Source organism: Hyperoodon ampullatus (assembly GCF_949752795.1).
Source record: "Hyperoodon ampullatus genome assembly, chromosome: X".
Lineage (NCBI taxonomy): Eukaryota > Metazoa > Chordata > Mammalia > Artiodactyla > Ziphiidae > Hyperoodon > Hyperoodon ampullatus.
Window position 1 is genome coordinate 119,912,664 of NC_136913.1, and position 70,046 is coordinate 119,982,709.

At 40.7% G+C, this 70,046-nt stretch overlaps 1 protein-coding gene across 2 annotated transcripts; it reads left to right on the forward strand.

Annotated features, from left to right (window-relative positions):
- Positions 1-32,171: 32,171 nt before the first annotated feature.
- Positions 32,172-60,504, forward strand: F9 (coagulation factor IX; the record flags this gene model as incomplete). 2 transcript variants are annotated; one of them, XM_079727560.1, is made up of 8 exons in its annotated part: positions 32,172-32,351; positions 37,552-37,715; positions 37,916-37,940; positions 42,577-42,690; positions 49,258-49,386; positions 51,615-51,820; positions 59,177-59,291; positions 59,957-60,504. In XM_079727560.1, the coding sequence occupies 8 exons, from the start codon at positions 32,264-32,266 to the stop codon at positions 60,502-60,504; spliced, it is 1,389 nt and encodes a 462-aa protein (XP_079583686.1). The 2 variants fall into 2 exon arrangements, with proteins under 2 accessions (XP_079583686.1, XP_079583687.1); XM_079727561.1 differs by lacking the exon at positions 42,577-42,690 and having other exon boundaries at positions 32,264-32,351.
- Positions 60,505-70,046: the final 9,542 nt, after the last annotated feature.

Consider the following 70,046-nt stretch of genomic DNA (forward strand, 5'->3'; position numbering starts at 1 on the left):
GTGTATAGACAGAGACAGAGACAGAGAACCTACACCAGTTACCAATGAAGCAATAGACACAGGAATTCGGGTGGGGTGGCTGAGCAGAGGTGCTCTCAGCCTCTAGGGCACGGCCAAGGCCAATTTTGTAGGCCTAATGCTTTATAAAAATAACTTCCAAAGCTTATGATGAAGTACTACTGACAATTCAATTAGCCACACAAAAAAGGCATATTCATCTAACCCCTGGCAGAAAACTTTTCATTTTGCTACATAAAATGGCCATACTCGGTTATAGATGTAAACAGAATTACTGAGTCTGATTATTTTTTTATCTGATAGTTCATCATCAATAGAAAAACAGACTAGACTCAATAGAAGGGAAATGACAGATGCTACAGGAGGAAAATGCGGTTTACTAATGAATTAATAATCATGTTTGTCCTCTCTACTATAAAGTCTTCCCTGTCTCACCACTCATTTCTGTCATTTGAACGGGAAAGCTATCTTTGCAAGAATTTTTTTTTCAAGGCAGGCACTTCATCTCAACCTGCATTTTTTTTTTTTTTACCTTTTGATATTTTTCTTCCCAGATATATTTTACTGTGACAGGATTTCTCAGATGAAAGCAGAGTTCAAGGTAGGTTACTATATACAAGTCTAATTAAATATTTGAGAAAATAGGTCTTTTGATCCAGCAAGAATTCAAAAATTTATTCATTTCCCTTCTAGTATACTAAAAACTGAAATATGGGGGGTTTAAGATGGCTGAACAAATAATAACTAATCTAGTCCCAACATAAACTTAGCTTCTGGGATGGCGGAGTGAAATAAAGGCAAGAACAGTGGCCAGGAACAGAGTCTTGGTTTCCTACCTATAAGACAGATATTAACTCTTTTCCCTGCCTAGTTCAAAGGATTACTGTGAGACCCAAATACGAAAATGAATGGGAGTGGGCTCTGTCAATTTTAAAATGCTGTCCCTGTGGAAGTCAAATGATTGGGAGAACTAGAAGGAACCTGCTTCTACCTTATGCCCAAGATGGGAGAGCAAATGGAATTGTTAAAATGCAGAAACTTTTGGCTCCTAAAGAAAATGAAATGCTTTAAAAAGCAAAAGAACACTGTTGTGTTGAACCACTCAAAAATTCCTTTTATGTTTCATCTGCTATGATGTATTATCTTTGGAGGCAATATGATGCTCCTCTTCTAAAAATGTCAAAGCTTTGAGGATAATAATTTAAGAATTTCAGACAAGCCAATGAATTTCTCTTAGAACATCCTTTTTGAAAAATGACCAAGTATAAATCCTCTAATTCACAATTTGTGTCATGACAATCGATAACCAGAGTGGCTGTCTGACGTATAATTGGCTATATCCTACCAATATGGCTCTTGATTCCAGAATGCAGGGGAGCAGCAACTACTTTTACAAGAACCTGAGATACATACTGAAAGCCAGATCCTTATATAACACTATTTTCTTTTTTTGTTCTCCCTACCCACCCTCCCACCACCCCCCACCCCCCAACCCCCACCCCGACCAGGACCCGTGCCATGCAGGATCTTAATTCCCCGACCAGGGACCAAACCCGTGCTGCCCCCTGCAGTGGAAGTGCAAAGCCTTAACCACTGGATCGCCAGGAAAGTCCCTAACACTATTTTCTTATATGTCAAAAACCTTGTTAATCTAACTTGGGTAGAATGGTGTCCTCCCTGCTGCCTTGCATCCATGTGGTCACATTATGTTGTATGATTGCACCTCATTTTCCCTGGGCTCCTTTGCTCATTTCCAGATTCTTACACAAAGAGGATGCTAAGTAATTATCATGGCATTCTCCAGTTGAATTCATAAATAGATTAAGTACAGCTTAACACACTTCTGCCACTGAAATATGACAGTGGTTACTTTACAAATCATTCACTGGTGTAACCCAAATCTCAAAACTATAGAATGAAAAAAGTCAAATCTTCATGCTGTCAACTACAAGCCTGAGCTCTAGTAAACCTGTATAAGTAGGTCAGCCAGTTGTGCCTCAACATCTCAGCTCTGTAGCCTTCCCTGATGCTTTCTCCTACTCCCTCTATTAAAAGGCAGGCAAAAATGTCTGATAATAGGTACAGATTTTAGCCTCCACCCTAGTATGATATAGAGTTGACAGGAATCAAAGAGTCAAGAGATAAAAGTACCATTACTTTTATCAAGGACCTACAATGTGACCAGCTATTTAGAGATATTATCTCCCTTAATCATTCATTCATTTATTCACAAATAACCTATAAATGTCAGACAACCCAAAATCAGCAAAGCAGATAATGTTCCTACTTTCACGTAGCTTACAACTGAGTTCAAGAAAGAGACATTTAAAAATAATCACACAGGGGCTTCCCTGGTGCCACAGTGGTTAAGAATCTGCCTGCCAATGAAGGGAACATGGGTTCAAGCTCTGGTCCGGGAAGATCCCACATGCCACGGAGCAACTAAGCCCGTGTGCCACAACTACGGAGCCTGCACTCTAGAGCCCATGAGCCACAACTACTGAAGCCCGCGAGCCTAGAGCCCGTGCTTTGCAACAAGAGAAGCCACCACAGTGAGAAGCCCGCGCACTTGGAATGAAGAGCAGCCCCCACTCGACACAACTAGAGAAAGCCTTAGCACAGCAACGAAGACCCAACGCAGCCAAAAATAAATAAATAAATAAAATAAATTTAAAACAATAATAATAATAATCACACAACTTCTACTTCCAGGTAAAATGTAATAGATTGCAGCAAATAAATACTCCTGCTGTAATAACTAATTAAATACAGATACATTATTAAAAATCATATTTTAAATGTCTGAGAGAGCTTCAGTAACAATTAGGACTAGATGACCTAATATTCTAGAGAGTATACAAACATTCCAAGACTGCCCTACAACAAGAATAAGGGGAGTCCTTGCGACAGAAGAAAAGGATCCCAGACAGAAGCATGCAAATGCAGGAAGGAATGAAGAACCCAAGAATGAACTAATATGTGGGTAAATGTAAATAAATATTGACTTCACAAAGTAATAATAACACTGCCTTGTAGAATTCACATTAAATGACAACAATCCCAAATTAATAATAACAGAGAGGTGAATGAAGTTTATAGGTTCTAAGGGTCTACTGGTTATGAGGCCACGGCAAAACAATAATTTGTATTATAATAAAATAATTCATGAATGCGTGTTATAATCTCTACAGTAACAACTAAAAGATCAAAAAGTGTATGTAACTAACAAATTATCAGAAGAAAAAACCCAGCACAATATATTTTTATATTAATCCAAAACAAAGTATCAATAAAAAAAGGTGATAAAAGGAATATAAAACGGATGCACCAGGAAAGAAATAAATAACATGATATATCAGTAATTACAATAAATGTAAAGGAACTAACTACTCCAAGTAAAAGACCAAGATTATAAAGCGAGACAAAAACAAAACATGACTATATACATTATAAAACCAGACAAAGACTTCACAAGAAAATAAACCAACAGACCAATATATCTAATGAATGAATATAGGTGCCAAAATTCTCAATGATATACTAGTAAAGTAAATTCAGCAACATATAAAAAGGACTATACACCATAAGAGATTTGTCTCAGGAGTTCTGGCTGATTTAACATATGAAAGCCAATGTAATGTACCATATTAATATAATAAAGGAAAAAAAATTACATGATCATCTCAACAGATGTAAAAACAAAAAGCATCTGACAAAGTTCAATACTTTTTTCTGATTAAAAACACTCAATATACTAGGAATAGAAAAGAGCTTTATCAACCTGAAAAAGGACATCTATGAATAACCTACTCATCACGCTACTGAAAAAATTAATGTTTTCTCCCTAACATCAGGAACAAGACAAGGATGTATATATACACTCTCATTGCTTCTATTCAGCATTTTACTATCAATTCTAGCTATAGCAATTAGGCAAGAAAATGAAATGAAAGTCGTCAAGTTGAAAAGAAAGAAATAAAACTGCATCTATTCACCGATGACACAATCATATATAGGAAATCCTATGGGATCCCCACCAAAAAACTATTAGAACTAATAAGAGGGTTCAGCAAAGTTGCAGGTTAAATGTCAATTTACAAAAATCAATTATAATTCTATACTAATGCACATCCTAAAATTATGAGCACAATTCCATTTATAATAGTATGAGAAAGAATGCTTATGAAAGAATTTTTCAAAAGGAGTGCAAATGATACATTAAACAAGAGGGACTTAATAGATATTTATAGGACATTCCATCCAAAAACAAAAGAATACACTTTCTTCTCAAGTGCTCATGGAATGTTCTCTAGGATAGATAATATCTTGGGTCACAAATCAAGCCTTGGTAAATTTAACAAACTTGAAATCGCATCAAGTATCTTTTCCGACCACAACGCTATGAGACTAGATATCAATTACAGGAAAATATCTGTAAAAAATACTAATACATGGAGGCTAAACAATACACTACAAATTAACCAAGAGATCCCTGAGGAAGTCAAAAAATACTTAGAAACAAATGACAATGAAAACACAACGACCCAAAACCTATGGGATGCAGCAAAAGCAGTTCTAAGAGGGAAGTTTATAGCAATACAATCCTACTTCAAGAAACAAGAAACACCTCAAATAAACAACATAACCTTACACCTGAAGCAATTAGAGAAAGAACAAAAAAAAACCCAAAGTTAGCAGAAGGAAAGAAATCATAAAGATCAGATCAGAAATACATGAAAAAGAAATGAAGGAAATAATAGCAAAGATCAATAAAACTATAAGCTGCTGCTTTGAGAAGATAAATAAAATTGATAAACCATTAGCCAGACTCATCAAGAAAAAAAGGGAGAAGACTCAAATCAATAGAATTAGAAATGAAAAAGGAGAAGTAACAACTGACACTGCAGAAATACAAAAGATCATGAGAAATTACCACAAACAACTTGATGCCAATAAAATGGACAACCTGGAAGAAATGGATAAATTCTTGGAAAAGCACAACCTTCTGAGAATGAACCAGGAAGAAATTGAAAATATAAACAGACGAATCACATGCACTGAAATTGAGACTGTGATTAAAAATCTTCCAACAAACAAAAGCCCAGGACCAGATGGCTTCACAGGTGAGCTCTACCAAACATTTAGAGAAGAGAGCTAACATCTATCCTTCTCAAACTCTTCCAAAATATAGCAGAGGGAGGAACATTCCCAAACTCATTCTACGAGGACACCATCACCCTGATACCAAAACCAGACAAAGATGCCACAAAGAAAGAAAACTACAGGCCAATATCACTGCTGAACATAGCTGCAAAAATCCTCAACAAAATACTAGCAAACAGAATCCAACAGCACATTAAAAGGTTCATACACCAGGATCAAGTGGCATTTACCCCAGGAATGCAAGGATTCTTCAATATACGCAAATCAATCAATGTGATACACACCATATTAACAAACTGAAGAACAAAAAACATATGATCATTTCAACAGATGTAGAAAAAGCTTTCGACAAAATTCAACACCCATTTATGATAAAAACCCTCCAGAAAGTAGGCAAAGAGGGAACTTACCTCAACATAATAAAGGCCTTATATGACAAACCCACAGCCAACATTGTTCTCAATGGTGAAAAACTAAAACCATTTCCTCTAAGATCAAAACAAGACAAGGTTATCCACTCTCACCACTATGATTCAACGTAGTTTTGGAAGTTTTAGCCACAGCAATCAGAGAAGAAACAGAAATAAAAGGAATCCAAATCAGAAAAGAAGAAGCAAAACTGTCACTGTTTGCAGATGACATGATACTATACACAGAGAATCCCAAAGATGCTACCAGAAAACTTCTAGAGCTAACCAATGAATCTGGTAAAGTAGCAGGGTACAAAATTAATGCACAGAAATCTCTTGCATTCCTATACACTAATGATGAAAATTCTGAAAGAGAACTTTAGGAAACACTCCCATTTACCACCGCAACAAAAAGAATAAAATACCTAGGAATACACCTACCTAAGGAGACAAAAGACCTGTATGCAGAAAACTATAAGACACTGATGAAAGAAATTAAAGATGATACAAACAGATGGACAGACATACCATGTTCTTGGATTGGAAGAATCAACATTGTGAAAATGACTCTACTACCCAAAGCAATCTACAGATTCAGTGCAATCCCTATCAAACTACCAATGGCATTTTTCACAGAACTAGAACAAAAATTTTCACAATCTGTATGGAAACACAAAAGACCCCAAATCGCCAAAGCAATCTTGAGAATGAAAAACGGAGCTGGAGGAATCAGGTTCCCTGACTTCAGACTACTACAAAGCTACAGTAATCAAGACAGTATGGTACTGGCACAAAAACAGAAATATAGATCAATGGAACAGGGTAGAAAGCCCAGAGGTAAACCCACACACATATGGTCACCTTATTTTTGATAAAGGAGGCCAGAATATACAGTGGAGAAAAGATAGCCTCTTCAATAAGTGGTGCTGGGTAAACTGGACAGCTACATGTAAAACAATGAAATTAGAATACTCCCTAACACCATACACAAAAATAAGCTCAAAATGCATTAAAGACCTAAATGTAAGGCCAGACACTATCAAACTCTTAGAGGAAAACATAGGCAGAACACTCTATGACATAAATCACAGCAAGATCCTTTTTGACCCACCTCCTAGAGAAATGGAAATAAAAACAAAAATAAACAAATGGGACCCAATGAAACTTAAAAGCTTTTGCACAGCAAAAGAAACCATAAACAAGACGAAAAGACAACCCTTAGAATGGGAGAAAGTATTTGCAAACAAATCAACGGACAAAGGATCAATCTCCAAAATATATAAACAGCTCATGCAGCTCAATATTAAAAAAAAAAAAAAACCTAATCCAAAAATGGGCAGAAGACCTAAATAGACATTTGTCCAAAGAAGATATACAGATGGTCAACAAACACATGAAAGAATGCTCAACATCACTAATCATTAGAGAAATTCAAATCAAAACTACAATGAGGTATCACCTCACACCGGTCAGAATGGCCAGCATCAAAAAATCAACAAACAATAAATGCTGGAGAGGGTGTGGAGAAAAGGGAACACTCTTGCACTGCTGGTGGGAATGTGAATTGGTACAGCCACTATGGAGAACAGTATGGAGGTTCCTTAAAAAACTAAAAGTAGAACTACCATATGAGCCAGCAATCCCGCTACTGGTCATACACCCTGAGAAAACCATAATTCAAAAAGAGTCATGTATCACAATGTTCACTGCAGTTCTATTTACAATAGCCAGGACATGGAAGCAACCTAAGCGTCCATCGACAGATGAATGGATAAAGAATATGGGGCACATATATACAATGGAATATTATTCACTCATAAAAAGAAACAAAATTGAGTTATTTGTAGTGAGGTAGATGGACCTAGAGACTGTCATACAGAGTGAAGTAATTTAGAAGGAGAAAAACAAATACCGTATGCTAACACATATATATATGGAATCTAAAAAAAAAAAAGCAAAAATAGTTCTAAAGAACCTAGGGGCAGGACTAGAAGAAAGACGCAGACGTAGAGAATGGACTTGAGGACAGGAGGAGGGGGAAGGGTAAGCTGGGACGAAGTGAGAGAGTGGCATGGACATATATACACTACCAAATGTAAAGTCGGCAGCTAGTGCAAAGCAGCTGCATAGCACAGCGAGATAAGCTCGGTGTGTTGTGACACCTAGAGGGGTGGGATAGGGAGGATGAGAGGGAGACGCAAAAGGGAGGAGATAAGGGGATATATGCATATGTGTAGCTGATTCACTTTGTTATAAAGCAGAAACTAACACACTATTGTAAAGCAATTATACTCCAATAATGATGTTAAAAAAAAGAGTGCAAAAGCTGTATACTGAAAACTACAAGACATTTTGAAAGAAATTTTAAAAGACCTACATAAATGGGAAGACACCCCATGTTCTTGGATTGGACAATTAATATTGTTGAAATGGCAATATTCCCCAAATTTACCTATAGATTCAATGCAATTCCTGTCAATCACAGCAAGTTTTTGTGCAAAAATTGACAAGTTCATCCCTAAATTCATATGGAAATGCAAGGGACCTAGAATAACCACAACACTCACAAAAAAGAACAAAGATGGATGACTCATTCTTCTTGATTTCAAATTTTACTACAAAGCTACAAGAATTAAGACACTGTCATACTGACATATGGATAGACATATAGATCAATGGAACAGAATTGCAAGCTCAACAGTTTTGACGGTTTCTGAACGTATTAAACATAATTACCATATAACCCACCAATCCCACTCCTAAGTGTATACCAAAAGAACTGAATACATATGTCCATATAAAGCCCTTACATGAACGTTCACAGTAGCATCATTCACGATAACCAAAAAGTGGAAACAACCCAAATGTCCATCACCTAATAAATGGGTAAACAAAATAAGGTATATACATACATTGGGATATTTTTCAGCCATAAAAAGGAATAAAGGATTCATAAATGCTACAACATGGATGACCTTATAAACATTATGCTAAGTGAAAGAGGCCAAACATGAAAGACCATACTTTATATGATTATGTTTATATAAAATGTTCCCATTAGGCAAACCCATAGATACAGAAAGAGGACTATATTTTCTAGGGTCTTGGGGTGAAAAAGTATTGGAAGAGACTAATGGATGCAAAGTTTCTTTTGGGGGTGATGAAAATATTTTAAAATTAGTGGTAATGGTTTCACAACTCTGTGGATATGCTAAAATCCACTGAGTTGTACACTTATAAGCAAGAATATTACAGTATGTAAATTATATCTTTGTAAAGCTGTTATAATTTTTTAAAGATAACTATAATACACTTATAGAAACACTTTTAAAAAATATAAGGACACAGAAAGGCCTAAATTAAAAGGATAGATAAAATACATCATTCAAACATTAACCAAAAGAAGGCTGGCATAACTACAGTAATATCAGGCAAAGTAAATTTTAAGGTAGTAAGCATTATTAGAGATAAAGAGCAACATTTTGTAGTGATAAAGAGGTCAATAACCAGGACTGGAACTGCTGGGTCACATGGTAGCTCTATTTTTAGTTTTTTTGATAAACTTCCATACTGTCTTCCACAGTGGCTGCACCAATTCACATTCCCACCAACAGTGCACAAGGGTTCCCTTTTCTCTACACCCTCACCAACACTTGTTATTTGTGGTCTTTTTGATGACAGCCATTCTGACAGGTGTGAGGTGATATTGCACTGTGGTTTTGATTTGCATTTCCCTGATGATTAGATGTTCGGCATCTTTTCATGTCTGTTGGCCATCTGCATTTCATCTTTGGAAAGATGTCTATTCAGGTGTTCTGCCCATTTTTTAATCAAGTCATTTTTTTTCTGATGTTGAGTAGTATGAACTGTTTATATACGTTGGATATTAATCCCTTATTGGTCATATCATTTACAAATATTTTCTCCCATTCAATAGGTTGTCTTTTTGTTTTGTCAATGGTTTCTTTTGCTGTGCAAAAGCTTTTAAGTTTAATTAGGTCCTATTTGTTTACCCAGCAATTCCACTCCTGGGTATATATCCGAAAAAAACTAAAACACAAATTTGAAAAGATACATACACTCCAATGTTCACAGCAGCATTATTTACCATTGCCAAAATTTGGGAGCAACCTAAATGTCCATCAACAGATGAATGGATAAAGAAGATGTGGTGTGTGTATGTGTGTGTGTGTGTGTGTGCGCGTGTGTATACACACACACACACACAATGGAATATTACCCAGCCATAAAAAAGAACAAAATAATGCTATTTGCAGCAACATGGGTAGACTTGGAGGGCATTATGTTAAGTGAAATAAGTCAGACAGAGAAAGACAAATACTGTATGATATCACTTATATGTGGAATCTAAAAAATACAACAAACTAGTGAATATAACAAAAAAGAAGCAGACTCACAGATACAGAGAACAAGCTAGTGGTTACCAGTGGGGAGAGGGGGGCGGGACAATGTAGGAGTGGGGGAGTGGAAACCACAAACTACTGGGTGTAAGACAGGCTCAAGAATGTATTATACAACATGGGGAATATAGCCAATATTTTGTAATAACTGTAAATGGAAAGTAACTTTTAAAATTGTATAAAAATTTTAAAAATTAAAAAATAAAATTAAAAAAAAATTTTAAAGAGGTCAATACCTCTTCAATATCTTTATAATGATAAAGAGCTCAATACCATCAGTAAAAAGATATCACTATCCTAAAACTGTACACACATAATAATATAGCTTCTAAGTATATTATATATAGCAAAAATCCTGATAAAACTAAAGAGAAATAGACAACTCCACAATCATAAAGGAATACTTAGCCATCAATATTTTTTAATTGAGGTATAGTTGATTTACATGTTAATTTCTGCTGTACAGCAAAGTGACTCAGTTATACATATATATACATTCTTTTTTATATTCTTTTCCCTTATGGTTTATCCCAGGATATTAAATATAGTTCCCTGTGCTATACAGTAGGACCTCATTGTCCATCTCCATCAATCTTCATAGCTACTAAAACAGGCAGACAAAACTATCAGTATACACATAAAAGTTCTGAAGAGCACAATTAACAAACTCGATGTAATATTCATTTATAGAGCTCTGCATCCAAAAAAGCCAGAATTCACATTTTTTTCAAGGGCACATGGAGCAGTTATTAAAATCCACTATATGCTGAGCCATGAAAAAATACTCAACACATTATAAAATATTAAAACCATTCAGAATATGTTTTCTAACCAAAATAGAAATTAATAATGAAAATATAAACAGAAATTAATAACAGAAATAAAATAATAATAGAAATTTAAAACAGAAAAAAAAACCCAACTGAGCAGAAATTATATAATACAAAAAAAATAAACATGGCCCATGCATGACTGTGGTTTAACCATCAGTTCAAGTCTTTAAGCCTTTGCTCTGCTCCTTTGAGTCTGCTCTGTAACTATATGGTTCAAGGGTCAGCTTGAGACTTTCCTGGTGTTCATACACAGAATTAGGAGATCCCTTTCTCCAGCTCTCCCCTCTGGGAATTATACCTCACTCTCTAGTCATGGTTGCCTGGATTTCTTTCCCTGGTTCTCCTAGCCAGAAAGCACCATTTCTATCAGAATTGAAGCTGCCTTTGCTGCCCTGTCTCACAGAACAACTGATGCCTGCCCTTGGGGCAAAGCCACAAAGACAAAAACAAATAGCACAAAGCTGATGCCCATGCACATTGCTTCTGCGAATTTCAACTCTCCTCCGCAGTTTGTCTGCCTATATTTTTAAATCAGAATCCTCAGGTGGCTGTTTTTTGTATTCTGTTAAGTAAATAGTTACCTCTATAACCCCTCTATTGAGGGGTCATACCACTACTTCAGAAGTTACAGGTCCCACACTGGGATTTTAATTTGCATTTATCTGATGACCGTGAAGCAGGACGACCATAGATTTCTCATCAGAAAATATGAAGACTATAAGACAGTGGAATAGCATACTGAAAGTGATAAAAGAAAAAAAGACAGGTCACCCACAATTCTATATCCAGTGAGAATATCCCTTAGGAATGAAGGTAAAATAAACAAATTTTTAGAAAAAGGAGAACTAAGAAGGCACATTGCAGTGTTCTTTAGACTGAAGGGAAATAGTACTGGAGGGAAGCTTGGATCTTCAAGAACAAATGAGAAGCATTAGAAATGGTTTACTTCTTGGGGCTTCCCTGGTGGCGCAGTGGTTAAGAATCCGCCTGCCAATGCAGGGAACACGGGTTTGAGCCCTGGTCTGGGAAGATCCCACATGCCGCGGAGCAACTAAGCCCACACACCACAACTACTGAGCCTGCACTCTAGAGCCCACGAGCCACAACTACTGAAGGCCACTGCAATGAGACGCCCGCACGCCTCAACGAAGAGTAGCCCCTGCTCACCGCAACTAGAGAAAGCCCGCGCCCAGCAACGAAGACCCAATGCAGCCAAAAATAAATAAATAAATTTATTTTTTTAAATGGTTTACTTCTTAAATTCTTTAAAACATAGATGATTGTTTAAAGAAAAAGTATAACAACATTTTCTTGTCTGATTTTCAAGGTAGGTAGATGTAATACACAGGTAATTATAGAGGATGAGAATGGGGATTACGGGGACCTATATGGTTAAAAAGTTTCTACATTTTACATGAAATGGTATGATATTAATTCTAAATAGATTGGTAAAGTTTAGGAATATATATTTTAATTGCTAGTACAACCACTAAAAACTAACACATTACTATAGCTAAAAAGCCAATAGATAGAATACTAAAATACGTTCAAATAATCAAAATGAAAGCAGAAAACAGGATAGGAACAACCACAAAAAAGAAATAAGAGACAAACAGGAAACAAAAAATAAAATGGTAAACCTAAATCCGACCATATCAATAGTTACATTAAACCATAATGGTATAAGCATTTCAATTAAAGAAACAGATTCTCAGAATGGAGAAAAAAGCAAAACTGAACCATATGCTGGCAACAAGTGACAAACTAAGAATAAAAACACTGACAGGTCAAAAGTAAATGACTGGGAAAAAATATACCATGTAAACAGTAAGCATAAGATTGCTGGAGGGACAGAGGTATAGTGACCATATATATCCTGTTTGCTTGGAATAGTCCTAGCTTAGGCCTGTTATCCCAGATTAATAATTAATATCACCTCCTTTCGCTCTAAGAAGAGTCCTGGTTGGGAGAAGAAATCATATGGTCACCACAGGCAGAATGACACAAATTCTAAGATTCAAAAGGTCCAGCGAATTCCAAGCAGGGTAAAGGAAAAGAAATCCATGCCTAGATACATCATAATAAAACTGTACTGAGACAGATTTGGGGTGTGTGTGGTTGGCAGGGTAGGGTGGGGGTGGAATGAATCTTAAAAGTAGAAAAAAAAGACAAATTAACTTCAGACGAATAACCAATAGATAGCTGACCTCCCCAAACCAGCAACAGAAGCCAAAAGACAACAGACTATTTCAATATGTTGAACAAAATAACTTTTATACTTTATTTTTTTGGCCACACCGCACAGCTTGCAGGATCTTAGTTCCCAGACCAGTGATGGAACCCCGCTCTGACAGTGAAGGCGCCAGGTCCTAACCACTGGACCGCCAGGGAATTCCCCCAAGTAACTATTAACCTAGAATTCTATAGCCTACAGAAATATTTTTTCTGAATCAATGCAAAACAGAGACAACTACAGGCAATTATAATAATAATATTAATAATAATTGCCATTATTAGCCTATACTTTTACTAAAATGTATTTACTAATAAAGACTTATTTAAAGCCGAAAATATATATACCAGATGGAATATCTGAGGTATAAAAAAGAATGAAGAATAAAGTAATAAAAATGTGGGCAAATATAAATGAACACTGACTAAAAAGCAATAATAATAATGTCTAGTGGTATTAAAAAGAGAAATGAAACATGACAGATTTTAATACCAGGCAATAAAATATATAAGCTTTAGGTGGGGAGGAGAGGACAAAATACAAGTTCCAAAATTCCTGCAGTATCTGGGAGTAGGATAAAGGTTTTGACTCACTTTAGACTTTCATAAGTTATTTATCCATGTTAGAATTTACAGGCTAACAGCTAAATAAATAGAGTATATAACTTTCTAAGTGGTAAAGAGAAAATAATAGAATGATTAAAAATAATTAACTGAGGGCTTCCCTGGTGGCGCAGTGGTTGAGAGTCCGCCTGCCGATGCAGGGGACACGGGTTCGTGCCCCGGTCTGGGAAGATCCCACATGCCGCGTGGCGGCTGGGCCCCTGAGCCATGGCCGCTGAGCTGGCGCGTCCGGAGCCTGTGCTCCGCAATGGGAGAGGCCACAACAGTGAGAGGCCTGCATACTGCAAAAAAAAAAAAAAAAAATTAACTGAAAGAAAGGCAAGGAAGAAAACAAAGAACACAATAAAAATAAATTTAATCCCCAATATATCTGTAAATACATTAAATATAAGTGGGCCAAATGTTCCAATAATAGACAAAGAGAGTCAGATTGGGGTTTTAAAAAATCAGTAGTTTGGGGGTGGTGTTATTGTGATGAAGCTGACATTCAAAAAGGTTAATTTGCCCAAGTTCACCTAGCCATTAAGTGGCTAAACTGAGACCTGAACCCAGGTTGTCTAACTAAAGCCCATGCTCTTTTCACTACTACACGCTGCCTCCTCATGCATGGATTTGGCTGTAATCACATGTGTAATGTTTGATTTTCTATGCACTAAGTCACGGAGCCACAGCTTAACCTAGCATATGAAACTCCACTATTTGTCTTAAAAGCATCGATCAGTTGGTGGTCAGACTTTTTGGCCACCAGATGTCCTGATGCCCTGATGCATTTCTTCACATGTGAGAAATAGAACATAAAATTCTATTCATAAAATTTCATAACTCACAAGGTTCTCCCCTACAGGATAAAGAGCATTTCACAAAACATTCTCACATCCATTCTTTCATTTAATCTTCTCACCACTATCATGAGGTATATAGTCATTATCACCCCCATTTTTATAGATGAGGAAACTAGGATCCAGCAAGGTGAGGCATCTTACCCAAGGTCCCACACAATTAATAACAGATCTGCAACTTGAACCCATGTCTTCTGTCCCAACAGTCTGCCCTGAGTTCACTACTACACCAAAAGTTATGAGACCTGTCACTACATGGCATGTAAAAGAGAAGCTGTTCCAACTCACACAAAAGGTGTGAAGAAAAAGACAGTTGCTAGCTGTAATTAGACAAATCCACTTCTTCCTGTTCTCTCCATGATACCACAACACCTCCATCACATCACAGAGATGGCTGAATACCTGTCTATGCAACATGACCTATAAGCAGTGCAAGTTCAGACAGGAGCCATACAGGACCTCTACAGTGAGCTAGTCGAGGGGAGAAAAAAGCTGTGAACAGGCAAAAGTCTGGTCTCTGAACAGAGTGGTGGACAGTCCACCACACATAGCCCAAAGGCTCATGATTCTCAAGTACAGCCAGCCTCCATAGGCCAATGCAGCTGCAGCACACATCAGCACCTCAGAAGTGGAAACTGTGAGCACCTGAGATTGTAAGGGCCAGGGCCAGCCTCCGGGGAAAGAGTGGGTAAAGGACTACAGACTGGTAGAAGATGGTTTAGAGGAGCGTGGAGAACTGGTTGGCCAGGTGGAGGGAAATGAGGCAACAGCCCAGTCACATGGCCTGGTTGGATGGGTTCACCTCAGGCATAGTGGATATAAGCCTGGTAACAAAAGTAGGTCCAGACCTCACCTGATGGTAGGGATGGGACGACTTAATATCCTTTCTGCCTCATGGCGGACTGGGGCTGAGTCCATGGGCTGGAGGCTGGAGAAGGCAGAGGCTGACAATCAGAGCTGTCTTTGGGCAGAAAGAATGCTCAGCAGTTTACTGAATAGAAGGAAATAATATGGTTTCCCTGCAGAGTTTGATATATGGGGTTGGAACAATTCTGTGACCTACTGTTTTTCCCCTGTAACATAAACACATCTCTAAAAACCAGTGCAATGACTTCTAAGACATTCCTCCATCGTTTCTTATGGCTGCTTCTCTTGGAGAAACACAGGAGGGTATTCTAGGGGACACCAACAGAGAGAGAATGCTGGAGGCTTTGTCTCCCTGAGTGAGGCAAGACCCAGAGAGAAGTAAAAAGGATGAGATTAAATTCTGCCAGCGAAGCCTCTGGAGAGCATCCTTGGCATGAGATTCCCTTGCCCAGCTGCGCAGGTCCACTCTTTGGGCTTTCACCTCCCAAGTACACTGGTTTGTCTTGCTAACCAGGAGGCCATTTGACAGCAATAATTATTTCCCAGGTATATTGCAGCATGTGGCTTATTCTGTGGATGGCTAAGCGAATTTGGGAGGATAAACCCAGCACCATTTTTTCTTCCTAGTAACTCAGTTGTTCCAATACCATTTTCAGTAATTGTTTTTTCAACCTCCAAATACAGGGTACTTTCATTTATTTTAGTATTCTTTGTATATTTAACCATCATTCCCGTTCCATACACCTTGGTGAAGAAAAGTAACTATAGTTACCAACTGTTTCTATTCAAAAACTCTTCTTTATGAGTTGATTATAACTGCTTCCCTTTTACAGGCCTCACTGTTCGGGACTCTGAGTTATCTATATCATGAAAGTGTAATGTGGGAATTTCTCAGGATCACACTTCGATGTATCCCCCTTTGAACCCTGAGCATGTTCTTGAGAGCTGTGTCTACATTAAATTCGGAAGCAACTTCTGATCCCATTTTGCAGCCAGAGATCAGAACTGGTGGTTGACAAAGACTAAGAGCATTTAATAACCCCAGATTTCCGCCCACTGATTATTCCACTGTATGGAAAAACTGAACAAATCAGTTTCAATAAAAGTTACTACAGACCTTGGAGATTTGTGGTCGCAGCCAAAACTCTTTAGCAGGAACTCTGGATGGATCCATTTAAATTATGGCCTAGTGCATGGAGAGTATTATTTCTACAGTACAACATGTGGGTGAGGTACAGAAATAACTGCAGGAATTTGGTCTTACAGGGAGGCAAAAAGGTGGAGTGCAAAAAGCTTAGGTTTTGGAAATCATCCAAACCTAGATGCAAGTTTCTACTTCTGCTATATCCTACCTGTGACTTTAAGCAACTTAGCTCATCTCTCTGAGGCTCAGTCTCATCTGTAAATTGGGGAGAGCAAAAATACCAACTTTATACAGCCACCATGGAGAACAGTATGGAGGTTCCTTAAAAAAAACTAAAAATAGAGCTACCATATGATCCTACAATCCCACTCCTGGGCATATATCCAGGGAAAACCATAATTTGAAAAAATACATGCACCCCAATGTTCATAGCAGCACTATTTATAATAGCCAAGACATGGAAGCAACCTAAGTGTCCATCGACAGATGAATGGATAAAGAAGATGTGGTACATATACACAATGGAATATTACTCAGCCATAAAAAGAATGAAATAATGCCATCTGCAGCAACATGGATGGACCTAGTGATTATCATACTAAGTGAAGTAAGTCAGACAAAGACAAATATCATGTGATATCACTTATGCGTGGAATCTAAACAAACGATACAAATGAACTTATTTACAAAACAGAAATAGACTCATAGACATAGAAAACAAACTTGCGGTTACCAAAGGGGAAACAGGGGGAGGGATAAATTAGGAGTCTGGGATTAACAGATACAAACTACTGTATATAAAATAGATTCTACTGTATAGCACAGGGAGCTATATTCAATATATTGCAATAGCATAATGGAAGAGAATGTAAAAAAAAAATATTTATATATACATATAATTAAATCACTGCTGTATATCTGAAACTAACACAATATTGTAAATCAACTATATTTCAATAAAAAATTTTAAAAATACCAACTTTGCAATGTTCTCAGATAAAAAGAGAATAAATTAGAACACTTGAGAAAAGACTCTGACATATGGTTCACATTCAATAAATGAGCATCACTAATACAGTTAAAACTATCTTACTTATTCATAGGTCCTGCAGGGAGTTGTTCACACATCCTGTATTCCAGTCAACCTCAACTACTTGGATAGCAGAATAGTAGTGGTGGTGGTGATGCTGGTTATAGCAGTTGCCCTTTATTGAGCTATTTATGTTTATCACTCTGCTAAGTACCTTACATGTATCATCTTATTTAATCTTGACAACAACTCTAAGAGGTAGGTATCAACATAGAGATTAACCCAAAGGGTTTTGAAATCAGAAAGTGCTGGATTTGAATTGTGGGACCCCCACTTAATACCTGTGTGGTCTTGGACAAGCTATAGTGCCTGTCTAACTATGGAGTGTCAATTTCCGCATCTGTAAAACATATCATTCCTACTTCATGGGTTGCCAAGGTTTAAGGAGATAGCATATATAAACTTCTTGGCACATAACAGGTGTTTAATGTTACACTTCCTCCTTCCTTTAAATTTTTTTTGTGTGTGTGTGGTATGCGGGCCTCTCACCGCTGTGGCCTCTCCCGTTGCGGAGCACAGACTCTGGATGCGCAGGCTCAGCGGCCATGGCTTGCAGGCCCAGCCGCTCCGTGGCATGTGGGATGCTCCCAGACCGGGGCATGAACCCATGTCCTCTGCATCGGCAGGCGGACCCTCAACCACTGCACCACCAGGGAAGCCCTTCCTTTAAATTTAATAAGAAAAGGACAAATGAGTGAGTTTGTATATTATCTCATCACTCCTTAAATCTGAAAATTAAACCAAGATTTGTAGGAAGCAATATAGTAGAGAAAAAAAAGAATAAAAAACCAAGCTATCTTGGAAGAAGTGTTGGAGAGGGGGATGGAAAGAAAGCTGAAAGGAGATTTTTATTTTAGCTTTTTCCAGTACTAGTCCTGAAAATAGTGCTATTTGTATTTGAATTATGTGTTATTTCTCAATTTTACTCACTTGACAACTGCTTCAATAGTTCTTCATTGGGGTAATGGTTACTAGAAGAAAGCATATTGTGACATTTGAATAAGCCATTTTTAGCGGCTTCATTTTGGCCAAATGGAGATAATGCAGATGTCAGGCAGAGTCAGAAATCAATCCAGTGGCTAACTCCATCTTAATGGTAACAAGCCACGACTGCCAATTCCCAGAAAGTCTCTACCTGGCCTTTTCCCAGGAAGATGCAGGGTGCAGCCCTGTATAGAACTGCAACAAGCTGCCCCTTCCACAATCTGCCACATGTCCAGTGTGCACAAACTCATTTCCTCAACACTCCATCCTCCCTCACTCCATACCTTGTTCCTCACTCTGACTTCTTTCATCCACTGGCCCCTGACCATTCCAATTTCAAATCACCCCCTCAGCTGGACAGATAATCTAGTCCATCCAAACTTTCAGCCTTGGCTTCCCTCCTGGCCAAATGTTTCTATCATCTCTCCCTCTGGCACATGCTGATAACTCGTAGGGTAGTGCCCTTTTGGGACCAATCTGGTTCCACAGAAAAATTCTACCCACACACTGACCTTGCACACAGCTTTGCAAACCTCTTCCGCCACAGCTTGTGCACCGCCCTGGCTTGACAGGGATGATTAAGAGAGGGAACCCAAGGGACTTCCCTGGTGGTCCAGGGGGTAAGACTCTGTGCTCCCAATTCAGGGGGCCCAGGTTCGATCCCTTGTCAGGGAACTAGATCCCACATGCATGCTGCAACTAAGAAGTCTGCATGTCACAACAAAAGATCCCATGTGCTGCAACGAAGATCCCATGTGCCGCAATGAAGACCTGGCACAGCATAAACAAACAAACAAATAAATAAAACTTAAAATAAAAAAGAGACAGGAAACCCAAGAATGATTCTCAGCAACCCAAGAATCATCCCTGCAAAAAGGCTGAACTTGAGGACAAACAGGATTCTTCTGAAATAACCCTTCCTCCCAGGGCCCCTCCATCTCTGTTTTCCCTCCTCCTCCTGCGTTGTACCAGTTCTAGTTCCTTTTAAGAGCAATCCCCACCACCACCCAAACTTCATGGCTCCTCTCTCTTACTGTCAGCGCTTAGCCATGTGGCTTGCTATTCCCATGAGCCAAGGCAAGTGACAGCCACAGAAGAACTACCTTTGAGTCACTGCTGAACACACCATCTCTTCAGTAGGTTCAAATGGTTCAGCACAACACCTACCTTTCCATCCAAGAAAAATGCTTCAACTTCTACAGGCACAGCTACAAGGCTCACTTTGAGACTCACGTAGCATTCAAATAAGTTATTTATACTCCTCCTTGCTACCAACAGGATTTAAGGTAGCTTATTATATGATACGATATATTTTTATTTATTTTATTTCATGATAAAATTAAAAGTGTAAATAAGAAGGTAAAAGGTCAGGAAATCAAGGCAAGGTGAAAAAAATGGTAGAGGGCTTCCCTGGTGGCACAGTGGTTAAGAATCACCTACCAATGCAGGGGACACGGGTTTGAGCCCTGGTCCGGGAAGATCCCACATGTGGCAGAGCAACTAAGCCCATGCGCCACAACTACTGAGCCTGCACTCTAGAGCCCGCGAGCCACAACTACTGAGCCCGTGCACCACAACTACTGAAGCCCACATGCCTAGAGACCGTGCTCCGCAACAAAAGAAGCCACAGCAATGAGAAGCCAGAGCACCACAACGAAGAGTAGCCCCCGCTCGCCGCAACTAGAGAAAGCCCACGTGCAGCAACGAAGACCCAACGCAGCCAAAAATAAATAAATTAAATAAATAAATTTATATTAAAAAAATGGTATAAAGGTAAAAACAGGGTTAGGAGTAAAGTTAATACACAAAACATCTACTGAAAGTATGGAACACATGCTAACAGCAAGCCAGCCATAAAATCAGCCCGTGTGAAGGAAGAAAAGCAGCGACGTGGTGCCTCCAGGAAATAAGCCAAACAAGAGAAGCACAGGTATTCCTGATACTGAGACCAGACATTACATTACATGATCCACAAGCAACACGCTTCATAGCACTGTTTCCTATAGGATCACTCGCTGTACACTGATGACTTCAGGTCAAAGCACTTCTACAAGGAGCCAGAGAGATGGGACCCGGGTAACAAGCTCTACCAAGGTCTGGCTTACAGAGAGGTTTTAGCATTTCTTTAGGAATGGATAGATGACATAACTTATAGGCCATTCTCCATAAATATGTTACCAACAACTGAGTTTTGATTTTTGGCATCAGCAATTCCTAGGAAATGTTCCCTGACAAGTCACTGAAATGGAGCTCTTTTAGACAACCAGCTAAGCATGTGCTTTAGCAGTGAGTTCAGCTACAGTAAGTCAAATACTCATGTTAGTTATTTTAAAAACATAAAATAATCATGAAATGTCTAATCTAAGACAGTATACATTTCTGGTATATAATTTAAAATAAATCACAAGTGTGGCTGATAAATAAATCATAAAGTTCCCCATGATGCCCTCCTCCGAGTAGCCACCTTCTTATATAATCCCTTCACCCTGAGTGTGGGTGGGACCTGTGACTTGTTTCTGAATAACAGAAGGGGCCAAAGTGATGGGAGGTTGTGCCTGTGATTAGGTTTCACTGTAGAAGACTTCATTCTGTCAGCAGTTGGGCTTTAGAGACTCCTTACTAGTTTGAAGAAGTAAGTAGCGGGGCTTCCCTGGTGGCGTAGTGGTTGAGAGTCCACCTGTCGATGCAGGGGACACGGGTTCGTGCCCCGGTCCGGGAGGATCCCACATGCCGTGGAGCGGCTGGGCCCGTGAGCCATGGCCGCTGAGCCTGCATGTCCGGAGCCTGTGCTCCGCAACAGGAGAGGCCACAACAGTGAGAGGCCCGCGTACCGCAAAAAAATAAGAAATATAAATAAATTAAAAAAAAGAAGTAAGTAGCCATTTTGGGGAAACTCACAAAGCAAGAAACTATGAGCAGCCCCTAGGAGCTGACGGCGGCCGACATAAAGCCAGGGGACCCTCTGTCCTCACATCCCAAAGGGAATGAACTTTGACAACCACCTGCATGAGCTGCTTGGAAGCAGATTCTTCCCCAGTTAAGTCTCCACATGCCTACAGGGTCTGGCTGGGACCTGTTCCTGACTGTAACCTGGTAAGACCCTAAGCAGAGGATTCAGCTTAGGTATGCCTAGACTTCTGACCCACAAAAACGGTGAGATAGTAAATGTGTGTTGTTTTAAGCCATTAAGTTTGTGGTAATTTGTGGTGCAGAAAAAGGCACTCAATATAAAAAGATAGACTTGTTTTAAAATATGTGGCAAAACAGCAGTTCATTTCTTAATTATAAAACAGTTAAATGGTGGGGGCCACCTGCCAAAGATAAAACCTTTGGTTTTAGAATAAAATACAGAATATCTTTCTGGCTACCTATAGATAGCAGGGCTATCTGATGATTCAAGTCTCTCCTGGATTCTGCCAATTCAACCATTTCATCCACAGTGGCTGTGTCCTTGCTGTGTGCAAAGCACTGTTACTGGGCTCTGGGAGAGCAAGAACAGGAAGAAAAGCCAAGATCCCATGCCCGGGGTTGGGGGGCGGTGCTTACAAGGGGCTCCAGGACAACAAACATATACAAATGAAACAACTTGTGAACAAATGTAAAACAACAGGTCACTTGTACTAATGCAAATTAACAAGGATGTAGGGAATTCAATCAGACAAATAATAGGCAATGTTAAATGCATTTCCATTCAGCTTTAGGTGCTTGGGATGCTTTTACATTTGATCGTGGATATGCCTGCTGTTCTGAGAGTTCACCTATAAATAAAAAGAAGCGCCACCACACTGTGCCTGTTACCCGTCCCCCACCCCCGCCCCCCCTTTCCCCCCTCCAACTCGGGACAAAGAGTAGGCTCATTGTTTCCTATCAATGATGCAAGCTCTGTCTACCCGCACACTGGTCCTGGAACCGAGGACACAGATATTCAGGGGAAAAGCTGAAGTTTGATGGACTTTTTCTCCTTCCTCAGTGCCACTGGATCTGAGCACAGAAGTGTTAGCAATTTTCTTAACTTAAAAAAAGTACATGCTCATTACAAAAAAAGAAAAAAGAAAAGAATTATAAACGAGGAAAAAAGGAAAATAAAAACCTGTAATCGAGCCCCAGGAAAAAAACACTGAAAATTCTGGAGTAATCTACTGTGACTATAAGTGTACATGCATGTGTTAACATCGTTTACACACACAGGAACACATACATGAGAATACAATCACACTAACATGCTGCTGTTTTCTACTCACATAAGAATTGACAACATCTGTCCATGTCAAACACACTTCCCCATCATTGTTTTCTAAACCCTAAGCTTTGTTTATTTTAAGCTTTGGTGAAAATAAAACACATATTCCAGTTTAAAATCACTGTAAACCGTATTATTTTTTAGATCTAGTTCACTTGTTTTCATAAGCTGACTGACATATAATTCACATGCCATACTATTCACCAGTTTAAAGTGTACAATTTAAGTTTTTAGTATATTCACAGAGTTGTGGAACCATCACTACAATCAATTTTTTTGAACAGTTTTTTATCACTACAATCAGTTTTAAAACATTTTGATCACCCTAAAAAGAAACCCTGTACCTATTAGTAGTAACTCCCCATTTTCCCTTTACCAAAGCCCTCAGCAACCTGGATTTACCTATTCTCATTTCATATAAATAGCATCATATAATATGTGGCCTTTTTTTTTTTTTTTTGGCCACACCACACAGCATGTGGAACTTCCCTGACCAGGGATCGAACCCGTGCCCCCTGTGGTGGAAGTGCAGAGTCTTAACCACTGGACCACCAGGGAAGTCCTAATATGTGGCCTTTTAATGATTGGCTTCTGTCAGTTAGCTTAATGTTTTCAAGGTTTATCCATATTGTAGCACGTATGGATGCTATATTCATTCCTTTTCATGGCTGAATAATATTCCAGTATGTGGATATACCACATTTTGCTTAGGCATTCATCTGCCAATAGCAATTTTTGGCTATCATGAATAATGCTATTAACATTCATGTACAAATTTTTGTGTGGACATAAATTTTCATTTCTCCTGAGTATATACATACCTAGGAGTAGAATTCTTGGGTCACATGGTAACTCTGTGTTTAACTTTTTAAGGAACAAAAAAATTGTTTTCCATAGAGGCTGTACCAAGAGCAATGTACGAGGGTCCCAATTTCTCCACATCCTCACCAAACTTATCTTCTGTTTTGTTGATTATAGCCATCCTATTGGGTTTGAAGTTGTCTCTAATTGTTAATTTGATTTGTATTTCCCTAATGATTAATGAAGCTGAGCATCTTTTCATATCCTTATTGGTCATTTGTATACCTTCTTCAGAGAAATCTCTACTCAGATCTTCTGTCAATTTTTAATTGGGCTATTTGTGTTTTTTATGTTGAGTTTTAAGAGTTCTTTATATATCCTATTAAAAATCCCTTATCAGATATGATTGGCAATTTTTTCCTCCTATTCTGTGGGTTATACTTTCACTCTTTTAATAGCACCTTTTGATGCAGAAAAGTTTTTAATTTTGATGAGATTCAATTTATTGCTTTTTTTCCTTTGGTTGTTTGAGCTTTAGGTGTCATATTTAAGAAACCATTGCCTACTCCAAGATCATGAAGATTTACACCTATGTTTTCTTCTAAGAGTTTTATAGTTTTAGTTCTGTGGTCAATTTCTGAGTTAATTTTTGTGTATGATGTGAGGTAGGGATTCAACTTCATTCTTTTTCACGTGGGTATCCAATTGTCCCAAAACCAATTCTTGAAAAGACTGTTCTTTACCCCATCAAATTGTCTCAATACCCCTGTCAAAATCAATGACCATAAAATTGAGGATTTATCTATGGACACTCAATTCTAATCCATTGATATATATGGTAGGCTTAATACTGGCCCCCAAATATGCCCACATCCTGATCCGCAGAAACGATGAATATGTTACCTTACATTTGGCAAAAAAGACTGCAGATGTGATTAAGGATCTTAAGATGTGGAGCTTTTCCATGATTAGTCAGTGGGCCCAATGTAATTACAAGAACCCTTATAAGGGAGAGGCAGTAGGATCACAGTCAGTAGGAGATACGATGATGGAAGCAAGAGCTTGGAGTAATATAAGGAAGGGGCTATGAGCCAGAAATTCAGGTGGCATCTAGAAGCTGAAAAAGACAGGGAAATGGACTGTTCTCTCTGAACTTCCATAAATAACCAGATCTGACAACACCTTGACTTTGACCCAGTGAGATCGATTTTGAACTTCTGACCCCTTCAGAAGCATAAGATAATAAATTTTTTATTTTAAGCCACTGAATTTGTAGCAACTTGTTACAGCAGTAATAGGAAACTAATTCAATCTGTCTATCCACATGCCAGTACTACCTTTTCTTGATTACTATGGCTTTGTAGCAATTTCATTTATTATTATTATTACAGGCATAATGATGTACGGCTGAACTCTAGAACTTATTTTTCATGCATAACTGAAACTTTATACCCATTGAACAACAATTCCCCACTGTTTTGGCTATTCTGGCAAGCTGTATCATGTTACAGTTCAATATACCATTATTTAATTGTTACCATAATTCTTACTGTTGGATATTTGGGTTATTTTCAGTATTTCACTATTATAATAAGTGCAAAAACTATAGTTTGAGGTAAATTCTTTGTTCATTTATAATTATCAGCTTAATTTCTATGTCAAAAGAATGAATTTTTGAGGCTTTTGATAAGACCTAAATGACCTCCAGAACTCTGTACACCCACCAACAGTAAATGTGAGTACTCTTTCCCCACACTCTCATCAAGCTTGTTATCAAATTTTAGACACAGATTAGACTATAAATTTAGATGTGAAAGATAAAGCTATAAAGCTAGTATAAAACATTTAAGGGCTTCCCTGGTGGCGCAGTGGTTGGGAGTCCGCCTGCCGATGCAGGGGACGCGGGTTTGTGCCCCGGTTCAGGAGGATCCCACATGCCGCGGAGCGGCCGGGCCCGTGAGCCATGGCCGCTGAGCCTGCGCGTCCGGAGCCTGTGCTCCACAATGGGAGAGGCCACAACAGTGAGAGGCCCGCGTACAGAAAAAAAAAAAAAAAAAAAACATTTAAGAGAGGGGCTTCCCTGGTGGCACAGTGGTTGAGAGTCTGCCTGCCGATGCAGGGAATATGGGTTCATGCCCCGGTCCGGGAGGATCCCACATGCCGCGGAGCAGCTGGGCCTGTGAGCCATGGCCGCTGAGCCTGCGTGTCCCAAGCCTGTGCTCCGCAATGGGAGAGGTGACAGCAGTGAGAGGCCCGCGTACCACAAAAAAAAAAAAAATATATATATATATATATATATATATATATGGGAATATTTTTTTGACCTAGGGGCAGGGAAATATTTCTCAAACAAAACTTTAAAAACACAGATTAGAAAAGCAAAAACTGATGAATTTAATAAATTCAAATTGAGGATGTCTATTCAACAAAGTATAAGAAAATCACAAAGTTAGTTGACATATGACAGAAAGGGAAACGTTAATTATTTACAATGTCTAAAATGATAATGGATTAATATCTAGAATATTCAAGGAAAGTCTTCAAATTAACAACCCCAGAAGAAAAATGGGCAATAATCATAAGCAGGCAATTTATAAAAGGGGAAATTCAGAAGTCTGAAAAGTATACAGAGACATGTTCTAACTCATAACAATAAGGCAAACATCAATTAAAACAAGATAGCACTTTAACTCTTTTAAATTATTAAAAATTATAAAGGGGGGCTTCCCTGGTGGTGCAGTGGTTAAGAGTCCGCCTGCTGATGCAGGGGACACGGGTTCATGCCCCGGTCCAGGAAGATCCCACATGCCGCAGAGTGGCTGGGCCCATGAGCCATGGCCGCTGAGCCTGCGCGTCCGGAGCCTGTGCTCCGCAACAGGAGAGGCCACAACAGTGAGAGGCCCGTGTACCACAAAAAAAAAAAAATTATAAAGGGATAATTCCAAGAATTGACATGAATGTGCAGATATAGAAATCTATATGTACTGCTGGTGGGAGTGTAGATTGGTGCAGCCAACCTGGAGAACAATCTGTCGGTGCTTAGACAAATCAGGAATAGGAATACCCTAAGACCCAGGCATTCTGCTCCTGAATATATATCCTAAGTAAACTACCACATTATTCCATAAGGGTACTCAAAAGAAGGTGTCCACTGTGGCAATATCTGTGGAATCAGAGTGCTTTAAGCAATCTAGATGTCAATCACTGGGAGAAAAGCTAGGAAAAAATGTGGTACATATACACCAGGCAGCAGTTAGAAGCATTAGACTAGATGTGTGCATAGCAATAAAAATGGATCTTAAAATGATGGGTTTGAATTTAAAAATTAAAGAAACACAAAATATATAATATACTCCCATTCATATAAATTAAAATGTATGCAAACTGAACAGAATAGAGAGTTCAGCAATAAACTCACATGTACAGAGCCAACTGATTTCTGACAAAGGTAGCAAGGTAATACGATGGGGAAAGAATAGTCTTATCAATCAATAGTGCTGGAGAAATCCATATTCATAAAGAACAAAAAATTAACCTCAAATATTAACCTCACTTCATATACAAGATTTATCCAAGATATATCACAGACTAAAACATAAAAGCTAAAACTATAAAGCTTTTATAATCTTAAATTAGTGTTCTCAAGACGGTATTTGTTTACCCTCCCAGAGGTACCAACAGTTCAAACAGAATTTCAAGAAGAAAGCAATGTTTTCAAACGAAAACACTAATGATGGAGTGTTAGTTTTCTACTGTCACATAACAAATTTCCACAACCACAGTGGCTTAAAACAATACCCATTTATTATGTCTCAGTTTGGTAAACAGAAGAGCAAGTGATCTCAAGTGAGATCTCAGCTTAGTGTCTCCCAAGGCTGAGGTCAAGATGTCAGCCAGCTAGGCTCCTATCTGGGGGCTCTGGGGAATAATCCATTTTCAGACTCATTAAGGTTGTTGATAGGATTAAATCCCATTTGGCTATAGGTCTGAAATCTTCGATTTCTTGCTGGCTCTCAGCCAGGAATGGCTCTCAGCCTCTAGAGACCACTCTTTCCACATGCCCCACCACCTCCCATGCAACTTCAAAGCCACCAATGCTTCATCAAATCTGTCATGTACTTTGAACATCTCTGACTTCTCCTTTTGCTATCAATTGGAGAAAACTCTCTGTTTTTAAAGGATATGCCTGACTGGGTCAGGCCCACCCAGATAGTCTCCATATCATAATATCACTGACTTGGAACTTTAATTACCAAAATAATCCCACAAAGAATCTAAAAGTTAAACTGGAATTGGAATCACAGCCCAGAAAAATAGGCCAGGACCTGTGTGATAGGTCTAACAGAGTAACTGCCTGCTAAATAGGACCCAGAGTCTACTAACATAATAGACAAAATGTCCAGAATACTACTGAAAACCACTCATCATGCTAAGAAAAAAGAAAATCACAATTTGAATGAGAAAAGATGATCAAGCGACACTAATACTGAAATGAATCAGATGTTGGAATTATCTGAGAGGGATATTAAAGCTGGCATCATAAAAATGTTTCAATAATCAATTACAGATTATCTCAGAAAAAAAATTTAGAAAGTAGAAAACCTCAGCAAAAATGTAACAGCTATTTTTAAAAAAAGAAGAAAATGGGGGCTTCCCTGGTGGTGCAGTGGTTGAGAGTCCACCTGCCGATGCAGGGGACACGGGTTCATGCCCAGGTCCGGGAGGATCCCACATGCCATGGAGTGGCTGGGCCCATGAGCCATGGCCACTGAGCCTGCGCGTCCAGAGCCTGTGCTCTACAATGGGAGAGACCACAGCAGTGAGAGGCCTGCGTACCACGTAAAAAAAAAAAAAAGAAAAGAAAAAAAAAAGAAGAAAATGGAAAATATAAAGCTGAAAAGAATAACTTTTTTAAAAAAAACCTCTCTGGAGAGACTCAATAGCAGAGTGGAGATGACAGAAGATCAACTCAGTAAACTTAAAAGAGAACTCAACAGAAATCACCAAACAATAGTGAATTCACAGAATTTACTTAATAAGAGAGAAAATACAGACTAATATAAATGAAAAGAGACTCAGAGACCTGTGGGACAATAAAATACATGCAACACTGGTGTCATTAGAATCCCAGATGGAGAGGAAAAAGAAAGTGGGGCCAAAGATATAATAGCTGAAAATTTCCCAATTTTGGCAAAACACACAAATTTACAGATTCAAGAAGCTGAGTGGGGCTTCCCTGGTGGCGCAGTGGTTGAGAGTCCGCCTGCCGATGCAGGGGACACGGGTTCGTGTCCCGGTCCGGGAGGATCCCACGTGCCACGGAGCGGCTGGGCCCGTGAGCCATGGCCGCTGGGCCTGCGCGTCCAGAGCCTGTGCTCCGCGGCGGGAGAGGCCGCAGCAGTGAGAGGCCCACGTACCGCAAAAAAAAAAAAAGAAGCTGAGTGAACCCCAAACAGTATAATGCCAAAGGAATCCATGCCAAAGCACATCATAACTAAACTTGTGAAAACTAAAGACAAAGAAAAAAAACTTGATAGCTGCCAGAGAAATGTGACACAATACCTGTAGAGGAGGACCAATTTGAATGACAGATTTCTCATCTGAAAACATGGAGGCCAGAAGGAAGTGGTACATTTTTCAAGTACTGGGGGGAAAAAACAGTCCAACACAAATTCTATATCCAGTAAAACTATCCTTCAAGCATGAATGGGAAACAGAGGCATTTTCAGACCTATCTTAAAAGAATGGCTAAGGGATGTTCTTCAATGAGAAGCAAATGATAAAAGAATTGGATAGGAAGATCTAGCAATGCAAAGAGAAGAGATATGGATATATTCATTAGACTACCCTTCTCCTCTGAGTTTTATAAATGATATTTGATAATTAAAACAAAAATAGCACTATCTGGTTATCACAACAATGATATTTAAAAGTGGAGAAGGTTAATGGACCAAAATCAAAGTAAGGCTTCATACTTCACTTGAAGTGTTAAAATACTGATACCAGTAGACTGTGACAAGTCACATGTGTATATTGTAAAACCCAGAGCAAAAGCTACAATAATTATACAATAAGATACACTTTTTAAAAAACGCTATAAATAAATCAAGATGGAATTCTAAAAATTTTTTCAAGTAACCCACCAACAGGCATGTAAAGAGAACAGAGAAATGAGAACAAGAGGGGGGAAAAAGAAACAAATAATAAAATGGCAGACTCTTATAAAGCAGAAACTAACACACCATTGTAAAGCAATTATACTCCAATAAAGATGTTAAAAAAAATGGCAGACTAAACCACTAACATATTAATAATTATCTTCAATATAAATGGTCTAAATACATACCTATCAGAATGTCTAAAATAAAAAATAGTGATAACACCAAATGCTTGCAAGGATGCAGAGAAACTAGACCACACATCCATCGCAGTCAGAATGTAAAGTGGTGCAGCCGTCTTGGAATATAGTTTGGCAGTTTATTTTAAAACCAAATATTCAACTCTCACATGACCCAGAAACTGCATTCCTGTGCATTTATCCCAGGGAAATTAAAAAGTTACATCCACATAGAAACTTGTACATGAATGTTGAAAGCACATTATTGCAATAGCAAAAAACTGGAAACAATCAAAATGTCCCTCAGTAAGTGAACAGTTAAACAAACTGGCATATCCATACTCCTCAGCGATAAAAAGCAACCACTAAAACATGCGGCGATCTAGATGGATCTCAAAGGCATTCTGCTGAATGCAAAGAGCCAATCTCAAAAGGTCACGTACTCTATGATTCCATTTATACAACATTCTCACTATAGAGACCGAAAACTGATCAGTAGTGCCAGGGGTTAGGAATAATTGGAAGGAGGGGGAGGGGTGTGATTATAAAATAGCAGCACAAGGGAGACCTTTGTGGTGACATAATTGTTAATTATAAGTGTTCTGTATATTGATTGTAGTGGTGGTCACATAAATCTATGCATGTGATAAAATCACTCAGAATTATACACATACAACAGACGAATCAATGTCCACTACCTGGTTTTGATATTATACTACTATATTTATGTAAGATATAAACATTGTGAAAGGTATATGGGACTTCTCTGTATTGTTTTTGCAATTTCCCATAACTGTAATTATTTTAAAACAAAATTTTGAAAAATAAGATCCAAGAATTTTCCTAACTTTAATGCCACAGATCCAAGAATCTCAATGAACCCCAAGAATACCTTGGCTCATTGTAGTCCAACTGCTGAAAAGAAATGATAAGAATATCCACTGCCTTCTCATCAGAAACAATGCATGCCAGAAGGCAACAGGATGACTTCTTTAATGTGCTGAGAGAAAAAAAAAATGTCAACCTAGAATTGTATATACAGCCAAATTACTTTTTTTAAATGAAGGTAAAATGGAGACATTTTGAAATAAACAAAAGTTGAGAAAATTCATCAAAAGATGACCTACGCTATCAAAATTATTAAAGAAAATTCTTCACAATGATGAAAAACTGTAACAGACTGAAATTTGGGTCTACACAAAGAAATGAAGTATATGTGACTAAATATAAAATATCTTTCCTCATTTTTAAATTTCTTTGAAAGACTGTTGACTGCTGGAGGCAGAATAAGGTAATATAGGGTTTACTGGGAGATCAGGATGGACATATATACACTACCATGCATAAAATAGATAGTTAGTGGGAACATGCTATAAAGCACAGGAAGCTCAGCTCGGTGCTCTGTGACAACCTAGATGGGTGGGACGGGAGGGGGAGGTCCAAGAGGGAGGGGATATAGGTATATGTATAGCTGATTCACTTCATTGTACAGCAGAAACTAACACAACATTGTAAAGCAATCATACTCCAATAAAAAAAAAATTTTTTTAATTTAGAAATAAAATGTATCACAACAACAGCACAAAGAATGGTAGGTAAATGTTGGTATACTATAATGAGTTTTTTATATTACATGTGAAGTGGTATATCCATATGAACTATTACATAATAATATTTATAACATTTATTTTCTATACATAAGTATATATGCATATACATACACATGATCATACATACATGTGTTCTGAGACAGGGCCCATATGTTTCACCATATGGGTACACAGCACAACAAAGTTTATAAGCTCCTTGTTATGAGGAGGAACATAAAGGATCCACCAGGTGACTCAAGAGATATCAGCAGTGGAGACGTTTTAAGGTGGGTGACAAAATGACTTCATTCTTTCCAGCTCTTTACCTTTCAACTATATGACATTAATGCTCCCTGAGAAGGATAAAATGGATCCTATGATGAATTTTGCTGCCACAGCAACTGCAGCCATTATACCTCCCCCTATTCTAATGATGGGTCACTTCCTGTTTCAGCCTCAGATCAGCCACAGTGACAGAAGCCCATGGAATCAGAGGTGAAGTTTAACAATGGCCACTGCCTCCTCTCTTCATTTAACCAAAGAGGACATCGGAAACAGCCGAAAGACCCACTGAGGGAGATGGACATTGTTTCCCAGAAGTAAATACAGCTCAGCTTGTACTTTGGAACAATTGTCAACCTTGCTACTTGCACAATCTACTAGCAAAGGTTATGCGGTGCCTGAACATGATCATGGCAGAATCACCGGGCCTCGTCACCATCTGCCTTTTAGGATATCTACTCAGTGCTGAATGTACAGGTTTGTCTCCTTTATAAAGATACATTCAATGTGCTTGGCTTTTAGATATAGAAATGTCTGGGGCTTTCTTCTTCATTCAATAATGATTATAGGATTTGACCACAATGTTTAAGATTCTACTAATTAGCATGTGGGTTGGTGAGTACTAGTTCTCTGGTACCGGTTCTTCCTCATTTTTAAAACTAAATAGATTTACAATGTTTATAGTACATTTTTTTAATGGACACTATTGGGCTTATGATTTGACAATGTAATTCCTTAGAAAAGTCGTCTCCTTGGTTAAAAAAATAAATAAAAGGGGGAAATGTTTTAACAAGGAAACAGCTGAATGTGGAGAAAAAATTAACTGTCATTTTGTGGGGTTTTAACTCATTATTTTGAAATCAAAATGGGAAACATTAAAGCAAAAACAATGGTTTTATTTACACAAAAAGTTTGATTTTAAGACATGATGTGATTCAAAATTTTAGAACTATTTAATGAGTCATGCCTCGAATTTTTAGTCTATAAAATTATATACCTTCAATTGTAAGTTGTAGTTAAAATAGAAACTTTTCATTAGTAAGTTGTTATTTATCACTGAAGTTTTCCATGGGTGAGGGAGAAATTATTTTGTCTGATTCTAAACATCTCAGAGTTAATACAGGGGGAAACTCAATACTCACTTGAGCTCTTAGGACAGCAAAGCAAGTCCAAGAATTGATGTCGAGTAGGAACTTAGTTAAAGCAATTTACATCACTTGGTTTTTTTTTCACAACTTTAGTGACTTTATGCATTCCCCAAAGGCAGGCACATAGGGAAGAAATTACCCCATTTAGATAAACAGCATGTTCTGACAGGAAGCATTTATCACACTTACTTGTCAACCTATTATGATCAAATCTAGTAGGTGACAGTGGAGGATCAGGGGTGCCAACCCTAAGCATCCCCAGAAAGCAGACTGGCCCGAGGTTCCCACTCCAGACATGATGTCACACTGAAATGAAGAAATAATGGTACGAGAATGCAGAGGTTAAATCAAGCCAGCAAACTGGCTAGAGTCAAGCCATAAAGAAATTCAGCATGAACACTCACAAAGTAGGACAGAATGCTAAGTCTTTACACACATCTCATCAGTGTGAAATCTAGGAGGACAAAGGATCCAAACCCTTCCTTCAAGATAAGTGCTGAGATGATGGAGGTTTTAAGAGGACTGCTGCCCCCCTGAAGACCTCAGATGTAGGAAAAAGGATAGATTCAGAGAAAAAAAGGAGGACTAAGATTTCAGAGCTTGGGAAATAATGACTAGAAGAGATAAGCCCGAAGGGAGGTTAAGTATATGACCCTCAGACAGACAATGGTGAGGAGAAAGGCAGTGTGATTCCGGAGTCACCTTAATCAGAGATAATAGGTCCTTGAGCAGAGCACCCAGGGGCCTTCCCTCAGGATGGACAGTGTTGATGCAGTGCTCTCCTCTACTGCTGAACCACCACTGGCTTCTCAAAGCAGTTTCTACGAATTATTTTCTGAGATGCTGCATTTTCATGGCTGCTGCCCTTAGATATTACTGCATCAATTTAGAATTTTGAAATCAAATGTGTTCCCTAAAACCAATTCAGTTTTGTAAAGCATATGGACCCAACCTGTCTTTCATTTAGAATGAATGAATGAAATAAATGAAAGACAGCTTCAGTCCACACGCTTTAGAAAACTTTACGAAACTAGGTGACTAATACGGTGCCAGGTACTGTGGCAAGGTACTAGGGGCTTGGGGATAAACCAGATTCCCTCTTTGACCTGAAGCACCATGAGGTCAGCTGAGAGATTTCAATATAACATGAGCAGATGTATACCAGCTGCTAAAGGGGCACAGAAAAAGGAACACATTAACTGGGGAGACACTGACAGAGAGACAATATTTTGAGCTGGGTCTTAAAAAATAAGTAGGTACACTCTCCTTAAATGACTGATCTAGGTCATCCTGTGAAGAGACGATCACTCATGTGCAGAGATCCAGATCCACAAAGAACGTGAGGTCTTTCAGGAACTAAGTATGTTTTCAATATTGAATATGACAGGTGAGGCAGGGTCAGGTCATCAGATAAGGAAGGCCCTAAATTAAGGAGTTTGGACAAGAGAATGGAATGTGGAGTCATCAGAAGTGTAAACATGAATACCACTGCTCGGCCTGGCAACAGTCTCATGAACTGCGTGAGGAAGGGGCGGCCAGACAAAGGGAGACCAGTCTTGAGGCTACTGTAATCATCCAGGAAAGGCACGAGGGCCTGAACCGGGACATTAGCTGTACAGACAGAGAGGCGGGAATGGAATGCAAGTGACACTGAGGAAGCAGAAATGATATGACTTAACCACCTGGGTATGGAAGGGGAACGGGTTTAGAGGAAGTGGAAAGACCATGTCTTGAGCATTTAGGATACAGCACAGTGCCTAAGAGCATGGACTGTGCGGTCTGACTGCCAATGTCTAAATTCTGGCTCTGACACTTTAATATATCACTTGGGGCAAATCACTTAACCTCTCTGAACCTCCGTTTTTTTTGATTTACGAAAATGAGATGACAGTACCTCTCTCATGGGACTGCCGTGAGAAGGGAATGAGATAATGGATGCAAAGCACCAAGCACATTGTCCAGCGCATCAGAAGCATTAAATAAACATCAGCTCTTATCAGCCACATGACGATGGACAGTTACAAAGTTGGAAAGACAATCTGGAATTCCGAACATATATCTGACTAGAGATGGATATTCAGAACTCACTGGCGTATAGACAGTCGTTACAACCACGTGTGTGAGGATGCAGGGAGTGAGCACGGATCTTGTGGCACCTAGTACAGTGCCTGGCAGTAGTGAGTGCTCAGAAAATTGTGTTGAGTCAGGGCTGGACTAGGGTGAGGCAAGCAGGGCACACAGGGCATAGACATACTTGCACACACTGAGAGAGAGGAACTCCTTATATTCTGTGCCCTAGGGGCCTTGTTTACCTCACCCCAGTCCCGGCCCTAGCAAGGATGTATGGAGTGAAGAGGGACAAGGCTGAGGCTGGAGGCTGGAGCCAGGGAGAACTCTGAACATATAAGGGGCAAGCAGAAGAAGGGGAATGAATGGATGCAAGTGGTGGATGAGTAACAAGAATCAGAGCGAAGAGGAGAACCAGGAGAGAGTGATTTCATGAAAAGAGCACCCTGAAAAGGGAAAGATCAACAATTAGAAATGTTTCAGAGCAGGCAGGAAATACAGAAGCTCAAAATTACCCTTTAGGAGGTCACTGCTGATCCTGACAGTACTCATTTCATTATATGGATTGCGGTAAAGAAGAGAAAGAGCCACAGAAAAGTGCAGTAAATAAAAAGGGAATTGAGAAAATTAGGAAGGCAGACCAGACAGAGGAGTAGAAAGGAAGAGAGAAAACCAACATACACCAGCCTGTACACATTATCTCACTGACCCTGTCAGCAACGCTGGGAGGTAGACAGTCTGATGATACTACTGTTATACCCATTTACACTTGACAAAGTTAAGCTGCAGAGATTATGTGACTTGCCTGAGGTCTCATTGCCAATAGCTGGTAGACATATGATTCAAATCCAGGTGTGTCTGCTCTGACTCCAAACCCCTATTTTTCCACTAGACTGCACTGTAAATGGATACAGACACAGATGCTACTGTAGGAGCGCCCAGGGCCAAGCACATGAACTGGCAAGCAGAGAGGAGGGCCTGGTGCAGGCTGGGAGGTGTCGATATGCCATGGCACCCATTTGCAGCTAGTGGCTTTCTCCCAGGGCGCCTGGCTGCCTGGCAAGGGAAGGAAGAGGCAGCTAGTGGCACTGACCTAGTGGTTGGGATTGCGGGGTATTGCAGCACTGAAGAAGGGGTGAAGGGAACTGAGAAAGTTGGCAAGGGAAGAGTTGAAGAGAAAAAGTCTAAGCTAAATTCAGGGGAAAAGTAAAGCCCAAGGGGACTTGAAGAGAAAGAGAAAAGTGAGAGGCTGTGAAGGGACTAGAAGGCTCCATAAAGCAAACAGCTGCAATGGAAATAAGGAACTTCGGTTTGTTTCTTTCCCTTTCCTTTTTTTTTTTTTTTTTTTTTTTGGCGCTAATGAGAAAACAGTCCCAAAATGCCCTGGAAAGTTCATGTTATAAACACCTGGTCCTGTTGAGATGGTATCAGACAGTCTAGAAGAAAGGAGTAACTCCAGGCAACTTCTTGAGTTCCTGTTATTAGTTATAGATATAGATACTACATCTATATCTGTCTATCTAGAGAGAAACACGCACAGAGAGTGAAACAGAAAGAAGAGACTGAGATATGGAGAGTGGCGGGGAGGGGCTGGGGTGGAGAATTAGGTTAGAGACCTCAATCCTCCAGAGTTCAGGAGTGTGTTTCTAACAGGCTAGACAGTCAGAGCTAAAATAAAACACATCCTGAATCCCAGAGAAAGACTTATGTCACTGGTATTCCTAGAACACATGCCAACTTAAGGTGCTGTGAGTCTGAAGGTTAAAAAAAAACATGAATGCAGTGGTTTTTCTTTAATATCTAGTGAGAGACAGCAGGGTTGCATTTAGGCTTCTGCTCTTCCGAGGGAAATGTGCTCCAAAGGCATTTGGGCAACTGCATCCTGTAAACACAGCCCGGCCAGCGTGATGGATCACCTTGCAAGGATCTGCAATTAGTTATTTTCAAATGATGACCAAGTGTGAAGTTAACTGCTTATCTGAGAACTTTCTTTTTCATCCAGAGTAAATTCAAATATGATTGAAAATCTGAACTTTCATTACCAGAGTTCTCTTGACTAAGAGTAAAATTGAATTTTAATTCCTAAATCTCCATGTGTATACAGTACCATGAGAACATCACAGATTTTGGGTCCATGTCCCGAAGATAAATTGGCTTTGGGATTACTTGGATTAAAAAGAAAGCCTTTCGGGCTTCCCTGGTGGCGCAGTGGTTGAGAGTCTGCCTGCTGAAACAGGGGACACGGGTTCGTGCCCCGGTCCGGGAAGATCCCACATGCCGCGGAGCGGCTGGGCCCATGAGCCATGGCCACTGAGCCTGCACGTCCGGAGCCTGTGCTCCGCAACGGGAGAGGCCACAACAGTAAGAGGCCCGCATACCGCAAAAAAAAAAAAAAGAAAGAAAGCCTTTCTTAAGAGATGTATTTAATTTTCATGATGCTTTCTTTGTCTTTTAAATTTCAGTTTTTCTTGATCGTGAAAGTGCCACCAAAATTCTGAATCGGCCAAAGAGGTATAATTCAGGTAAATTGGAAGAGTTTGTTCGAGGGAACCTTGAGAGAGAATGTATAGAAGAAAAGTGTAGTTTTGAAGAAGCACGAGAAGTTTTTGAAAACACTGAGAAAACTGTGAGTATTTCCACATAACATCCTTCAGATGCAGAGCAAAGAATAGAAAACCCTTTAAAAAGGGGGGGTGGAACCATACTTCTCTTTGGAATTTTAAAATATCTATACATACATGTGTTTTATAAATGTTATAATAGAGAAGGAATCAAAGCGAAAACATTTTAAATAGTACCATTACCTTGTCTTCTTTTTCGTTATAGACTGAATTTTGGAAGCAATATGTTGGTAAGCAATTCATTTTATCCTCTAGTATACGAAACATTTGAGAATTATGTATTTTTTTCTTCTGTGTAAACAGATAATATATTAAACTCTGTCAAAAGGGCTCAGAAAAATAAGTCCAACTCCTTTTACCCAAAATTGAATGGTGAGAGACTCCAGGTTTATGCCAGCGTGGGAGATATCCGCCGGCAGATACGCTTACTTCTTCCTAGGGCTTCAAAAGGAACATCGTTCCACCCCAGGAATCTGGAAGGGAGAGACCAAAGAGAATCGCATCTGGGACTGAATGAGAGTTTACCATCCTCAGCAGAGAATCAGAGAATGCTGACTGACTTACACGTATACTGCTTAAAAGTGCTCCTCCTTCTGGCGGCCTGCACGGCCCTCCTGACTGCCCAGCCCCTCCCTCCCTGCTGCCCCTCTGACCTCCTCTCCTCCTCACACATCCTGGGTTGTTGCTGCTGCTCCTTGCATGCTCTAGGAATGCTTCCATTTCAAAGTCTGAGACCTGATTGTTCCTTTAATGTGGAAGGTTCTTCTGCCAGGTTCCCCTAGGCTCACTCACTCACCTCCTTCAGGTCTTTACCCAGATATCACCCTCTCAATGAAGCCTGCCTTGATCATCTATTAATACTTCAACCTGCCCCCCATAACCTCATCACTTTAGACACCGTATCCTGCTCTATTATTTTTCATAGCATTTTTCACCACTGAGGTATCATATAATGGTCTTACCTATACTATTTATGTCTCCCACCTCACTAGAATGCAAGCTTCATGTTGGCAGGGGTATTCAACTGTTTTGTTTATTGATATAGTCCTAGTACCTCTAACAGTATCTGGTACAGAAGCACTGAGTAAATATTTGTTGAATGAATTGACCAAAAGGAGGAAAAGTCAAAACTTTAATGACAACTAAGTTTTAAAACTAATTTAAAATCCAGGGCTTCCCTGGTGGCGCAGTGGTTGAGAGTCCACCTGCCGATGCAGGGGACACAAGTTCGTGCCCCGGTCCGGGAGGATCCCGCGTGCCGTGGAGCGGCTGGGCCCGTGAGCCATGGCCGCTGAGCCTGCGCGTCCGGAGCCTGTGCTCTGCAACGGGAGAGGCCACGACAGTGAGAGGCCCGCGTACCGCAAAAAAATAAATAAATAAATAAATAAAATAAAATCCAGCAGCAGGATTTTGAGACAGTGTAACTTTCCCAGCTTGATTTACCTAAGACCATTTGCATGGACAGAAACTAACCTGGACAGCCAATGCACTGAATTCCATCAGTTCTATTTTCCCAGATTCTGTTCTGTAGACACTAATGGACTTATTCATATTCTAGTTAACTCATAATTTCTCCACTTTGTTTTTAAATCATGAGGGAAGAAGAGGTCCATTCCATTACATTTGCTTTATCTGCCTTTCCTTGTTCTTAGTAATGAATGCTACCACGCCAACTCTCTACTAAGGTATTGCCCTACAGTTAGTCCAAACAAGTCTTTTTATTCTCTATTTCTAATCTATTTAAAATTTTGAATCTTGTATTTGAAAGCAAATCAATTTCTACCTTTCCTCCCAAAGTATTCCTGGCTACATTTAAACTCCCATGGGTCCCTTCATTGCCCACCCCCCAACCCAGCTGGCCCCGCACCTGTGAGTAGGGGTTCATCAGTACCTCTTAAACACCATATTTTGAAGTTGGCCCCCTACCTTCTAGGTCACAGGCTGTGTTGTTGACTGTAACTCAGGTAAAGATACCTGGAAAACATCAAGGGCATGATTCTGTTGTTGACCTGAAACAAACAGACTTCAGCAAAGATGGGTTTATTCAGGATCAGCAGAGAATTGCAATTCAGGGTCTACAACCACCATGAGCCACGTGCAAGTCCCTGCATGGTAGGGGGCAGACAGCTCCTTTAGAGAGGGGAAAAGGAAGTGAGGAGGGCTACAGTAAACAAAGAGTCCCTGGCTTTTCATTGGCTGAGTCCTTGCCAAGAGAGAAGAGGAGTCTGTCTTCTTCGTGTTGGGCTCTGCTATCGTCATAGGGCATGAGAGCTCTGCCTTCCAATCTCTTGACTCTATTTTTTTAAATAAATTTATTTATTTATTTTTCACTGCATTGGGTCTTCGTTGCTGCGGGCGGGCTTTCTCTAGTTGTGGCGAGCGGGGGCTACTCATCCTTGTGGTGCGCGGGCTTCTCGCTGCGGTGGCTTCTCTTGTTGTGTAGCATGGGATCTAGGTGCGAGGGCTTCAGTAGTTGTGGCACATGGGCTCAGTACTTGTGGCTCACGGGCTCTAGAGTGCAGGCTCAGTAGCTGTGGCATACGGGCTTAGCTGCTCCGCGGCATGTGGGATCTTCCCGGACCAGGACTCGAACCCGTGTCCCTTGAACTGGCAGGCGGATTCTTAACCACTGCGCCACCAGGGAAGTCCCTCTTAACTCTATTTAACTGAGGTTTCTGTTTATTAATTTTTTACACTATCACTACTGCTTTGTCTGCTAAAAATAAAACAAAAACAAGAAAAGAGAAAAAGAAAACCCAACTCCACGGCTTATTTTCACTTTGCAGTCGAGATTCCCACCCCCCCCCCAAAATAGCCTATGCTGTTTCTCCCTGTATGGGCTTTCTCACACAGTAGGGACGCAGGCCCCTCACTCCTGCCCTACTCTCTTCCATCATCTCACCAAGTAAGGAGCCTGGTGAAGAGGAAACATCACCCAACCACATTAACCAGCATCTGCCCAGCCCTTTACAGAGTGCCTGTCACCTTTAATCCTCACACCAACCCTGTGAGCAAAGCACTATGAACCTCATTTTACAGAAGAAGAAACTGAGATTTAGGGAGGTTAAATGACTTGTCAAAGGTCACCCAGCTAGGGAGTCATGGAGCCCAGAAGAGCAGCCAAATTCTCCACTGCCCAATCCCCACTTTCTCTATTACCCCTCCCGGCCTTCAAATCTACATGCAGTTATTCATTAAACCACCACCTGGTAGGCTTAAACAGGAAGCTCTCACTTGGCAAGGTCTTGTCCCTTGTTGTCTTTGACCCCTACAGTCTGTGGCTTTGCTTCAGCCCGAAGTACACACAGACAAGCACCCAAAGGAGGACTAAATGCAGGATGAAATGACACTCATTTTAAAGATATGTCTCAGCAATTGAGTTGCTGTGTAGCTGGCTGCAAGCCCAGAGCCTTTCAGTGAAACATCCTAAATAATTCAGCTCCGTTGGTCTGTAATATAAAGTGCAAATGTGGCTCATTTTTTTAGACCAGTTCTGAACATCAATAATAATAAACCAGAGATAACGTATTTTGTTTTCATAGAATTGGAACAAACGAAGTATCTGTGCAAAAGCACACTGGATCAAGGGGCAGAGGGGACAAGGTCTAATTTGTACAACAAGCAGTTTTCCAGAGAGGGACTATTCCTAGGAAAGGGGTGCTAACCCCCAGCCAGTGGGACCTGGACACATGCTCCTGACAGCGAGCACGACAGACACTCTCCTGCTGTCCCCAGAGCAGGCAGGGGGCCACACACTAGATGTCACGGAGCTTGGCTCTAAAATATGAACGACCATTAGAAATTTCTCTTAAATTGCCCCCTTTCGCTCCCTGTTTTATTCTTACATCATCTTTATCACTTACTCTTTTGTTACTCATACATTAAGCCTTGCTGATCGCGCTCCCAGTTTTCTTCAGGGCTCTCTCTCAGCTCACAGTGCACACCAGCCTCCCTTCTGGTTCTATTCATCCCTTTCTCCTGAAGCTTCCTTAAAAGTACGGATGGAGGCAGAGCTCTAAGAAACCAGACTTAAAGGCTCCCTCCACATCCTGACCCTTCCCCTCTTACCTATTCCTTCCTCCTGTTTTCTGATGACCAGTATCCTCAAAGGCTCTCTAAAACTCTGCAAATGTAGAAACTTAAGGAAAGGTGGGAAGGAAACATAGCCAATCTATATATAAATAAAGCACATTTTCAGAACTTTTTCTTTTTTAATTCTTTGTATTGAAAGTTGTTTCTCACTTTACCAAACCATTTGGGACCTAAGCACAGACAGTAGAATATCTTTCAGGAGTAAAGCATCTTTTGTACTGTTTGGAACCATCACTGCATACTCTGCTTAAAAGTGAAGTGATAAGATGAGGAAGTGGATGCATGTGCACCATGCCTAGGCTGCCAGGTCCCTGAGTAGAGTTGCTATCTGTTACCTAGCTCAGCTTGCTCTACAAGACCTGTGACAGAGCAAGCCTTGTACAACACACAGATGATTGTTGAAGCAATGTGATTTGATTGAGAATTAACTCCATCATTGTTCGATAAGGAAGGATTGAACATTCTTCTCACACTCTGCTGATAGAGTACATCTCTATACTCAGACATTCTTTTCCCTCTTCCTCCTCCCTTCAGTTACATAAACAATGTACATGCCTTCCTCGGGGCCATTTCCTAGGACAATGTTAGCCTAAAAACCTTTACTTGTTTTTAGAAACTTAGGAAGACAGGGGCATCCCATAAGCAGTTGGTTTCCAGGTCAGCAGTTTTGCTCTGACCCTAAAATCAGGCTCCCCTCTCCATGAGTCTGTGCAGGGAAGACTAAGCATTCTAAGCAATGGATCTGCTAATTCAACTTCTTAATCTATCTCGAAGATGGAGATCAGTGTGAGTCCAATCCATGTTTAAATGGCGGCCTGTGCAAGGATGACATTAATTCCTATGAATGTTGGTGTCAAGTTGGATTTGAAGGAAAGAACTGTGAATTAGGTAAGTAACTATCTTTGGATTACTCGTGGTTCAAAATTTCCCTTTGAAACCAGATGCAACTGGAAAATGCAATGTGTATGTATCATAATTTTCTCTTAAATTATGGTAAAGAACCATTTACATGAGATCTACAGTCAACAAATTTTGAAGTGTATGATACAGTACTGCGAACTCTAGGCTCTATGCTGTACAGCACACATCTAGACCTTACTCCTCTTGCATAACTGAAACTTGATACCTGCTAAACAACAACTCCCCATTTTCCCCTCCCCCAAGCCCCTGGCAAGCACCATTGTATTCTCTGCTTCTATGTGCTGGACTATTTTTAGACACCTCATTATAAGTGGAATCATGCAGTATTTGTCCTTCTACGACTGGCTTGTTTCATTTACCATAATGTCCTCTAGGCTCATCCATGTTGTTGATTATGACAGAATTTCCTTCTTTTTGAAGGCTGAATAATATTCCATTGTATAAAACATACTTTCAAAGCTTATAAACATTCATTTTATCTGCAGTCATAGTTTCCAGGATGTGCTCAAGAAACTACATGAAGAACAACAGTAAGATTTGGTAGCTAGTAGGAAGTGGTAATGATGTTCCGCTAGCATATTCATCCTCAATACAACCACATGTAGTCAGCACCATTATCATCTCCATTCTACGCAAATGAGAAAAGCGCAGCTCAAACAGCTCAAAAATCACAGAAGCAGTAAACAGTTGAGCCAGGACTTGAATTTCAGTTGGTTTGGCCAAAACCCATTCTCCTAACTGCTACCCACAAAACACAAAGAAAACTGACCCATAAAATTGTTAGAACTCGTGACTAAATTGCTATCAACAAAAGCAGTGGAAGTCAACTAAGTAAAGAATTGGGGTATGGGAAGGCCAATTCTCCCATATACTAGGCACTTCTCCACGCATACAAACCACTTCACGTATGAAATTTGTTGACAAAAATCAAAACTCATTCCTGAATTTGACTATACTGATTACGCTGAAAGAGTTACACAGAAAATCTAGGATCACTGTGCATCTTTTCTTTGCATATCCCAGAATTTTTTTGTTCTGAGATTTTGGCAATTGGAACAGTAAACCCCAAAGTCCTTTACCTACTTGTTTATTACCTCTGGATGCAGGATTACTGGTATCGTGATTGTGAAAAGCATACAGTGCTAATGACGGATTCTCTTTCTCCTCTGAAACTCCAGAAGAATAGAGATGCAGTCCTAGAGAAAGAATTTAACACCACAGGCTACATGACTAACACCACAGGCTACATGACTAAGGGCAAAGAGTAGAAAATTAGCAAGACTCTATTAAGGCGTTATGGCAACCCATCTGACACACAGATGAAAAGGGCATAAAACAAAATGAAACGCAGCAGCTGCACTTGTCCTATTGAGAAGGGAAAAAGTCATCTCTAATGCTGTTCAGAAATCCTTTCAGTGCTAAAGAGAAATCCATTGATCATCTTCCTTTGAGATCCAAAAGATAAAAAGGAATAGAAGATAGGAAAAAGAAAAGGTGGCAGGGCAAAAACATTTTTAAAAAAAAGAAAAAAGGAGATGCAGGTGGATGAACTGTACCCCAGGCTTGGAATCCCACTCCTGCAGGCTTCCCAGCATGGAGACAAACTGATGTCTGGGTTCCCTTTCCTATGGGTGTGTTCATTAGCTCAACACCTCTGAAGTGCTACTTTCATCTGAAAGGTTATAATTTCAAGTTCAGATTGACCTAGATAAATCCGATCCTGCTATTATGGAAACCTACAGAAACTGATGGAGTATCAGCTTAAATAATATAACTATTGGAGCTGAGGGAATGAAGGACTCAACTGGTCTCCGTTAAGAATGAAGGGCATGGGGGCTTCCCTGGTGGCGCAGTGGTTGAGAGTCTGCCTGCCGATGCAGGGGACACGGGTTCGTGCCCCCGTCTGGGAAGATCCCACATGCCGTGGAGCGGCTGGGCCCGTGAGCCATGGCCGCTGAGCCTGCGCGTCGGGAGCCTGTGCTCCGCAACGGGAGAGGCCACAGCAGTGAGAAGCCCGCATACCGCAAAAAAAAAAAAAAAAAAAAAAAAAATGAAGGGCATGTGGTAGCAAAGTATAACTGAAAACAGTGTTTAGTATTAAATATTCCTAAATGTCTTTAGTTTAAAAATAAAGACACTTTAAAAGAGGCAAAGAGCCCTGAGGAATGTAGCTCTAAGCACAAAACTGCTATAACAGGTTTTGCTACGTGTGTGAGGCTACAGTCTACACAGCAAAAGTGCTAAGTCTACAATGGGCACCATCTCAGGCCTCTCGGGTTCCCCACATTTTGGTTTGGTCAGGGCTCTGCAGTGACACTGCAGCCACCACTACACCTGGCCTCTAGGGTGTCTTGAGCTCCCCCAGCCCATCTGATCAAGTTTTAGAAAAAATCCTCCCAGCTTGCTTAGTTCAGAAACAAAGTGGGAATTCTCTCAAAAAGCTCTTTATCTCAGACACTAGAGGAAAGCAAAAGCATATACAAACTCCCATTTAAGCTGTTGCTTCAAACTGAACTAAGGACTAATCTCAAAAGCTGCTAGAAAAACAGCACAGTTTATGGAGTATCTGGGCCCCAAGTCCCTTGCCTCACCCTGTCTCGGAAAGGGAAGGAGATTTCCATTGTTAAATTCTTGTTGTTTTCCTCTTCTGTTGTTCATCAGGCTCCTCTCCAGGGGAGAGAGGTGCAAATATTCAGGGCACACTTTCTAGTTAGAACAATTAATTGGCTATTGTGTCCCTTTGGCTGGAATAAAGACCACTGTATGTGCCCAGCTACACATCACATCTGAGTCCTTTTCAGATAAATCAAAGTCTGTAAGAACTTGGTCATTCCCATCCCTTCTAAAGAGTACAAGAGGCATTTCCCCACAGTAACAGAGGATGGAAAGAAAAACAAGCATATAAACACTTTTTTTTTTCGTTTTGCTAACACGTCACAGACACTACTAATTTACTGCGTATTTCTGTGGAGTAGAAAAAAGAAAATATCTTGAGTTTAGCTGAACAACAACATATTCTGTGATACACTGGTTAAACAGAACATCTTTTGTCCAAGCTTTGGTTTTTCCATCCCTGAATATATCAGGGAAGATGAAGGCAGAGTAAAATAAAGCAGAACACGATAACTTTTGTAGTAGGCATGAGGGGAATTAGAAAGAGGTATTTGTGCTAACACGGAGGGAGAAGAACAGATGCTCTGACATGTCCTTCCACAGATATTCTAGGCACTGAGATCAGCCCCAGGACCAGGGAGAACCCACACCCAACACAGTGCCTGACGTCCGAGTGCTCAAGAAACTGTTGATGAATGAGGCCCACAGTGACTGTCCCTGAGGTCCAGGACTACAGACCTCTCAACTGGAACTCCTCGTGCTGTTATTCTCTTTCCAGACTCGAGTTCTTTACCTGAGGTCAAAAGACTGCTGGTCGGACAGCAATATTTCCCACTGCGTGTGCAAACCAAGTTAGAGGACAGCAACAGCGGCAACACACTGGGCTGCAAAGAGCGATGACGAATGAGGAAAATGACAGAGAGGTCTAGTTACCTAGCCAAGGATGCAGCATCAGAATTGGGAAAAGCACCCTGGCTTTACCCATTCCCGTTGTGCATGGCCTGGACCAAAGTAGTCAGCACCTACCACCCACCTCTGTGAACTTAGCACAATCTCATATTGACTGAACACTCCCTGCAGGTGGTATTTGATTTGGCTGAACACTCTAGTATTGCTTTGTAGCAACAAAATGATTGTTAGTAACATGAGAAGAGCCAGGGATGTAATCACCAATAGTGAGGAGAAAGGTCTTTAATAAATAAATAAATAAATAAAAAGGACCAAGTGCCACCTTTTCGGATCATGCACTTAGTGGATTATTGGTAGCGAAGGTTAAGGCTCAGGCTGGTTCCTTTGTCCACCTAGTAACAGATGATTTGCCTCCCCTTATTTCCTGAAGTATCAGTAAGGAACATGAGCGAATCATTACATTAGCCTATGCTACCTATGTAAAATGTAATTAGAAAATTTAGATCTGTCACTCAAAAATCCATAATATACTCCAAAACCATACAGTCACTCGGTTAGCCTGGAATCCCCCAGGAAAAAAGAGTCTGTGACACAAGCTTATCTATTAGGGTGTGCAATTCTAGGGGGGCAAGAGTAAGGGATGGGGGAGGAAAGGAGAACCAAGAGTAAAAGGAGTCATCTCTCCTCATCTGCAGCTGATTGTTTGAACTCTGGGGACTGTTTTCCCAAGAAGCCACATGAGCTGGCCTCAGGAGAGTCAGCCTCGGAGGGAGAAGAGGTGAAAGAATCTGTCCATCAGCACCCTTCTCCAGATGGTCAACACTTCAGCCTGTGGGGCTTTAACTCCCCTGCATCACCAGGCTGTACACGCTGGGGGCCCCTAGAGGTCACGTGGCATCCCAGGCCTCAGCATCAACCCGGGAACGCCAAGCTAAGAGGCGAGAGGCACACGGTGCAGATCTAAGCCCAGGCCATTCAAGGCCGCACCTGGACGAGGCCAGCGGAAGTCCATGCAGAGTTGATCACCAGGGTGCTGGGGACGGACGTGGGTGAGGCTGGTGGGGACTAAGGTGGTGCACAAAGAGGTGGCTAACACAGTCGCTCATGTTCAAACTCTCCATGTTCTAACTGCACTGACAAGTGAGCATTTCTCTTGAAGGCTGTACTGCTGTTGAGCCTGTAGGTAAGGGGGAAGGTGCCTTCCATTCACTGTGCTCCTATGCTGCTCTAGAGACAGAAATAGGCCCAAGGGCAGAGCCTGTCTCTCTTAACTCAGCAGGTCTCAGCCAGCAAGCCCTAAACCCTGCTACTTCCTGTTATTGAGATCGCATCAGAGAAACAAAGGGAAAGCACGCAAATTAGAAAATGGAAAATAAGATGGCAGGAACAAGCCAAATATATCAGGAATCACAATTAATGTGAATTGGGGTTAATGACAATTTTCAGTCTGGAGTTAAAAATCTAATTGTATGCTGTTGATAAAAGAGATAACCTAAAATAAAACTCTACCAGGAGACTAAAATAAAAGGATGTGAAAACATTTGCCAGGTAAATGCTAACAAAAAGAAACTGGCAAAGCTATCTTAATATCAGATAAAACAGAATCCCAACAAAAAGCATTATAAGAGACAAAGAAAGATATTTTATATTAATAAGGGAGATTGTATAGGAGAGTAAAGAAAATATGAGCCAGTAGAATGCTTATCATTGTCAACACATAGCGTTTCTGGCATTTAGCTCCCTTAAAGGACCCTATTTCATTCTCTTGTGTTGACACATACTCACGTCAGCCAGCTTCAAGTTTGCTTAGAAAAACTGGATTATATTAAAACCAGACACTTCTATTCAGCAAAATATACTATTTAGGGTGAAAAGGTAAGTCACAGAGTGGGAGAAGATATCCGCAATACATATATCCGGTAACTGGAACTCTCATACGCTGATGGTGGGAATCCAAATTTGTTCAATTATCTTAGAAGACTACTTGGCAGTATCTACTAAACCTGAACACATGGTCCAATCATTGCACTCATGAGTATATATCCAGTAAATATGCACGCATATGTTACCAAAAGATATGTACAAGAATGTTCATTACAGCATTATACATAAGAGCCAAAAACTGGAAACTCAACTCAAATATTCACTCACAGTAAAATGGATGAATGAAGGTAGTAATATTCATACAATGGAATATACTACACAGCATGCAGATGAACTATAGCTATACAGAACAACATGGATGAAGCTCACAGACAAAATGTTACCTGAAAGACACAGAGGAGTACATATTGGGAGCTTCTCCTTATATAAACTTCGTGAACAGGCAAAACTAATTCCCTGTTAGAAGTCAGGTAACGGTAACTTTGGAAAGGAGGAAATAGTGACCAGAAGGGGGAATTAGGAGGGCTTCTGTGGCTTTGATAACGTCCTATATACTGATCTGTTTACTGTTTAAACAAGCGCAGTCACCTTGTGAAAACTTATTCCAAAATTCTGGGTACTTTTTGGAATATGTTATACTCTAATAAACAGCTTTTTTCATTGCACTCTATGACTTTGTGAAAGTAGTATATCTACAACTTCAGTTTTATGCCAAATCACATATATTGCTGCCACCATTTTTATGCCTTATTAAGAATTTTATCTTTTTTTTCCCTACTCTTAGCTCAAGGTTCACACACTTCTCTCCATGAATGCCCCCAGCTTATATCTGACCTGTACAGGAGTCAGTAGTTTCATGTACTTTTTAGAAATGCATGTTAAATGATGCTGTTGCTGGGACTTCCCTGGCGGTCCAGTGGTTAAGACTTCCCCTTCCAATGCAGGGGGTGTGGGTTCGATCCCTGGTCAGGAAGCTAAGATGCCACATGTCTCGTGGCCAAAAAGCCAAAACATAAAACAGAAGCAATACTGTAACAAATTCAATAAAAACTTTAAAAATGGTCCACATCAAAAAAATCTTTAAAAAAAATACATGATGCTATTGCTGTTGATTCTGCTTTCTTTCAGATGCGACATGTAGCATTAAGAATGGCAGATGCAAGCAGTTTTGTAAAAAGGGCGCTGATAACAAGGTGGTTTGTTCCTGTACTGCCGGATACCGACTTGCAGAAGACCACAAGTCCTGCGAACCAGCAGGTCAAAATCTAAATAAGTTTTTTTTAAGCTCGGCAGATACATTCTCCAAATCCATATTTGAACTTTTTGCGTTATAACTAACCTACATAATTTTATGCCCTACTTGTTTCTACTTCCTTTTGAAATCATAGAAAAGACTAGTAGCTTGGACAAATTAATTTTTCAAAATGCATCATCATTTTAAATAGAAATTCTGCAACTGTCTTCAGTCTGAGTTCTTTTCTGTGTCTGATTTTTTTCTCTGACCTTTATATCATGAAGCAATCGATTTGTGTGATTTCTGTATGCCTATTTGTAATTCGCCAAGTCAAATTAATGTAGTAATCCCATAACATAAAAGATACGTACGTGATTGACTGATAGGCTTCTAGTACAAGGATAGTGAATTTTAAGCATGATCTGTCTGGGTGTGGCTGGCTTACTCCAAGAAAGTTATTTCCTATCCTTGGGTCTCAGCTGAGTTTACACGCTTGGCATCACAACAGTTCCGACAACCATCTGTTTTAAGTTGTGTCAGGCTGATCAGCACAGTCAGTCTATACAGCAGTGGACAAAGCAATGTTTCCCACTCATGCCAACCATGCCACCATGTTGACAGCTGACTGGTGTGTTCAGAGCATCTCCACTCCAAACTCATACTGCTCTTCTCTGAAAAAGAAGGCAGTAGAAACTTGGATTTTGAAAAAAGCAGGTTCTGTGGGATCAATTACATTTGCTAAATGAGGGGTCTTTTTGAAGCAAACTAGATATAATTTCTTTTGCATTTCCAAAGCCTGATATCTTATTAAATTGGTACATTAAATCACGCACCATTCCTCTGTAACTGGGTTCGATACCTATCTCAGCAATGCAGCTGGCAGAGGAAATTAAAGGCAGCATCAGAAGCCAAGAGTATACATGCTACACTAAAATGAAGAGTCTCTAATGCTTCAGGGACCTGCCTGCCTCCTGTTCTTCTACCTGGTTCTTGACATACACTGCTTCAAATTAGCCTACCTAGGGAGGAGTGTGTGCACATATCTGTTTTAACCTTCGAAACCTAACTTCCAGTGTAGACAGATAGCATAGTAGGTAAACCCTTATAAGCCCTTCTCTGTTATAAGAGAGGAAAAAAAATGGAGACCCACCTCCAACTATTAAGTGTTATATTTGAATATAGCCTTAGCTTTAGCAGAATAAATAGGCCAAACCTAAAGTAAGCTTTTCTGCCTTTCAATAGTAATGGTCCCTTTTCTCTAGCTATTGTTGATGATTTATATTTATACATAAGTATTCTGAACTAATTTCTTGTTTTCCCAACCACATGCTGTCTTCATGATACTCTGCCACAGCTGGTTGCTATAGAAATGTCTGCTATAAGGAATGTGGATAGAAGGAAAGTGAGAAATGAAATGTGAGGTGACTTTGCTGGACTACAAATTTCCATTCGGGTTGTCCCCAGTGTTTCAGTAGATGATTTCTTTTCTTTAGGAAATAAACCAACCCAAGGTAAAAGGTGGCCAGTGCCCAGGTAGATGTGGCTGTAATAATCATATCAATAACTTATTTGGTTAATACTCAATAGCCAGGTAATTAAATCACGATGATCTCTCCCCAATGGATACCTAAAGTCCACCTTGGAATCTAGAAGGCATTCTGGTCTACAAAAGAAACCCTGAGAATTCCCTGGTGGTCCAGTGGTTAGGACTCTGCACTCTTACTGCTGAGGGCCCAGGTTCGATTCCTGGTCGGGGAACTAAAATCCCATAAGCCACGCGGTGCAGCCAAAAAAAAAAAGAAAGAAAGAAAGAAAGAAATCCTGTTAACGATAAGCAGCAGACATCCCATTTACCTAATTCTAAAATCAAAGTTACATGGCACCAGATTTCCACTCAGGGACAGTACTTGAGAGTAAGACTTTTTAGCAAAGAAACTAAACAGAAAGTCATTAGACTTTATAAAAGTCTTAAACAAATTCAATTCTGGAACACCTCTTCTATTTCCATAAAGATGATGGATTCCTGAGCCAAATGTCCTTTTCATGAAGGGTTTGAAAACTTTCCATGAAAATAATTCAATTAACCTTTTAGTTTTAGACTATATTCACTGATTTGATTTTTTTAAAAATATCGACGGGCCTACTTCTCAGAAGTGACAAGGATGGGCCTCATTTTCGATTTTTGTAATACAAGTTCTGCTTGCCAATGAGAAATACCAGAACACTAATTTTTTTTTTCCCATTTGTCTAGTGCCATTTCCCTGTGGAAGAGTTTCTGTCTCAAACCCTCGTATGAAGTTCACCCGTGCTGAGACTATTTTTTCCAATATGGACTATGAAAATTCTACTGAAGCTGAAATAATTTTGGATAACATCACTCAAAGCAACGAATCATCCAATGACGTCACTCGCATTGTTGGTGGAGAAGACGCCATAAGAGGTCAATTCCCTTGGCAGGTACTCTATATTTATGGTGTATCAAAACCGGAGCCCAGTGGGCAAGGGCCAGGCCAGGTGGGAGGCTGAGGCTAGGACATCAGACAGAATTATTGGGATGAGGGAAGTATTTAGGCAAGTTTCAACACTAAGCCGGATGAGGAAGCCGGTGAGAGAGAAGTCCAGGGACAGCTACCATACAAGGTCAAGGAGAGTTTGGCATCAAGGAAATAGCACAGCAGGATTTCAGACAAGCAACAGGGAGGTCTGGAAGCGAGGTCACCGGTGCTGGGGTTCTGGGTATTACTTCAGCTTCAGCCCCTGGGAGAACTGGTGAGAGTCAGAAAGTCGCTAGATCCAGAGAAACTGAATTATTTCGAAGGCATTTTTAAAAGGACTCAGGAAGGATTAAGACAAGAACTGGGTTACTGGAACCAGGGCATATGAGACAGGGGTTGGTCAAAGGCTGTAGTTCTCAAAGTGTGGTAGCATCAGATTCACCTGGGAACTTGTGAGGAACGTAAATTTTCATGCTACGCCTCAGACCTACTGAATCAGCATCTCTGAGGGTGAGGCCAGCAATCTGTGCACTAACAAGCCCTTCAGGTGATTCTGACGCACTCTACAATTTGAAACGCACTGGTCCAAAGGAAACAAGCTTTTTATAGAAGCTAGGCTCCAAAACACCAAACAGTAGACTCGTGGTCCCTAGTCCCACATTTCTCCAGGTGTGATCTGCAGGCAACCCACATGAAAATCACCTGTGCACATTTTTGAGGTAACAGCCAAGGGCTAGATTGGATACCCATTATTTCAAATCTTTTCACATCCTCCTCGCTGCACACTTAGTGTATCTGTTGTCTCCTTCCTATGGAGCCCAGCTAAGATCATTAGGAATGTTCAAGATCACTCATCCACACCTGTGCACATACACGTTCACTCGCTATTTCATCCATATGAAGTAAGATTACTGACTGTAGAGGTACGAAGCGATAGGTTTTAGTTTTTTCCAAAAGTGAAGAGCTGTGCTACTTGCTAGGATACTTGAGAAAGACCCTGCCATACTTTCACACTGATGCCTTCCTCACCAGAGAACCGTCTCTCCACACCCACCTCCACCCAGTTTCTCACAAAAGGTTACTGGGTTTCAAAAATAGGAGACAAACTGAGTGTGCAAAAGTCACTTTTAGACAAAATAAGAAAGAAAACCAACCAGAATCTCTCCCCATTTGTGGATGAGTCAGCTCGACCATGTCACCGTCAATCTGCAAGGTGGAAATGCTTGATCTGATTGCAGACAAGACTGCAACACACCTGCTGCAGCCCAGGCATCAAGAGAAAGCTAGAAACAGCTGGGGTTTCAATGGCCAAACTAGATCTGTGGCTCTAACATAGGAAATACTGTTTAGCAATGTCACCTAGAAAAAAGTGATTCAAAATGCTGATGCGTCAATAAAAGGGGATGGGAAATAACGCGACCACGTGGGTGAAGCAATCCCACAAAGCAGCACAGACAGAGTTCACTTTCCTCTGGAGTAACAGTTTGAACGAACTGGAAATGTCTAGTCTGTTAAAGAAAAGGTTTAGGTGAGCTGTTTGCAAGAGTTAAAGGGCCACAAGAGAAAGGGGACGCCGACTTTTTCTTTGTAGACTTATGGGTGAAAGTTCCAGGCAGGCAGGTCGATCCTGGCCCCGGTTAAGAAAGCCCTTTCCGGGCTTCCCTGGTGGCGCAGTTGTTGAGAGTCCTCCTGCCGATGCAGGAGACACGGGTTCGTGCCCCGGTCCGGGAGGATCCCACATGCCGTGGAGCAGCTGGGCCCGTGAGCCATGGCCGCTGGGCCTGCGCGTCCGGAGCCTGTGCTCCGTGGCGGGAGAGGCCACAGCAGTGGGAGGCCTGCTTACCGCCAAAAAAAAAGAAAAAGAAAGCCCTTCCCAACCACTTGGGCTGGCCACGTGAGCTGGGCAGCTCGGGGAGGAGATTTGGTTCAACAGATGTTTGTGGAATTGTTGAGCTGCTGTGTCACTGGGACAGCAGCAGCGGCACAACCCCATCCCGGAGAGCATCGAGGGCTCGGGCTCCCCTGGTAGGAGATGAGACAGGACACGCTAGGGACTGCAGCCACCCCGTGCAGCTCTGAGACCCTAAGGAGCGAGCTTCACCTTCGGCGCAGCTTGTCCGCGGGCGCGTGCATTTCTTACCTTATTCTAGGGCTTTCGTCTCCGCTTCCCAGCTAGAGGAAAAGCCGCTGCCGCTGCCGCCGCCGCCGCCGCAGCCGCGCCGGGTCAGCCACAGACGCTTCCCAGAAGCCCCTGCGCTTCCGGCCGCCTTGACCCCCGACCCCCAAGGCCAAAGGTGAAGGCAGGCTTGCCTGACCTATGACCTCTGACCCTACATCACAGTGACAGAACACCCAAGAAAGGAGCGGAGGGAGGTGTGAGGCCAGTTTCCTTCATTTTTCCGTCCAGATGCCCAGCGCTGGGCTCAGAGCCCCTGGAGAACTCTGGGGACGGGAAGCAGGGACTCTGCAGGGCCACTTAGGAGCGGAGAGAGGAAGCTAGAGGGTTAACTCTTATATAGGAACAGAAAGGCTATTTCCTAGAGTCGGTATATCCTTAGCGGAGTGGGAAACTAAAACAGAACTCGAATTTCATACAGCTACAAAGGGAAACAATGAAAGATGTGAACATTAGAGTTGGGAAATCGCAACACCTGTACCATGAGACCACCTTCATCAACAGCTTAATAGTGAGAGATTTGAGGAAGTAGCACTGTGTTTCCGCTTTCTAAAGCTTTAATTGGGTTTTGGTCCCATGCACTTGACCCTGCCAGCCCACAATTCTGAGCATGCGCAAGCCTGCCCCCAAGAGTTCTGTCCTCCTCTTCTGCTTTGAGTTAGGATCCGACTGGCCCTGTGTGTGAAGTACCAGATCTTTCTCTTTTGTTTTATCATGGGCCTCAGGTTCTGTATTAGCCATAATTATTGTACATTTAATAATTTGAAGATCATTCTATGAGATTGATAAAAACGGAATACAATGGAAACCAAGTAGTTAAGCTTTCCTTAACCCTTTATATTGGCTGTATCATATGCAATTGCCTGTATTTAACCATTTTACCCAACAAAATATGTCTTGAGAGGCAGTCTGTCTATCCCTTATTCTATTCTTGGCCTAAACAATCTTTAAAATGTCTTAGCATTTTCCCCAGCCTTGGCTTTCCTTAGCTTTGGCCTGAAGCTATCCTTAAAGGCACCTGAGCACTTGACCTATACAGCTACCTACACAGACCCAATCCTTTCCATTTGATTAGGATACACCCCCATAGCAGACAACATGCAGTTACCATCTGTACGAACCAGAACTTCTCTTTTTTTGCGGGGGGTGGGGGGGTGGACAGGGGTTGGGAGGAAGATGTTACAGGAAGGTCCTAAGACTATAGATATACCTTCACTTGGAAAGGTAATCCTCTATTTTTCCTAGCTCAGATGATACAGCTCCAATTAGCAGAAATGAAAACATAACATATGTAATCTCATCTGGCCTCACAAAACTATTTTGAACAGAACATTTATACAATTATTCTCTAGGATGGTTAGATGAAGTCTCTTTCAATGACGAGTCTAGTTAACCATTAAAAGCCAAAAGTGAGCATCTCCTCTGTGCCCAGAAAAATGAAGCAGGGCCAAGGGCTGGGCGAATCACACCTGTGGGCATAATAAGCTGTGCATCATGGAGAAATGGTTTTGCTCTTCATATGAAAGAGAACAAATGTGCAAAGAAAAAATGTTATTGTAAAGCTGGAGGTGGCTAAGTAGGGAGAGTGAGGGTTTACTGAAATCACAGGGAAAGGCCAAGTTTGAGTTAAAAGGTTAGGAAGGGAACAACAGGGCAGCAGCTATTATTCTAGGCTGGCATTGTCAGTGAAGAACATCAAAACAGATATGTGAATGTGTGTTTTGCAGATGTGTGTGGGTGTGTGGGTATGTCTGAAAGAGAAAACAGGCTCCTGTTAGGACGTGACAAACATGAAAATGTTTGACAGATCAGAACTCTGACATCCTTGCTCAGAACATATGCTTTCCCATTTTTCCCAGCATTCTCCAAAGTGATGTCATACAAGAACTTGTCCTTCGCCAAGCAGACAGCTCATACCCAAACAGCTAATATTTAGATAGCTGTGATCCTGAGGTAGCCAAGCAAACATTCCAAAACCAAGTCGCTTGTAATATCTTTAAAGGCAAATGTATTTTAGGGCTTTTTCTTGGCAAAGATGCTTGCTAAAATTTCTAATACCAATCAGGAATGGGCAAAAAAACACTCTTCGGGCTTAGAAGAACACAACTGTATTTCTCAGCCATCCACCAGAACAGTGTAGAAGCTCCGGGCAGCAAGTCTTTGGCAGGAGTCAGACTAGCTACATCAGATTAGTCTCTGTCCCCAGGGGCTGTGGCTATCATTCACTCTGGCCTAACTAGCCCATTAAGCTGAGAGATGTCCAATTCACCTCTCATATAGAGGAGAAGCACCATTATATCATTGCATGTGAATGCTTAACTCCAGTTACTTGAGCAAATGTATTCAGTTGTAATCATTAGGCCCAGTAAAGAACAGTTACGCAAATTTGCTTGGTGATGAAACTCACCTGAGGTCTGGGCCAGCTTCATGAGCTGGTGACCAGTGCACTTGCACAGGGCCCTGTCTTCAAAAGGTTCCCGCATCTGTAGTTCAATGCTTTGCATTTGTGTTTTGTAACTCAAGTTCAATGAGACAATGGAGCATGCGTGTGCTGAGGACCTGGAACCTCAAGTCACCACACTCTTACCTCTCAGCACCACCCAGGGATGGATTCTTGACCTCCCTCTCCCCTGTCCTGTTGTGCCTTGGCTAGCTCTGTCTCCCCTTTCCACAGCTGCCCAGTGACCACTACCACCCCCAACCTCTGGCTCACTGGCAGATGCCACCTCCTCACCCTCAACAGCTACCATTGTCATCATCCTCCGGCACAGGCACAGGGAGGGTTGAGGCTGGGTGCACAGACTCTATGCCATTTGGGGACGGGGCATGGCCACATTGCATCTCAGGACCAGAAACGCATCACAGCACATTTGGAGGGTGAATGGCAGGGGCAAACCTCTTGTCCACCTTCATTCCAGGACCTGAACATATCCTGGCGGGGAAGTTGAAACCCCTTGGGAGTCACTGTTTGCTGTTGATTGCTACAGTGGACCAGTGGGAAAGACTGACTTACCCTTTCCCCTGCTGGGGCACAGGGCGTCGGCACAGGGCGTCAGCACAGGGCTGGCGGAAGAGGGGACCTGGCAGCTGAGGGCTGCCTTTGTGCTTGCGTGCTCGATTTCAGGCTGTAGTCCCTGGGCACCTGTGAGGATCTGCGCACGGCCAGCGAATATCCCCCATACCCGAGGAAGCACAACTTTGAATAGTAAATTCAAAACACCATGATAGGTTGTGAGATACCACAGAAGAAAAGAAAAAGTTTTGTTTTTTAGGATCTTCCATGACACTTTTTCCTCGCTTTTGAACAAGAGGCCCTGCGTTTTCATTTTGCAACAAGCCCTACAAATTATGTAGCCAGCCCTGCCTGGAGTGAGCACTTTTAAAACCTTAAGAAAGGTCACCAAGCCTTGGGAATTCTGAAACCGAATTTCTCAAATTTAATTATGCATAAGGATATTCTGGAGATCTTCATTTTCTCCCATCCCAGCCACCAAATATTCTGATTAAGTCTGGGTGGGCTCCCAAAGCTGCATTTTACAAGCATCCCAGATGATTCTACAGCAATTGGCCCACCAAGCACGCTTGGAGAAATACTGGGTGCTTAGAAGCCTAGATTCTGAAGCCAGGCTGACTAGGGTTTGCAACCCAGACTCACCACTAACTAACCTTAACTAACTAACTGCATATCTAAACCTCAGTTTGCTCGTCTATATATGGATATGTTACTGTCACTCCACAAAGTACATAAAACACTTAGCACAGTGATTATCCATAGTTAGCAATCAATACAGGTTCAAAAAAAAATTAAGATTGTTAAGTCTGGGCGATGGGTACACTGGTGTTTATTATCTTGTGTGAGTTTTCCTATATTTTTACTTTTCAACATAAGAAGAAACAGCTAGAATGAGAGGGAAACCTGAGTATGGAAAAGAGGGTCAGAGGCTTGCAGTGAGTCAGGCCCATAGGTCTCCAGGTAGGAGGCTAGTGCTTTGGTGTCTAGGATTTAGCAAGTGCTTTAGTGTCTAGGTTTTAGCAAGTGTTCCATAAACTGAATTCAGGACAAAAAGAATCTTCACTAGAATATGCCCCCAAGGACCTTCTCAGACTCACACTTGAAAGGAGTGACCACACCCCTTCCCTAGTTTATTATGAATGGGTTTATGCCTGGGACTATGTGTGCTTTAGTAAAAGGTCAGCAGTTCACAAGGGCTAGTCAGTCAGGGCCCACACAGGGTTTACCAAATGTTAGTGTGCCCTCTAGTGTTCACACTTCTCAGATGGATCCAGGCCCTTGCATACACAAGAAGTGAAATTCTCCAACTTGATCTAGACATTGAGGTGGTAAAAATATTCATGAACCACTCTGGCTATACAATGAAACTACAGATGAAAGGATGGATTGGCCTCTTATCTAATAATGTCCAGGCTCAAAGGAGCACCCAAACACCTTTGTCTGCTTTGTCCCCAAATCAAACATAGCTTAATAGACCTTTTAGGACAGAGGCAGTTTACGGATCCAGTTGGGGGAGGAGAATAGAGCTGGGGGAGACCGGAAGGAGTGGGTGAGCTCTGCTGTTGCTCACTGCCTGGATGGCCATAGCACAGCCCTTAGGGAGGCCATAGGTCTCATTTCATATCATTCTGGCTTAGAAAGGGCTTGAAAAGACCTCCTGGAAAAATCAATAGTTTTTCTCTTTCAAATGATCTGTAGCAAGATTTCCTCGTGCAGAGACAGAAGACTCGGTAATAACTATTGATCCCCAGGAGTCAAATAAGTGCGTTTCTGAATGTACCTGCCATATCCCCGTGAAGCAATTCATGCTATCAGAGAACCTGACTCACCTGGAAAAGGAATCCAAGGGCCCTGAATCATCAAAAGCAGCCATTTCCTCATAGTTGCCTCATCTAGTGCTCCCCCTGGCTATCACTGCTCATTCTATTCAAGAGTTTCAGAAATGGCTTTTTTGATTGTGCTCCAGAAACACTAATTCATCTTCAAAGCTGACACTTTCCAGAAACACTCTACTTCTGCCAGCACCTAGAAGCCAACATTTTGCCCACTCCTCTAAACAGCACGCATGGGTTTTTTTTGTTCTGGATCAAATATATTATGTAGTAATATTCATAATTTTGTTTCCACAGGTCCTTTTGAGTGATGAAATTGATGGGTTCTGTGGAGGTTCCATCGTTAATGAAAAATGGGTTGTAACTGCAGCCCACTGTATCAAACCTGGTGTTAAAATTACTGTTGTCGCAGGTAAATAAAGAATGATAGACGTCTGCAACATCCCTAGATCTTCTGCATGACTGCTAGATCATACTTTACTAAGGCCTAATAAGCTCATTGCTAAATAAGTTGAACTAGTGGTAGAGGGGCCATCTTTTCAAAATCCAATGTGTTCCATCCTCCAAGCCCCCCATCGTTCTTTTGGCGGACCTTTCACGTCAGTGCAGTACAATTATCTATTGATGTGTCCGTTTCCCCACCAGACTGCGCCTTCCCAAAAGTCGTGTCATATCACTGATTCTTGTATCCTTGCACCTGGCACAAGCTGCAACCTGCCCTCAGTTAACATTGAATGAATGACCAAATGAATGTATTATCTGTGCTCAAAGAAGGGGTCAAAATCTTTGAAGTTGGGAACGTCTAGGATAATTCATAACAAGTCGATTCATTATCACCTGTGAACCGTGTAAGACTTGTAACAGCATGGGTGAACAGATCCATCTATCCGATGGTCCTGAATGGCTTTTTGGTCTGAAAAGTATGCATCGGCCCTCATTACATTTTACCAAAATCGTAACAATACAAGATCTTTGACACCTGACTGCCAGGTAATTCAATGATGCTAGGTGGACACTTGGAAAACGTGTTTCTTTGTGGGAAAGACTGTGATTGAAAAACAAATTTCTTTTCAATAGGCGAGCATAACACCGAGGAGACAGAAACTACAGAGCAAAAGCGAAACGTGATCCGTGCTATTCCTCACCACAGCTACAACGCATCTGTTAATAAGTACAGCCATGACATTGCCCTTCTGGAACTGGATGAACCCTTAATGCTAAATAGCTACGTAACCCCTATTTGCATTGCTGACAGGGAATACACGAACATCTTCCTCAAATTTGGATATGGTTATGTGAGTGGCTGGGGGAGAGTCTTCAACAGAGGGAGATCGGCTTCAATTCTTCAGTACCTGAAAGTTCCACTTGTTGACCGAGCTACATGCCTTCGATCCACAAAGTTCACCATCTATAATCACATGTTCTGTGCCGGCTTCCATGAGGGAGGTAAAGATTCATGCCAAGGAGACAGTGGGGGACCCCATGTTACCGAAGTGGAAGGTACCAGTTTCTTAACTGGAATTATTAGCTGGGGCGAAGAGTGTGCAGTGAAAGGAAAATATGGAATATATACCAAGGTATCTCGGTATGTCAACTGGATTAAGGAAAAAACAAAGCTCACTTAAAGAAAAATGTATTTCCAAGGCTGATATATTTGGGATTGAACATGGACAAGGTCCTTTACTAACTAATCACTTTCCCATCTCTTTAGATTTGAATATATACATTCTATGAATACTGCTTTTTCTCTTTACCGGAAGAAGTCTAGCTAGAATTCATATTTTACTAGAATAAGTAGATTAGAAAATGTAATCACTAGAGAAATATACTGTGGTGGGAAATTGTGCCCATTCCTCCAGGTCCAGCCCTTGACAGAACTGTGAAGTTAAGTTCTTCATCCTGCGCATCAGGCATTATGTTTCTCCACTGGGGCGACTCCCTGCTTCTCTGTCCTTAGCAGCATTCCATGTGCCAGATCTTCCTCACCTCTCCCATCAAAACGTTAAAATTTATTAGATCTGTATCTAGGATATTTGGTCTAGTCCATCACAAGGCCAGCACCACACTCATACAGGAAGAACACAGGAGCAGCTGACAGGTTAAAACTCATGGGAAACACTACCTTTTTTTCGGTACCCTTATTCCTGCATCCTTTGTCCTTGCCAACTCCTAATCCCCAAATCAGTTCTGTTCTTTCTCTCTCCCTCTCTCCCCTTTTCCTTACATAGGCATTAAAGGAGGGAAGGGGCGCATCATACTGTTTTACTGCTGTACACAATTATATATACCTATCAAACCCAGACTTGCTCTCAGTTTGGTCTTGGACTCGCTTTTCATTGCATAGGGATGAAGTAAGGTGCCTGAACTTGGAGGAGAAGTTCCTCTCAGACAGTCACATTATTAAAATACATACATAATGGAAGGAACGACCCATCAGAATAGTTTCCTAAGAGCTTTAATTGTGTTGTTATGGAGGTTTCACTAGACGTGCTTCCATGAAGGCAAACCGGCGTGTCATTGTAACCAAGAAAGCTGACATCAACCCAGGTGTTTTGTCCCCTGTCAGAACAGTCAGTTTGCAACTAGAGCTAGTAGAGTCTTCAAGAAAGAATTTGTTGGTGTGTCTCCAGTGTTATCCAGGGCTAAGGAAGAAGTTGCTCAGACCAGAGAAGATAGGCATCATGCCTCCTCAACTGGTGTATCACCACAGTGAAGAGGGATGCACTCATTACAATGAGCCAACCAAATCCCTTTTTCTGGTTCATGCTCCCCAAGCCACTTTTTGATTATAATTAGGCCTTCTATATTGTATGTTCTAGAGGGTTACTGACCAACCAACACATCAATCACATCAATAGTTCGATCTGTTAGACTATTTCCCTTTGTGAATTAAACTGGTGTTCTGATTCAGACCTTGGCTTTTCACGAATTTGAGTGATGTGAATCATTTACCGTGCATGTGATTACATGTGGAACTACTAACAACATCATGTTTTGGACCACTTTGACCCCACCAAGCTGCTGCTGCTCCTGCCCTCATCTCACCCTCCGCCAGACCTCACACTTGCTGATTTCTTTCAAGTTACTCTAGTTAATCCCTTTTTCCTTTAGTCTTTCAAACATAAGTATCAATAAATGTAGTTTTCAATTTCTCAAAGTGTTTCTTGTTGAATCATTCCCAGAGAGAGCTCCCAAACCCTACATTTGGCAGGACACCTTATACCTCCTGTGATTGGTCTTCCCTGTGGCAGAGGGAGGAGCTCCTGGGCCCATCAGTCTCAAATCCACAGCCTTTTCCCCCATAAGCTCAAAAATGACTGGATTCATTAGGACCCACATGTGGCATGTTGCCACCACTAAACATACAGGGCCTTTAAGCCCACCTAAGAGTGGCTTTGGATCCAGGCCCTTGCTAGATTCTACCTAGAGCATTTGCAGTCGCCATATAAGAATCATTAATGCTTTCAAAAATCGCTGTAGCTACTTAACCTAAATTGGCTGAAATATGCTGCTGCAACAATATTGGGAGTGACAGATTAAAATATAACTCTTGCTGAGTGAAGAAAAGTGTGTTAATGTAGTGCGGTCATTTCAACTTGCTGTTTAAGTCTGACTGTTTTGGGTTCTTTTGAATATTGGTTGCTAAATGCTGACAGGAACAAAGTGTCCAATTTTCTCTGCCAAGGGAGAAAGAAAGGTTTTCTCCCCAACTTTCCTGTACCATGACAGACCAGTGCGCAAAATTGCTTAATTATAATTTCTAAACCACTTCTGAAGGCTTACAATCCAATCTAAGAATGTCTGAGCTGCAAAGGCCCTTAGACACCAACCAAACTCCTCTACCCATTTAACAGATGAGGAAATTGAGGCCAAGATAATGCCAGGCCCAAAGTAACACAATGTCAAGAGCCAGGACTAGAACTCAGGTGTCCCACCGCACACTGTGAAAGTACAATGCTTTCAATTAGAGCCCTGTCTATATTTTTAGGGCCGCTGGGGCATTCTGCATTGGTGGCGATCCTCTCAGCAAACCTGGGAGTAAAAACTGCCTGAAATTCTTACTAGTGATGCTCTAATTGACAAACAGGTGACCAAATCAAGAAGACCAACAGGTAGTGGGGAAGGCAGAGTGGCGGTCGAATAGCAAACTGGAACCGCAGTCCTGGACTCAGAGCAGCACATGTGGAATGAACCTGCGGTGCTGGTGCCTGGCTTTTAGCCCAGCTGTGAGCACTGGGCCTTCCAGATGTGACATTTGACTTCTAGAGCAACTTCATCAGTGTCATCTGGCACACAGTCATCCTGGCAACATTTCAACTCGATTCATTGCAGCTGCGCAGGGTAAAACATAGGCAGCACGCCGAGACAGCAGCCTACCCCAAAAACTGCTGTTTGAGAGTTGAAGGAATGTTTCAAAGGCCCGCCGAATCTGGGATGCTAACAATGCCGCCCAGCCCTGGGTGTCGGGAAAACAGACTTCAGCAGCTGACAGGCCTGTCTGAGCAAAGCACTCAGGAATCAGGGCTCTTTTTGAATCTGAGGCTGATGCCATTTAGAAACCTCAGGGTTTAAAAAAGAAAAATGCTAGGATCAGTGGATTAATACAAAATTAAAACTTGGGGGGAAAAATCTCATGGTTAAAGCCACAAAAATCATGTTCTGGAAACTATGGAGTCACAGCAGGCAAAAGACTATGGGACCCCTGCCCTTTCCAACCAATCCAGGTACACAGATCACTCATTTTCTCCAAGAGTACTTTCAAGGCAGACCTCTTCCACCGTGTCCGTGGGGTTATAGCTTGCCTTGAGATTTCCAGAGTTAACCTCAACCTCTTGTATAGAGAAAGGTATCAGAAGGGAAGAACAGCAAGCAGACACTTTCTTATAGATAAAGAGGCAACAGCTTCTGGAAGACAGCCAAGACCCCCTTACAGAATGAGAGTACTATTTCGAACTCCTGGCCAGATCATTTCACCTTGGAAGGAGACTGACCTCTTTTTTGCCCCCCGAACCCCACCCCCACCCTACCCCCAAGAGCTACCTCTTGATTGGAGAAGGATGGAAATAGGAATATTTCCTATATTTCGAACCCATGTCCCCTGCATTGGCAGGTGAATTCTTAACCACTGCGCCACCAGGGAAGCCCTAATGCAGCATTTCTAGAAGTATAAGAGTGACAGCATGCAGGGCTTCTCTGGTGGCGCAGTGGTTAAGAATCCACCTGCCAATGCAGGGGACATGGGTTCGAGCCCTGATCCGGGAAGATCACACACGCTGTGGAGCAACTAAGCCCGTGCGCCACAACTACTGAGCCTGCTCTCTAGAGCCCACGAGCCACAACTACTGAAGCCCACACACTCTAGGGCCCACGTGCCACAACTACTGAGCCAGTGTGCTGCAACTACTGAAGCCCGTGCGCCTAGAGCCCATGCTCCACAACAAGAGAAGCCACCGCAATGAGAAGCCCGCACACCGCGATGAAGACCCAATACAGCCAAAAATTAATTAATTAATTAATTAATTAATCTATTTTTTTAAAGTTTTAAAAAAAAGAAATGCTGCAGTAGATAGCTTCTCCAGATCAATAACCATGTAGTGGCTTAGGTGCTGACCTCATAAAGTTAAGGGGTCTCACGATTTACACATGACATGCTTTAGTGAAAATCTATATATAAAAATCTATTTTCCTCTTGGAATATATTACAAAAATAAACATGCATTTTCATGACATTAAAACTCAGCTCTGAAAGTAAGTAGCCAAATTAAGAATACAACAGGTCTCTGAGAAACTCAGTGCATGCTTGTTGAATGAACCAATGGGTGAATGAAATGGAAGAAAAACAAGCTATTACTGACTACCTCAGAGCAAAACACAGTTATCTAAGGTAGGAATGAGATATTCAACCTGAACACATAGGGAATATGCCATAGAAAGGAAGAGAGACAAATACAGAGAGAATGCCTACATTCATGTGCTTCCAAGGATTATGAGAGGAGTTATTACTAATTTCTAGGAAATGTAAAAAAGAATTGCCCATAAGACCATTGTTTTAGCCTTTTCCTCTCCTGTTAACATTTTTTGCTTTTGTGTTTGTGTTCTCCAGAAGCCATATTTACTTCTCTTATCTGTGCTTTGTATCCTTATTTAGGTAGGTTTTTTATTGTCGTACCTTGGTTTTATAGTCAGCTCTTGGCTTTCATTTGGATTTCAAAGTTTTATATCCGAATCAAACTGTTGTTCTTTGCCACAGGGATTTAATTTCTCTCAAAATGCATCCCATATTTTTAATTGTCCACACTCTCTTCCACATGTTCTGCTTTAGGTGATTGTGCTTGAGATCACAATCTCTGCTTTTTTTTTTTTTTTTTTTTGCGGTATGCGGGCCTCTCCCGTTGCGGAGCACAGGCTCCGGGCGCGCAGGCTCAGCGGCCATGGCTCACGGGCCCAGCCGCTCCGCGGCATGTGAGATCTTCCCAGACCGGGGCACGAACCGGCGTCCCCTGCATTGGCAGGCGGACTCTCAACCACTGCGCCACCAGGGAAGCCCAATCTCTGCTTTTTTACTTTAGAAAATGTAAATTTGGGTAATTGATATGGCTCAAAGCATAGCTACACATTACCTAATGGTGGGTTATAATTCGGAAATCTTAGCGCATAAGGAATAAGGAATTTTCCTGAACACTTACTATGGGCCTAGCACTGTGTCTGTTTCATAAGATAAAATCAGCCATGTGCTGGAACTGGCTTATACCAACTCACAAATGTGAATTTTGCACATCTCTTTCCAATGTCCAGTTCAGTGACTTCATGTCAGTAGCTTGAAATCCACCATAATAGGGGTATTTACACAACAGATATTGACAAATACTACAAATACTTTTTTTAAGAGAGCCAGTTGTTCAACATTTATCAACATACCAATTGACACAATCTAATTATTTGATTTAAAAAATTTATCAGTTTTACAGTCCTGCTATTCAATTATTGCTGAGTGAGCACTAAATACACTGTGAATTAAAATATAAAAGTTGCTTAAGGAAGCAGAATATTTATGAGCTAGAAATATTTAAAAATCAGACCTTTAAAGTTGTTCTCAGGTGGCAACAAGTAGTTATTTTGTTGCAAAATAAAACAATTTTTTTCAACTTTTCTTTTTTTTTTGGCTGCATCACACATCATACCAGATCTTAGTTCCTCAACCAGGGATCGAACCTGTGCCCCTTGCAGTAGAAGCACAGAGTCTTAACCCCTGGACTGCCAGGGAAGTCCCATAACATTTCTTAAGTGCAAATATTTCTCCTATACAACACATTTACATTCACACATTGTGAAGTCAATGAAGGATTATTCTATGGTAGTTTTCTGCTGGTATGTTAGTTCATAGTAATTTCTTAAGATATTTATGAAGACTGCAGAAAAGAGTTCTTGACTGTTATTTTCAGCTATCATGTAAGATTTAAAAAAAAATCCCACAAGGATGTATGGAAGGTAAGTTTGGTGTAGATTTTCACTATACTTCAATCATCAGGGGACAAGACGTTATAATCCACTTTTCCAGTACTGAATTAAAGTAAGCAGAATTTTTTACAGCATGAAATGTTTCAGACATATAAAAATATAGAGAGGATAATATTCAATATCATAAACTCCTGCTGTCTTTGTCTCTGACTCTCCCCTCTCCCCCACCCCATCTTCAGAGGTAGCTACCATCCTTAATTTGGTGTTCATCATTATCCAGCATATGCATATTTTACTCTAAACTATCCATTAAAAGTATAGAGTTTTGCACATTTCAAAACTATACAGGGCTTCCCTGGTGGTGCAGTGGTTGAGAGTCCGCCTGCTGATGCAGGGCACGCGGGTTCGTGCACCGGTCCAGGAAGATCCCACATGCCGCGGAGCGGCTGGGCCGCTGAGCCTGGGCGTCCAGAGCCTGTGCTCCGCAACGGGAGAGGCCACAACAGTGAGAGGCCTGTGCACCGCAAAAATAAATAAATAAAATAAAATAAAATAAAAATAAAACTATACAAATGCTATCATCTTGCATCTATCTTGCAAGATTCATTGACGTTGATAGGTGAAGCCCGAGATCATTCATTTTAACTTCTAAATAGTATTTTATTGTATGATATTTCATCATCTAGTTATCTATTCTTCTGTTCAAGGTCATTAACGTCTCCAAATTTTTTACTCTTCCAAATAATGCTGTTATAAACATTCTGGCACATATGTCTCCTTGAGCACATGTGTGAGTGTTTCTCTGGGGGAGACACTTAGGAGTGGAATTGCTAAGCCATACAGTATTCACTTCAACTTTATTTGGTATTAGCAAATTGTTCATCAAAGGGTTGTACCAATTTATGCACCAGTAGCACCGTGTAAGAGTTCTTGCTTCACATTTTTTTTCTGACGCTTGGTATTTTTAGAAATACAGGCAGAATTTAAAGCTACTAATACTCATGTAAAATGGCTGTTTTGCATTGAATTCAGGTATTTTGAAGCTAGTTCTAAATGTATAGGTATAGCTCTGTGTCTTCTCCAAGGTCAGTAAAGAGACCACTTTAGCTTCTAACATTAGATTCCAAAACATCCACTAGGATTTTTTCCCTTTTAAGTCATTTTTGTCATGGTTGAAAAGTTACAGTTCACTGAGTTACTAACATTTTATTTGTTCTCATAGCTTGCCATGTGAAAGAGCACACTCACTATCAAACTGAGATAAAAAGGAAATATTGACTTAGATAATTCTCAGCACGTCAAGTTCTCTTCATGCTTCAGGTCTTTCTGACTTTCACTCCAGCCTGGTTTTATTTGTTTGGTTATTTTGGGAGTAATTGAGTTAGTGAGTGTATCTCAGAAATACTTAGATGAAACGTATCTTTGAAACAGTTTACATTTTATTTGGGTTTGGGCTTAAGGGAAGTTTCATTTACCTTAAGGAATTCATCTTCACAAAGTCCAGCTTCATTGGCTGTTCTCAATGCACATTATTAGTCCTATTTGGTGTACATTTGCTGAAATTATCTCTTCAGAATTTGAAGTGCAAATTCATATATGTGAAAATGAGGTGATCAACAAATATTAGGTAGTCCCTCACCAAGTACAAGGGAAAACTTTAGACTTGAGTGTGTCATGAGCTTTAATATAGAAAATACATTTTGAACTAAAAAGGAATTACTTTTTTTTAAAAGACTATTGTCAATTCTATTAATTTCCTTTTGAACGATAGAAAGGGTTTACGTTTTGTCTGTGACACTGGTTTGTTTGTTTGTTTGCTGTCCTTGGGCCCCATAAGACCAACTGCAAACTGATCATTCCAAATCAACATAGGGAAGTGTACTGAAATGTAATAAAAATGACTTGTTTTGACAATTAATTGCTTGAGACTTGATTCACTGAGCACTCTGGAGTCTACTGCTCCTAAGGGAAGCACGTTCCTGTGTTCTAATACCTACTACTAATAAGCATTTTTTTCAGAGAAAGTCTGTTAAGTGAAACTGGGTTGATTTCTGACTAAACCTCAGACAAAATCACTGACCTAATTTCTCTTCAGGTGGAGCATTTCTCATACTCCCTTACACTTTCAAATATATGTTCTGAAACTTTCTCTCTTCTTAAGAGAATACTGTAGCCTGGAAGTTGGGGAGGTTTTTAAAACAACTACATACTCTATATTGTGAGATTCATGTGTAATTTTGGAAATGTCAACAATAATACTTACTCTTCAGCCAACACAGGAATAAAGACTTGAATACACATTTTAATTTTCAAGGAGTTCTTTTTTTTTTATTTTTTGGCCTCTGTGTGGCATGCGGAACTTCCTCAACTAGGGATCGAGCCTATGTCCCCTGCAGTGGAAAAGTGGAGTCTTAATCACTGGACCACCAGGGGAGTCCTCAAGGAGTTCTTGAAGATGGATTAAATGCTTGATTAAGTAGTTCACCAATGGTGCTTCCTCAAAAAAGCTCAAAATAAAATTAAAGGCAAAAAGGAACAGCTGATCCTTTCATGGGATGTTCATTAAGACATCCGAAACAATCTGAGTTTTTGAGAAATGGAAGATTCAACCAAATCAGTTTGATAGGTTTTGATTCCCCCTCTATATTAAGGCATACTTCTAGTTCCCTAATGGGCTGTGGAAGAGATTAAGTCTGGCAAACCTAACTAAGAGCCCTTTGCAAAAGCAAGCAACGGTTCAGAAAACAACTGTGGGTATCTAAATGCTTTCCAGCTTTCCTGGGGCTCCATCACATGGAAGGAGAATTTTTCAGTGTGTGGAAATATCCACTCATAAACATGGCTATCTAACCCCTGAAACTGCTATCCTACAAATTTGGGTAAAGAAATTTTTTAAGCAAAATATTTTATCCTAGTTCTGGTCATATCTCTGTGTCTCTGTGTCTCTCTGTCTCTGTCTCTCTCAGAGAAGCAAGGCTGAAAGTAAACATTTCTTTCTACATTTCCTAGCATCGTTTATTAAACTGTCCCTTATTTCCCCACATGCAATGTTTCATCCATCAATACAGCAAATTAAATATATGTAAGACTGTTTCTGGGTTTTCTTTGTTCTATTGTATTTTGTCTATCATTGAGCTCATTCTCTTTCTTTATTACAACTTTATGACAAATCTGAAGGTAAGCATTTAACTCAAAATACTTACTGTGTCTTTACTGTATCACTAATAAATGAAAGGACAGGAGTTTTCCATTCTTTGACATAAATCGTACCAATTTTTTCTTAGGTCAGTCTCCCAAGGCAATAGAAATAAAAACAAAAATAAACAAATGGGACCTAATCAAACTTACAAACTTTTGCACAGCAAAGGAAACCATAAACAAAATGAAAAGACAACCTACAAACTGGGAGAACATACGTGCAAATGATGCAACAGACAAGGGCCTAATTTCCAATATATACAAACAGCTCATACAACTCAACAACAATCAAAAAAAAAAGAAAACAACCCATTCAAAAATGGGCAGAAGACCTAAATAGACATTTCCCCAAAGAAGAAGTACAGATGGCCAATAGGCACATGAAAAGATGTTCAACATTGCTAATTATTAGAGAAATGCAAATCAAAACTACAATGAGGTATCACCTCACACCCATCATCAGAATGGCCATCATCAAAAAGTCTACAAATAACAAATGCTGGAGAAGGTG